The 72,089-nt window shown below is 39.9% G+C and overlaps 2 protein-coding genes and 1 pseudogene across 5 annotated transcripts; 2 read left to right on the top strand and 1 right to left on the bottom strand.

Moving 5' to 3' along the window:
• Positions 1 to 14,360: 14,360 nt before the first annotated feature.
• LOC117098075 (fatty acid-binding protein 5-like) lies at positions 14,361 to 15,026 on the top strand. Its single transcript, XM_033236558.1, has one exon. It carries the CDS (start codon positions 14,395 to 14,397, stop codon positions 14,800 to 14,802), a length of 408 nt encoding a protein of 135 aa, XP_033092449.1. The 5' UTR covers positions 14,361 to 14,394; the 3' UTR covers positions 14,803 to 15,026.
• Positions 15,027 to 32,608: 17,582 nt separating this feature from the next.
• VNN1 (vanin 1) lies at positions 32,609 to 71,887 on the bottom strand. 4 transcript variants are annotated; one of them, XR_004442974.1, is made up of 9 exons: positions 71,488 to 71,887; positions 67,081 to 67,308; positions 64,968 to 65,098; positions 46,639 to 46,831; positions 45,359 to 45,650; positions 44,564 to 44,925; positions 37,025 to 37,173; positions 36,106 to 36,276; positions 32,609 to 35,079 (listed from the first exon to the last, which is right to left on the bottom strand). XR_004442974.1 is itself a non-coding variant. In XM_033235432.1 (8 exons), the coding sequence occupies exons 1-8, from the start codon at positions 71,539 to 71,541 to the stop codon at positions 34,897 to 34,899; spliced, it is 1,614 nt and encodes a 537-aa protein (XP_033091323.1). In that variant the 5' UTR covers positions 71,542 to 71,867; the 3' UTR covers positions 32,609 to 34,896. The 4 variants fall into 4 exon arrangements, 3 of the variants coding, with proteins under 3 accessions (XP_033091323.1, XP_033091325.1, XP_033091324.1); XM_033235432.1 differs by lacking the exon at positions 37,025 to 37,173 and having other exon boundaries at positions 71,488 to 71,867; XM_033235434.1 differs by lacking the exons at positions 37,025 to 37,173; positions 71,488 to 71,887 and adding an exon at positions 68,520 to 70,162.
• LOC117097517 lies at positions 51,531 to 52,292 on the top strand (annotated as a pseudogene).
• Positions 71,888 to 72,089: the final 202 nt, after the last annotated feature.

The raw sequence follows: 72,089 nt of genomic DNA, 5'->3' as shown, positions 1-72,089 counted from the left end.
TACTGTTTTCCATAATGGTTGAACTAGTTTACAATCCCACCAACAGTGTAAAAGTGTTCCTATTTCTCCACATCCTCTCCAGCACCTGTTGTTTCCTGACTTTTTAATGATTGCCATTCTAACTGGTGTGAGATGGTATCTCATTGTGGTTTTGATTTGCATTTCTCTGGGAACTGAACAATGAGATCACTTGGACTCGGGAAGGGGAACATCACACACCGGGGCCTATCACGGGGAGGGGGGGGGGGGAGGGGGGAGGGATTGCATTGGGAGTTATACCTGACGTAAATGACAAGTTGATGGGTGCTGATGAGTTGATGGGTGCTGATGAGTTGATGGGTGCAGCACACCAACATGGCACAAGTATACATATGTAACAAACCTGCACGTTATGCACATGTACCCTAGAACTTCAAGTATAATAAAAAAAACAAAAAACAAAATAAAGCTTCTTTTTCCTTTCTATTAAGCATACACACACACACACACACCTAAAGGAAGAAATAAAACTTAAAATATCTTAATTCCCACTCTCTGAACCCAGTGAATTTCAAGCTAATTATCAGCTCCATCACTAAATGGGTCTTAGTGAAGTGACGGCATGATCTACATCCTTGGACATGCACGCCTGCTCTCTACTGCTTTGACGATTGAATAAGACATTCCTGTAGAATTGTGAACTCCATGAAGGCAGAGATTTTGTTTTTGTTGTTTCGTTTTTGAGACAGGGTCTCCCTCTGTCACCCAGGCTGGAGTGCAGTGGTGTAATCATGGCTCACTGTAACCTTAACCTCCTGGGATTCTCCCACCTCAACCTCCTGAGTAGCTGGGACTTCACCACCACACCCAGCTAGTTTTTACCACACCCAGCTAGTTTTTGTATTTTCTTTTTCTTTCTTTTTTTTTTTTTTGTAGAGAAGAGATTTGGCTATAGTACCCAGGCTGGTCTTGAACTCCTGGGATCAAGGGATACACCTGCCTCAACTTCCCAAAGTGCTGAGATTACAGGCATGAGTGAACCACCACACCTGCCTGAAGACAGAGACTTTGTATGCTTTGTTCACTGCTATAACCCCAGGGCCTAGCATATAGCAGGTGATACCTAACCACTGGTTGGTTGACTGACAGATTCCTACCAGATTAGTTGAATATTCACATCTCTAGCACAAAGGAGAAATCTCAGAGCTTGCAGTATTGATTCAGAAGGCATTCACCTCGTGGTAATAGTTGAAGTTGTCTGTGGCAGAAGATAAAAGAAATCCCAGAAGGGGAAAGAGAGAGGAAGATGGAACTGTAAGAAATGTCAATATATAAGTAAAATACTTCCAGATACTGGGATGATAAAAAAGAGACCAATAAAGCCAAGAGGGGAAGAAGAGTTTAACGAAGCTATGGAATAAAATGCCACTGAGTGTCAGCGTAAGGATAGAGATCAAGAGAAGATAGTGTATGGTAAGAAAATAAAGGTAGCCAGGGTAAATAAATTTTTTGAGACATATGACACTGCAAAGAAAGTGAGAAATGGAATAATAGTTTGAAGGAATGGGAAGTCCAGGGAAATGTAGAGCAAATACAAATTAAAAACAAAAGGTTTCATTTTCCCTGTAGAAAATAAGAAAAGAGATTTTCCCTGCTTTCCCTTTTTCAAAGTCTTTGTATTAGAAAACTTGTGCTTTAAGGTCTTTCCCTGTCTCTTTAAAATGTAGGTAAATCTTTTTAATGCTAACTCAGCCTCTTGTCAGCATTATAACCCGGGAATGTCTTTCTCAAGGACTGGGAACCATCTCTTGGAAATGTAAACATTAAGGAAGACAGCACCCTATCTCCCAGATTCTGTGGGATGGTAGGAAACTAGCCTCAACTTACTACTTGCTCCAAGTTGCAAAACTCCCTCTTGTCATAAAGAGTAGTTGATTTTCACCTTGGTTAAAGCCAGTAAGCTAACACAGATGGTTATCCCAACTACCATATGGGTTTAGGATGAATTATATGTAACAAATGGTGCTGTCAAGTCCTCTTACATAAGCACTAGTTATAGTTTATTTGAAGAAAATGTGTGTATTCATCAGGGTTCACCAGAGAAACGGAACAAATAGGATGTTTCTATGGTCTAAATGTTTGTGCCCCTCAAAATTCATTTGTTAAAACCTAATTCCTTATGGCATATATTAGGAGGTGGAACTAATTAAACTAATTAAATTAATTTGGGGGTGATTAAGCTATGAAGGTGGAGCCCTTATGAATGGAATTAGTTCCTTATAAGGAGCTAGAGAGAGTACAGTTCCCCCCTTCTACCCTGTGAGGACACAGAGAGAAAATGCCATCTATGAACCAGAAAGCAGGCCCTTACCAGATACCAAATATACCAACACCTTGCTCTTGGTTTTCTCACCCTCCAGAATGGTGAGAAATAAAAGAAAGAGATCTATTAAAAGGAGCTGGTTCATGCATTATGGAGTCTGGCAAGTACCAGGTTGTTCAGGGTGAGTTGGCAAGCTGGAAACCCATTAGAGTTGATGATGTAGTTCCAGTCCTAAGACTAGCAGGCCTGAGACCCATGAATAGCCAACATCTCAGTTTGAGTCTGAAGGTAAGAAAAAGCCAATGTTCTAGTTCAAAGCCAGTCACTCAGGAGGAATTCTCTCTTACCTGGGGGAAGGTCAACCTTTTAGCTCTATTCAGACTTTCAACTGAATGGATGAGGCCTACTCACGTTAGGAAGACAATCTGCATTAGAGTTTAAGTGCTAATCTTACCCCAAAACACCCTCACAGAAATACTCAGAATAATGTTTAACCAAATATCTGGGCACCCTGTGGCCCAATCAAGTTGACACACAAAAATTAATCATCACAATGTCTGGAATGGATTGTATCTGCTTGCCTATATAATGTACCCTAAAACTTAAAGTATAACAATAACAACAACAAAAAAGAATGAAGTGTCTTTTGTCTTTACAATATCTTAGTGGACTGCCTGTGATGTGCATCACATAATACAAATGTTTTCTTTCTCTTCTACCTTTGTGGAATGGTTTTCTGGGTCGGGAGGAGATTTGGTTTTAAATTATATTTTCCCAACAGTTGCATTTGTTAAGTTTGATTAGAGTAAATGTGAAAGCGTTTGTCAGACAGCAGGATGAACCAGAAGGAAAGAAAAAGTGAAGATCAAATAAGATGTATTTGATGGAGCATGGGTTCAGGGCGATGGAAGATGATGTTACAAGAAATACAGGGGCTACAAGCCTTGAAAGGAAGAGAAACCCTTCTCTTTCTTGCTCTTTCTCCTCTTCCCAACTGTGTTAGTTTTCTGGGGCTGCCATAATAAAATAACACAGAATGGCTTAAATAACAGAAATTTATATTCTCATAGTTCTGGAGGCTGAAAGTTCAAGATCATGGTGTCAACAGGTTTGATTTCTCCTGAGGCTTCTCTCCTTGGCTAACAGATGACTGCATTCTCACTGTGATTTCACACGGTCTAACACATTTTTGGTGTTTTTTTGAGTATCCAAATTTTCTCTTCTTTTGACTCCAGTGCAATTGCATTAGGACCCACCCTAGCAGTCTTATTTTAACTTAATCACCTCTTAAAGGCCCCAGCGGAATAGGAACAGCTCCAGTCTCCAACTCCCAGCGCGAGCGACGCAGAAGACCGGTGATTTCTGCATTTTCAACTGAGGTACTGGGGTCATCTCACTAGGGAGTGCCGGACAATCAGTGCTGGTCAGCTGCTGCAGCCCGACCAGCGAGAGCTGAAGCAGGGCAAGGCATCGCCTCACCTGGGAAGCGCAAGGGGGAAGGGAATCCCTTTTCCTAGCCAGGGGAACTGAAACACACAACACCTGGAAAATCGGGTAACTCCTACTCCAATACTGCTCTTTAAGCAAACGGGCACACCAGGAGAATATATCCCACACCTGGCCTGGTGGGTCCCATGCCCACGGAGCCTCCCTCATTGCTAGCACAGCAGTCTACAATCTAACCACAAGGCAGCAGTGAGGCTGGGGGAGGGGCGCCCGCCATTGCTGAGGCTTAAGTAGGTAAACAAAGCCGCAGGGGAGCTCGAACTGGGTAGAGCTCGCAGCAGCTCAAGGAAACCTGCCTGTCTCTGTAGAATCCACCTCTGGGGACAGGGCACAGCTAAACAACAACAACAAAAGCAGCAGAAACCTCTGCAGATGCAAACGACTCTGTCTGACAGCTTTGAAGAGAGCAGTGGATCTCCCAACATGGAGGTTGAGATCTGAGAACAGACAGACTGCCTGCTCAAGTGGGTCCCTGACCCCTGAGTAGCCTAACTGGGAGACATCCCCCACTAGGGGCAGTCTGACACCCCACACCTCACAGGGTGGAGTACACCCCTGAGAGAATCAGGAAGCTTCCAAAGTAAGAATCACACAGGTACACTCGCTGTTCAGCAATATTCTATCTTCTGCAACCTCTGCTGCTGATACCCAGGCAAACAGAGTCTGGAGTGGACCTCAAGCAATCTCCAACAGACCTACAGCTGAGGGTCCTGACTGTTAGAAGGAAAACTATCAAACAGGAAGGACACCTATACAAAAACCCATCAGTACGTCATCATCATCAAGGACAAAAGGCAGATAAAACCACAAAGATGGGGAAAAAGCAGGGTAGAAAAGCTGGAAATTCAAAAAATAAGAGCTCATCTCCCCCTACAAAGGAGCAGAGCTCATCGCCAGCAATGGAACAAAGCTGGTCAGAGAATGACTTTGACAAGATGAGAGAAGAAGGCTTCAGTCCATCAAACTTCTCAGAGCTAAAGGAGGAATTACGTACCCAGTGCAAAGAAACTAAAAATCTTGAAAAAAGAGTGGAAGAATTGATAGCTAGAATAATTAATGCAGAGAAGGTCATAAACGAAATGACAGAGATGAAAACCATGACATGAGAAATACGTGACAAATGCACAAGCTTCAGTAACCGACTCAATCAACTGGAAGAAAGAGTATCAGCGATTGAGGATCAAATGAATGAAATGAAGCGAGAAGAGAAACCAAAAGAAAAAAGAAGAAAAAGAAATGAACAAAGCCTGCAAGAAGTATGGGATTATGTAAAAAGACCAAATCTACGTCTGAGTGGGGTGCCTGAAAGTGAGGGGGAAAATGGAACCAAGTTGGAAAACACTCTTCAGGATATCATCCAGGAGAACTTCCCCAACCTAGTAGGGTAAGCCAACATTCAAATTCAGGAAATAGAGAGAACGCCACAAAGATAGTCCTCAAGAAGAGCAACTCCAAGACACATAATTGCCAGATTCACCAAAGTTGAAATGAAGGAAAAAATCTTAAGGGCAGCCAGAGAGAAAGGTCGGGTTACCCACAAAGGGAAGCCCATCAGACTAACAGCAGATCTCTCCGCAGAAACTCTACAAGCCAAAAGAGAGTGGGGGCCAATATTCAATATTCTTAAAAAAAGAATTTTAAACCCAGAATTTCATATCCAGCCAAACTAAGTTTCATCAGTGAAGGAGAAATAAAATCCTTTACAGATAAGCAAATGCTTAGAGATTTTGTCACCACCAGGCCTGCCTTATAAGAGACCCTGAAGGAAGCACTAAACATAGAAAGGAACAACTGGTACCAGCCATTACAAAAACATGCCAAAATGTAAAGACCATCGAGGCTAGGAAGAAACTGCATCAACTAACAAGCAAAATAACCAGTTAATATCAAAATGGCAGGATCAAGTTCACACATAACAATATTAACCTTAAATGTAAATGGACTAAATGCTCCAATTAAAAGACACAGACTGCCAAATTGGATAAAGAGTCAAGACCCATCAGTTTGCTGTATTCAGGAGACCCATCTCACATGCAGAGACATACATAGACTCAAAATAAAGGGATGGAGGAAGATCTACCAAGCAATGGAGAACAAAAAAAAGTAGGGGTTGCAATCCTAGTCTCTGATAAAACAGACTTTAAACCATCAAAGATCAAAAGAGACAAAGAAGGCCATTACATAATGGTAAAGGGATCAATTCAACAGGAAGAGCTAACTATCCTAAATATATATGCACCCAATACAGGAGCACCCAGATTCATAAAGCAAGTCCTTAGAGACTTAAAAAGAGACTTAGACTCCCATACAATAATAATGGGAGACTTCAACACTCCACTGTCAACGTTAGACAGATCAACAAGACAGAAAATTAACAAGGATATCCAGGAATTGAACTCATCTCGGCACCAAACAGACCTAATAGACATCTATAGAACTCTCCACCCCAAATCAACAGAATATACATTCTTCTCAGCACCACATCGCACTTATTCCAAAATTGACCACATAATTGGAAGTAAAGTACTCCTCAGCAAATGTAAAACAACAGAAATTATAACAAACTGTCTCTCAGACCACAGTGCAATCAAACTAGAACTCAGGACTAAGAAACTCAATCAAAACTGCTCAACTACATGGAAACTGAACAACCTGCTCCTGAATGACTACTGGGTACATAACGAAATGAAGGCAGAAATAAAGATGTTCTTTGAAACCAATGAGAACAAAGATACAACATACCAGAATCTCTGAGACACATTTAAAGCAGTGTGTAGAGGAAAATTTATAGCACTAAATGCCCACAAGAGAAAGCTGGAAAGATCTAAAATTGACACTCTAACATCACAATTAAAAGAACTAGAGAGGCAAGAGCAAACACATTCAAAAGCTAGCAGAAGGCAAGAAATAACTAAGATCAGAGCAGAACTGATGGAGATAGCGACACAAAAAACCCTCCAAAAAATCAATGAATCCAGGAGTTGGTTTTTTGAAAAGATCAACAAAATTGACAGACGACTAGCAAGACTAATAAAGAAGAAAAGAGAGAAGAATCAAATAGATGCAATAAAAAATGATAAAGGGGATATCACCACTGACCCCACAGAAATACAAACAACCATCAGAGAATACTATAAACACCTCTACACAAATCAACTAGAAAATCTAGAAGAAATGGATAATTTCCTGAACACTTACACTCTTCCAAGACTAAACCAGGAAGAAGTTGAATCCCTGAATAGACAAATAGCAGGCTCTGAAATTGAGGCAATAATTAATAGCCTACCAACCAAAAAAAGTCCAGGACCAGATGGATTCACAGCTGAATTCTACCAGAGGTACAAGGAGGAGCTGGTACCATTCCTTCTGAAACTATTCCAATCAATAGAAAAAGAGGGAATCCTCCCTAACTCTTTTTATGAGGCCAACATCATCCTGATACCAAAGCCTGGCAGAGACACAACAAAAAAAGAGAATTTTAAACCAATATCCCTGATGAACATCAGTGCAAAAATCCTCAATAAAATACTGGCAAACCGGATTCAGCAGCACATCAAAAAGCTTATCCACCATGATCAAGTGGGCTTCATCCCTGGGATGCAAGGCTGGTTCAACATTCGCAAATCAATAAATTTATAGATTCAATGCCATCCCCATCAAGCTACCAATGACTTTCTTCACAGAATGGGAAAAAACTGCTTTAAAGTTCATATGGAACCAAAAAAGAGCCCACATTGCTAAGACAATCCTAAGTCAAAAGAACAAAGCTGGAGGCATCACGCTACCTGACTTCAAACTATACTACAAGGCTACAGTAACCAAAACAGCATGGTACTGGTACCAAAACAGAGATATAGACCAATGGAACAGAACAGAGTCCTCAGAAATAATACCACACATCTACAGCCATCTGATCTTTGACAAACCTGAGAGAAACAAGAAATGGGGAAAGGATTCCCTATTTAATAAATGGTGCTGGGAAAATTGGCTAGCCATAAGTAGAAAGCTGAAACTGGATCCTTTCCTTACTCCTTATATGAAAATTAATTCAAGATGGATTAGAGACTTAAATGTTAGACCTAATACCATAAAAACCCTAGAAGAAAACCTAGGTAGTACTATTCAGGACATAGGCATGGGCAAGGACTTCATGTCTGAAACACCAAAAGCAACGGCAGCAAAAGCCAAAATTGACAAATGGGATCTGATTAAACTAAAGAGCTTCTGCACAGCAAAAGAAACTACCATCAGAGTGAACAGGCAACCTACAGAATGGGAGAAAATTTTTGCAATCTACTCATCTGACAAAGGGCTAATATCCAGAATCTACAAAGAACTCAAACAAATTTACAAGAAAAAATAAACAACCCCATCAAAAAGTGGGCAAAGGATATGAACAGACATTTCTCAAAAGAAGACATTCATACAGCCAACAGACACATGAAAAAATGCTCATCATCACTCGCCATCAGAGAAATGCAAATCAAAACCACAATGAGATACCATCTCACACCAGTTAGAATGGCAATCATTAAAAAGTCAGGAAACAACAGGTGCTGGAGAGGATGTGGAGAAATAGGAACACTTTTACACTGTAGGTGGGATTGTAAACTAGTTCAACCATTATGGAAAACAGTATGGCAATTCCTCAAGGATCTAGAACTAGATGTACCATATGACCCAGCCATCCCACTACTGGGTATATACCCAAAGGATTATAAATCATCTGCTATAAAGACACATGCACACGTATGTTTATTGCGGCACTATTCACAATAGCAAAGTCTTGGAATCAACCCAAATGTCCATCAGTGACAGACTGGATTAAGAAAATGTGGCACATGTACACCATGGAATACTATGCAGCCATAAAAAAGGCTGAGTTTGTGTCCTTTGTAGGGACATGGATGCAGCTGGAAACCATCATTCTTAGCAAACTATTGCAAGAACAGAAAACCAAACACCACATGTTCTCACTCATAGGTGGGAACTGAACAATGAGATCACTTGGACTCGGGAAGGGGAACATCACACACTGGGGCCTATCATGGGGAGGGGGGACTGGGGAGGGATTGCATTGGGAGTTATACCTGATATAAATGACGAATTGATGGGTGCTGACGAGTTGATGGGTGCAGCACACCAACATGGCACAAGTATACATATGTAACAAACCTGGCACGTTATGCACATGTACCCTAGAACTTAAAGTATAATAATTAAAAAAGAAAAAATAAATAAATAACATGAAGTAGTGTTTGAAAAAAATAAAAATAAATTTTAAAAAAAAGGCCCCAGCTTCCAATACAATTACATTTTGAGGTACTGGGGGTTAAAAGTTCAATGTATGAAATTTGGGGGATACTATTCAACCCATAACGCCAATGTATCCAACTCTACTCATCCTTCAAAACTCAATTCACTTGTTACTTTAACCTTAAAATTGAAGTCAGTTTTTCTCATGCTTTCACTTCCTTAGAACTTTGTCTTTCTTTTTCATATGGCCTTGTAATACAGTTAACTATTTTTATTTGTTAGGAATGTATTTTATGTTCTAAATAATGATGTGCTACAAACATTTTCTTGCATATACTTATATACAATATTAGCTGTATTAACGGTTGTGTGAATGGAACTGATATTTGATGATGTTAACTTTACTTGGACCTTTACTTACCTCTCATTAGAAGATTATCTGGGCCTTAGCATCTTTATCTATAAAGTTAGTAGATTGGCATAGATAATCTCCTTGTTTCTTTTATCTCTACTATTCCATCCATCCATTATTTCATTCATTCTCTTACTCATCCATTCAGGAATTATCAAAGAAGTATCTTCTATTCCTAGATGGCAAAGGCAGTGCTCAATGTTTTGAAAACAATGAACAAGACCAAGTTTCTACCTTCCAGGTCAAACAGTTGACATTCTAATTTTGACCTTCTGTCAAATTCAGATGAGTTTGTCTTGCCCTTCTTGTTCCCCAGCATTCCACATCATAAGGCCCATTTTGCAAAGTCATGCTGCAGGGAGTCTTTTTTAGACTACCTTCCTCCCAGCTTATTTGTGGTCAATCTCTTCAGTTTTTCCCACAGACTAAATATACTGCAGTCCTCACACCTCTACATATCACTTCAATACAACTATATCACAATTAAACATTTAGAGAGATCATGTGATATGACTTGAACACCCCATGAACCTAAGATATCTACCCCAACTCATCTTGCCCAATAGTAGGCAAGTGTACCCGAAGTTACCTCTTTAGAACAGCTTCTTTGGATTAAGGTATTTTTTTCTGGAAGTTTTCTTTTAAAATGCAGATATCATATCCCCTGTTGTACTTTATTATAATAATTGATTGCAGCTGTATCCTTTATTTCACACTTCCCACAGTGCCTTTAGTGTAAAGCAATAAATGAAATAGAAATTCTCTGAGGACTACACCCACTAATGTTAACAGATATTTTAACACGAGTTAGCTTATGACCACAGAGTTTATGGGCAACAAAGTATTAATATAAGAAGAGCCTGGGATAAATTTGGATAAAGTGGAGCTTGCTGCACTTTTCCTTTTTTATTTTTGAAATCAGTCTCAGGTGATTAAGAAGTTTGATGCCTTACAACTGAAGAGGTTGGTTCCATTGCGGGGATTGGATATCAACACAGGTGTATTTAAAATGCGCTGACTGTTAAAAAGGTAGTGAAAGCAGATGCACAGGCCAGTGTGTAACTGGCACAAATATTGACTGTTTTCCATCATAATGGAAGAAAAGTAGCATAATCAGCCAGCACTACAAAAAAAATCAAATCCTCACAGATGATGATAAATTGTGAAATGCATAACCAAGGAGTAAAATGTTTACTTTTATATTTATAGAGGTTTTGCTTATTACACAAACTAGGAATCATCAATTTCTAGAAAATAAATATCTTAAGTTTTGCAGGCCATAGATCTGTAGCAGCTACTACACTTTGCCCCTATAACATGAAATAAGTCATAATCAATAGCAATAGCAAATGAATGAGTGCGGTTGTGTTCCAATAAAACATCACGTATAACAAATAGTTTACTGACCCCCATATAGACTATGGAAGAGATACTATGAGAATTTCCTATCATCAATCAAATCAACAAGATGGGAATTCAAAGTCATTTTCCTGGTAAGATTCTTCTGTCCATTCTACTAAAAATACAAAAGATAGCTAGAGTAAAAATATAATTTGCAATATAAAAAGAAAAGTTGACTGAGGCAAAAATAAGGAAAAAGATATCAGTCTTTACAATTGCATTTGATGCTTACATTTAGGCTTAGCTATTTTCTGCTGGCATAAAAGGAAAACAGTCTTATCTCCACAAAACACTGTATATAAACTTCCTTATAAGCTTACCAGGGACGTAATTGGTTATTTCTTGGAAACTGTTCCAAAAGTGTTTCAGGCTTCAGGAGAATTCTCTGTTATGAGGGTCCTTACTCTTTCCCATTCATCCCTCAATTTTTTACGGTAAAGTTAGTGAAGATTTTATCTGACCTCCTTCCACCTCCCCTTTCTTCAGATGCTTTCTTCTTTTCATTGAAGAGTCCATCTTTTCAGGAATATAGTTGCCAGGGGCCCCAACGTTTCAGTAGCAAATTGAACATGACCATGCCTAGAGATGTTCACCATTAAAAGTACATAGGCAAGGCCGGGCGCAGTGGTTCACACCTGTAATCCCAACACTTTGGGAGGCTGAGGTGGAAGGATCACAAGGTCAGGAGACAGAGACCATCCTGGCTAACACGGTGAAACCCTGTCTTTACTTAAAATACAAAAAATTAGCCGGTCGTGGTGGCGGGCGCCTGTAGTCCCAGCTACTAGGGAGGCTGATCCAGGAGAATGGCGTGAACCTGGGAGGCAGAGCTTGCAGTGAGCCGAGATCATGCCACTGCCCTCCAGCCTGGGCGACACAGCGAGATTCTGTCTCAAAAAAAAAAAAAAAGGACACAGGCAAATCATAAGGTCTTCAATACATAAAGAAATGTCTCCACATGTGGAATTCGGGGCTGGCAGGAGAAAGGTCTTGATACAAAGAATGTGGCTTAAATCCCCAGAAATCAGATTGGCATAGACCTGGCTTTGATCAGAGCTAAGTGCTTCCTGGCATGGGACATAGCATACAGTCAGTTGTACAGTTCTATTCCTATTGTGGATAAAGATGATCCAACAGCACTATCATGACTTTCTAAAAAGCATTCTGGAAGCAGATAAAATTCCCTTTACTCTGATTTTAAAATAATTTTTAGCAAGTAACTTATATGTAATAGCAGGTTTCCCAAGCAGTTTTATATCATGAAGGTACTGCTGTTCTGAAATAAGTATATCCGACTGGCTTAGTAGTAAGCAATCAATCACTTTCGGGGTGCTTACAGGATATGGGTCCTGTATTGCATTTTCAGATTTAATCCTCTTGCCAATACTGAGAGTCTGGAAACATTAATCCCATTTTTGTTAGAGAGACTGATCCTCAAGGAAGCTAAGGAATTTGGTAATTATACGCAGGCCTGTCTTCAAAGTTTTATCTCCTTGTGCTGCTATTTTATTTCTCCCATGTGTGCAAATGACTAGACTCATTTTGGTTTATAAATCATCTTTGGTGAGTTCTGTTAAAAGTGGCTCAGTCTCACGCCTATGATCCCAGCACTTTGGGAGGCCGAGGCGGACAGATTATAAGGTCAAGAGATCGAGACCATCCTGGCCAACATGGTGAACCTCTGTCTCTACTGAAAATACAAAAATTAACTGGGTGTGGTGGCGCATGCCTGTAGTCCCAGCTACTCAGGAGGCTGAGGCAAGAGAATCGTTTGAACACAGGAGGCAGAGGTTGCAGTAAGCGGAGATCACGCCACTGCATTCAAGCCTGGGTGACAGAGAGAGACTCTGCCTGGAAAAAAAAAAAAAAAAAAAAGCGGCTCAGTTTCTAATAGTCTGATCATATCTGATGGAATTTAGGGAAATGATTTTCTGAACTTAAAGTATTGAGAACCAGAACCGAAATAGATTCCCTATGTAAGACAACTTTGTAACACTCTATTCCTGACTAGAAAGGGTAGTAAATGATGTATTTCTTTAAAGATTAAGCTACAATGCAGTTCAGCACTAATAATTATTATGATTACTAGAGAGTGTATAAGTACAGAACATGACAATAATGTCTTCTACTAACCTTGCAAAAGATATGAAACCATCTCCGGGTCAGGAATCAAACAGCTACTGAATTAGTTCACCGTGTAGAGAACTTCATGTAGATCCCTACATTTTAGATAAAATATTGTATCAGGGGCGCGTCTATCTAAATATCTTAGCACATCAAGAGCATTTACATCAAAGTATCTTAGTATATTTGGAATATTTATATATAAAAGGTTTATCACAGCCCCTGGAACCCAGTAAAAGCTCAGTAAATAATAGTTAAGGAAGCTAATAATAATATGGAGGCTAAAAAGCAAAGTGGTGCTTCAAAAATTGTGTTCAGTTCAGAGCCCTGAGGACAGACCAGTTGTTAAAAGGTCTCATGCATCTCCCAAAACTCCTTTCAGAAAACAAGTTGACTGATAAATAAACTCATTGTGATACCACCTACTCTGAATTATTACAGAGTAGAGTGTTAGAGGATTGTCTATATATCCATTCGTTGGCAAGCAGAAATAGAAGAGCATGTCAACAAGCCACTCAACTTATACATTTCAGGAAGAATATTGCCTCATTCTGAAACATCCCTAAGAAACTACACCTTGTATGCTAATTTCTATCTGAACTTTGAATCTCTTACCCAGATATTATATTTATATGTACCTGTAGAGGGCAGCCTTCTACAAATTTTTGTAAGATGTGGATTTTTATCCTTCCTTCCTCCTCCCAAAATGCTCCAGAAAGGAGTGACCCAGCATGAAACAAACTTTGCCTTTGCTTGGGAGAAACGAGAACAATCTACAGTAGCGGATTTTCCACCATGTGTTACTCAGACCCTTGTTGTGCATCTTGGGAACTCTTGACAGCAGAGCCTGAACATACTGTGTGTGCAAGTGCAGCCTAAGCTTGGCAATTGTCAGTAATAACAAAGTAACAAGTCACAAAGAAGAAGAATAAGCAAGAGGAAGAGAAGGAGGAGGGGAGGAAGGAAGAGGAGGGGAAAAGGAGAGGAGGAGGAGGCAGAGGAAACATGGAAAGAGAATGAGGAAGAGGAAGAGAAGGAGAAAAAAGGAGGAAGGAAGGGAAGGAGGAAGAGCTTTGACTAACCCTGTACTAGTCTCTAGGCCAAGGGAATTACGTGAAATCCCACGTTCATTCTCACAGTACCTCTAAATAATAGATGTTATTTTTAACCACTACTTTACCAAAAAACCAAAAAAAAAAAAAAAAAAATGGAACTGAAAATTAAATCAGTTACTACTAAGAAGCAGCTGTGGAATTTGATTCCAGATTTGTCTGACTGGCGTTCTAGCTCCTAACCACTACCAAGAATTTGCAAATAAAAATTAAATCAGGCGACAGCACGCTGCCACGCCGACGCCGATCCCTCTCTGCACGTCAGCCTGCCCGCGCCCACCATGGCCACAGTTCAGCCGCTGGAAAGAAGATGGTGCCTGGTGGATAGCAAAGGCTTTGATGAATACATGAAGGAGCTAGGAGTAGGAATAGCTTTGCGAAAAATGGGCACAATGGCCAAGCCAGACTGTATCATCATTTGTGATGGCAAAAACCTCACCATAAAAACTGAGAGCACTTTGAAAACAACACAGTTTTCTTGTACCCTGGGAGAGAAATTTGAAGAAACCACAGCTGATGGCAGAAAAACCCAGACTGTCTGCAACTTTACAGATGGTACATTAGTTCAGCATCAGGAGTGGGATGGGAAGGAAAGCACAATAACAAGAAAATTGAAAGACGGGAAATTAGTGGTGGACTGTGTCATGAACAATGTCACCTGTATTCGGATCTATGAAAAAGTAGAATAAAAATTCCATCATCACTTTGGACAGGAATTAACTAAGAGAATGACCAAGCTCAATTCAATGAGCAAATCTCCATACTGTTTCTTTTCTTTTTTTTTTCATTACTGTGTTCAATTATCTTTATCACAAACATTTTACATGTAGCTATTTCAAAGTGTGTTGGATTAATTAGGATCATCCCTTGGCTAATAAAGAAATGCGTTTGTGCTAAAAAAAAAAAAAAAAAATCAGGCTAGGTGTAGTGGCTTACATTTGTAATCCCTTCACTTTGGGAGGCCAAGGCCAGTGGATCGCTGGAGCCCAGGAGTTCAAGACCAGCCTGGGCAACATGGTGAAACCCCATCTCTATAAAAAATACAAAAATTAGCTGTGTGTGGTGGTGTATGCCTATAGTCCTAGCTAGTTGAGAGGCTAAGGTGTGAGGATCACTTGAGCCCAGAAGATCGAGGCTGCAGTGAGCAGTGTTCACACCACTGCACTTCAGCCTGGGTGACAAAGCCAGACCCTATCTCAAAAAGAAAAAATAGTAATAATGATAATTTAAATTAAAGGGTTTCCCATCTCTTTTGCTGATTTCTCTCACAGACCCTTAAAATACCTAGAGCAGGAAACTACATGAGGCTACTACATGAATAAGAACTTTACTTAACACCTGTCTATGAATGAATGGGTAGACTATTATTAATTAAATGCTAAGCAGATGAGACAACATAGCAACATTAATTTCAAAACGTTTTCAAAATAGTATTTGTAATTGTCTTAATCTATAAAAATAGTATAACATTTTATCAGCAGTTTCTGAAGATAATTTCCTCATATTTATTTCCAGTAAGATTAAACTATACATGTGTATTTAGGAAGTTATTGTCAGGCTATCAGATTTTATTTTCTTACCACAATGCTTTTATAACTGATCTCCACAAAAGCTAGTTTTCCAGTACTAGCTAGGTACGCATGACAGCAGGCTTTTGAATTAATTTTTACTAATATTGAGATAACAAACCCTCGGTTAGTTCTATTTAATGGAGCAAAACAAAATTTTACCAAAAACAGGAAGAAAAAAAGTCATCTGGTTCAAAACCAATTTCATTAAATCAACATCATAATCTATTAAAACAGAATTTCTGATTCTAATATTTTTTATATCTCAAATCAAAGTTTATCCATTCAACATGTCTAGAATGCATATTGTCCAAACATCAACTATTTATCAGATAATCTGCTACCATGGTGACACCTGGGCCCTATTTGCTTTGGCAGGAGTCCGAAGTTTTCAGGAAGTGTGGATGATTAAATAGCTTTTCATGCTGATAAGCACCTTTGCTGTATTTCTATAACTGGACCACCAAACAGAATTTCAAAATAGCGAAATTAAAAGAGCTCACTCGTCCTTTTATATATTTTCATTGATCCCTTTAAACTTACTTTCCATGCCAGAAAAATTCTCTATGTTGTCAGTCTTCTCCCAATGTCCCAAGGAAAATTCTTATTCTCCACACCACATCAACAGATATGATTAATCATTGAGCGGTGACAACGTGCTAGCAGCCCTCACTCTTGACACCTCCTCGGCCTCAGCATCCACTCTGGAGGGGCTTGAGGAGCCCTTCAGCCTGCCACTGCACTGTGGGAGCCCCTCTCTGGGCTGGCCGAGGGCGGAGCAGGCTCCCTCTGCTTGCGGTGAGGTGTGGAGGGAGATGGGTGGACGGGAACTGGGGCTGCAAGGGGTGCTGGAGGGCCAGTGGGAGATCCGTCCCACGCGGGCCAGGCGGGCCCCACACTCGGAACAGCCAACCCGACGGTGCCACAGACCCAGGGCAGTGAGGGGCTAAGCACCCAGGCCAGCAACTGTGGAGGTTGTTCAGGGCCCCCCGCAGTGCCGGCCAGCCGGGGCTGCCCTCGAATTCTCACCAGTCCTCAGCTGCCTCCCTGTGGGGCAGGGCTCAGGACCTGCAGCCCGCCATATCCGAGCCCCACCCCCTCGTGGTGGGCTCTCAAGTGGCCATGGGCTCTCACGTGGCCAGCGCCTTCCCAAAGAGTGCTGCCCCCTGCTCCATGGCGCTGGGTCCCCATCAACCACCCAGGAGCTGAGCAGTGCAGGTGCACAGTGCAGGACTGGCAGGCAGCTCGCCTGCAGCCCTGGTGAGGAATCCACTGGGTGAAGCTAGCTGGGCTCCTGAGTCTGGTGGGGACTTGGGGAACTTTTATATCTAACTAAGGGATCGTAAATGCACCAATCAGCACTCTGTGTCTAGCTCAAGGATTGTAAATACACCAATCAGTACTCTGTGCCTAGCTCAAGTACCAATTAGTACTCTGTATCTAATTAACCTAGTGGGGACTTGGGGAACTTTTATGTCTAGCTAGAGTATTCTAAATGTACCAATCAGCACGCTGTCAAAATAGACCAATCAGTTCTCTGTAAAATGGACCAATCAGCTCTCTGTGAAATAGACCAATCATCAGGATGTAGGTGGAGTCAGATAAGGGAATAAAAGCAGGCTACCAGGCAGCCAGAGGCAACCTGCTTGGGTCTTTTTCCGCAGGCTGTGTTGTTTCTGTCTTTGCAATAAATCTTGCTGCTGCTAAGTCTTTGGGTCCACCCTGCTTTTATGAGCTGTGACACTCACCGTGAAAGTGTGCAGCTTCACTCCTGAAGCTAGCGAAACCGCAAACTCACCAGAAAGAATGAACAACTCCAGATGCACTGCCTTTAAAAGTTGTAACATTCACCACAAAGGTCTGCAACTTCACTCCAGTCAGTGAGACCACGAACCCACCAGAAGAAAGAAGCTCCAGACACATCTGAATGCCTGAAGAAACAAACTCCGGACATACCATCTTTAAGAATTGTACCACTCACCACGAGGGTCTGCGGCTTCATTCTTGAAGTCAGGGAGACCAAGAACCCACCAATTCCGGACACATTATGATGGCTGTTCCACATATATGTTTAAATATTAATTGTGTACTTTCACCTTAACCCTCACACTGCATTGTCTCAAGTTCTATGCTATTACAGCTACAAGACTGACTTTGAGGAATATGGTATGTCTCTCTTAGAAAGATAAGGATGCAATAGAAATTTGGCTTTAATAATTGTTAAGCAACAAATAAATATCCAAAACTTAAGTAGGCTTGACAGTGAGCTCTTCAAGAAGCACAGGGTAGCATTCAGGTAGTTGCTAGTAAGAAAACACTAGCAACATAAAGTGATAGAGAAAGCAGTAAGCATGAAGTTAAATTATTCTAGTTTGAGGATTTGATACACATAAGTTAGGAACTTTGAGCATGACACTCTGCGCTCTAATGCAGAATGGAGAAAATGTGCCTACCTTGTGAAACATGTAAAATGTATGTTTAAAATGTCTTGTAAAAACTATAAAGCATTATAAACAAAGTATTAATAAGGCAAGAAGATAAAGGTAAAATTGCCTTCAGATCCATGGAAAGGATAGGGAATGTATAGATTTATGTTAGCCTTGTCCTTGAAGGAGCAGGTGGTATTGGCTTGCAATTATCTTTTATCCCAGCTCAACCACTTATTGGCTAACCTTGAATATATGCATATTACAGATGCATATATTACAGTTTATTGGGCTACATTCCAATAAACCCATAATAAGTTGAAAATATCGTTAGGTCAAGAAAGTATTTAATACACGTAACCTACCAAACATGATAGCTTAGCCTAGCCCTACCATAAATATGCTCAGAACACTTAATATTACCGTATAGTTGGGAAAGATAGTCTAACACAAAGCCTATAATAAAGTGTTGAATATCTCATATAATGTATTGAATACACTGTGGAGTATGGTATCAATGTTTTACTATTGTGATCACGTGGCTGACTGGGAGCTGCGGATCAGCTCGCTGCCACTGTCCAGCATCATGAGAGAATATCATACCACATATCGCTAGCCCAAGAAAAGATCAAAATTCAAAATTTGAAGTACACTTTCTACTAAATGTATATGACCTTTGCCTCATGGTAAGTTGAAAATTTGTAAGTCAAAATGTTATAAGTAGGGGACCATAACCCTTTGCCTCTGTGAGTCTGAATGTTGTGCTATAGTTTTTATTATTTTGTAAACAGTTTCAACTTTTTTTTTTAGATTGAGGGAGTACGTGTGCAGGGTTGTGACATGGGGTATATTGTGTTACCCTGAGGTTTCCAGTACAAATGATCCCATCACCTGGGTGGTGAGCATAGGACCCAATAGTCTACTTTTCAACCCTTGCCCCTCCCTTCTCTCCCTTCCAGTAGTCCCTGGTGTCTGTGACTCTCATCTTTATGTCCATGAGTAACCGATATTTAGATCCTATTTATAAGTGAGAACATGTGGTATTTGGTTTTTTCTTCTTATTCACTTGGGATAATGGCCTCCAGCTCCTTCCATATTACTGCATAGGACATGAGTTTGTTCTTTTTTATGGGTGCATAGTATTCTATTGTGTATATGTATCAAGCATTATCCTTTTAAAATGAAATAAATAGTGCTTGCTTAACAGGATTGTTTTGTGTGAGAAAGTTCCTGGTTTTAGTAGGTACTTGAAAAGTGCATGTATTGTTATACCTCAGCAACACTAAAACACACTACAAGTATATTTAAAACAAACACAGTAACTCCTGTTAGGGCCACTACATATGTGTGGTAGAAGGCACTGAGCAGGGTACTGAGGGGCTGGCCCATGTGGGAAAAGAGCAGCCATCCTTTTGAGGGTGTGAAAGGTGGAGTTTGCTTTGCCTCCAGAATGTTAGGGCGAGGGGGTCATGGAATACTGTGGGAGCATTTTTGTACTTCACAATTGATCTTTTTCTTTCCTTTTTGCAATGTTGAATATTTTGCAAGACCAGGGGTTTAGAACCAGTGAGAGCATCCTTCACTACACCAACGGACTTGGGCAACTGGAATCTTCTCCAAAAACTGAGTGCTCTAGGAACCTCAAAGTTCTGTGGTTTTTATTTTTCTTAATTTTTATACAGATCTATTTGTAGAGATAAAAGAAACTTTTCCTCTCCCCTGTTTTCTCCATTAACTTGAAAGTGAATACTTTTAGCAAAAGAAGGATGAAAACACCACAGCATTTTTGGGGGAGGTTTGGCATTTTTTAAGATAAATAAACAAAAAAGAGTGAGTTGAGATGGAGAAAACGTCCTGAGCTGATGCCCACATTATCTCCTTTCCCTCGCCTCTGCTGGCTCCCTAAGTCTCTGTTGGAGAACACTTTGAAGCACTCCTGTCATCACAAAGATACATTTAGTAAAGAATAAAGAAAAGGACCAAAAGCTGGATGAAGAGAGTCAGTCTAATGGTACCCCACTGAGCATTCTCTGGTCCCACCTTCTGGGACAAAACCATTCCTCATGAAGGTTCACACTGGGTTATCATGATCATAGACCACATTCCTGAACTCCCGTCAGCTGCTCGGCTGGCCCTTCTATCCCGGTCCTGGCACCTGGACTCCACTCATCCCAGTGTCCTGTCTCAGAACTGCAAGAAAGCCTTATTAGTCCAGTGTGCTCTTGTCTGCAAACCACCAGACATGGTGTCCTGTTGATCCTGCAATTATTGAAGTTTTTGTGGGGTATGAGCCAGACCAGAGAAATCTTCCTCTCTCTAGCATCTGTGCCCGAAGAATGAACAACTCCAGTAAGCCCAAATTCTCTAAGGTTAAATTGAAACCACAGTCCAGGATTAGGAAAGTTCCAAAGTCTTCACACCTGACTATGGAAATTTGACAAGTACAGTGGACCCTTGAATAATGTGGGTATTAGGGGTGCCCATCTGTCACAGAGTTAAAAATCCAAATCTAATTTTTGACTCCCCACAGATTTAACTACGAATAGCCTATGGTTGACCAGAAGCCTTACCAATAACATAAATGATTGATTAACATGTATTGTATATGCAATATGTATTATTTGCTGTATTCTTACAATAAAGTAAGTTAAAGGAAAAAATGGTATTAAGAAAGCCATAAAAAATAGAAAATACAATTGTCTGTCTGAAATGGGGACACCTGCAGCTGCAGACCACAATCTGTGGTCCATATCAGGCAGTTCAACTTTTTCTTATAATATTGTGACTTTTTTCTGCTTCTTGGAAGCATTTCCACCATCACTAGTGGCACTTCCTATGGGTCCCATGGTGTTACTCAAGGTTTGTGGTATTGTACTAAACACAATGAAAAATACACAAGAACTCCAAAATCATTTTTTGCTGCAATCCCCAATTTACTGAAGAGGAACTGATCATGCAAAGACGATTATTGTCACAGGCATGAAGCAGAGTCTTGCAACACTTGAGCTCACCACAGTAGCAACAGGAAGGGGCAATAACATTTTCACAGTAGTACAATACGTAATACTACAGTAAATTTTATGTGGTAATGACTTAATACTGCATCTTTACACATAAAATATTTACAACGACTTAATACTGCATCTTACATTTCTCTTCATTGCAAATGGGATTATGTACGGTCTGTAAGTGCATGTGTATTCTGATAAATTTTGCCTTTATATAATAGATTTGTATATATTTTATGGCAATAAATGATAAAATAAATTGGTTTCTACATATATTGTATACATTCATGACTTATCTTTTTCTTAATTTTTTCAATATTTCTAGGCTATGTGGTTTGTCTGCAAGGTTTTTCAAATTGTCACAGATCTCCAAAATATTTTTCAATACATTTATTGAAAAAATCTACGTATAAGTGGATGTGTGCAGTTCAAACCTGCGTTGCTCAAGGGTCAACTGTACTGAACTAAGAATAGAAAAAAACTATAACAGACAGATACTCCTGAGATACCTGGAGCCTGGAGGAGAATGAGATTATCACCTGGACATCACTGTTGAGCAGAAGTCAACCCTCTACCACAAGCCAGATGCTTTTCCCTATATGAAGGCATTTTTGAAGGCTGGCTTTTGAAGGGATATATAGTCTGTTTCCTGTCTGATAGCAACACACCCAAACAAACCTTTCTCTCATAGCACTTTTCTTTCTTTCTTTCTTTTTTTTTTTTTTTTGAGATGGAGGCTCACTCTGTCGCCCAGGCTGGAGTGTGACACTGCAAGCTCTGCCTCCCGGGTTCACACCATTCTCCTGCCTCAGCCTCTTGAGTAGATGGGACTACAGGCACCCGCCACCACGCCCAGCTAATTTTTTTGTATTTTTAGTAGAGACGGGTTTTCACCATGTTAGCCAGGATGGCCTCCATCTCCTGACCTCGTGATCTGCCCACCTCAGCCTCCCAAAGTGTTGAGATTACAGGCATGAGCCACCGCTCCCGGCCTCTGTCATAGCACTTTTCTAGAAGTAGAAACACAGCTGACTCACATTTTAGTCTGCATCTGTGTCCAAATGTGGTTCCCCAAACATGCTTTGGCCTGTGTGTGTGGCCATCAGTACATGTATATCTCTGTGTGCACATGTTCCTCTGCCTTGCCAATTTAAGAAACTTCATATTTAGTATTTGAAAGTGCCAGATTGTTATTGTATTATGGAGAACTCTCATTAGTTCTCCTCTCCCCTTTTCTTTACTACTTCCCTCTCATCATTGTTTCACGTTAGACCTTGTTACTTTTCCATGACCCTCTCCTTGGATTCACTAAGAACTCTGGATAAATAGAAGATCTCTGCTGGGCACGGTGGTTCATACCTGTAATCCCAACACTTTGGGAGGCCAAGGCAGGCGGATCACAAAGTCAGGAGATCGAGACCATCCTGGCTAACATGGTGAAACCCCGTCTCTACTAAAAACACAAAAAATTAGCTGGGTGTGGTGGCGGGTGCCTGTAGGCCCAGCTACTCAGGAGGCTGAGAGAGGAGACTTGTTTGAACCCAGGAGGCGGAGGTTGCAGTGAGCCAAGACACTGCCATTGCACTCCAGCCTGGGAGACAGAGCAAGACTCCATCTCAAAAAAAAAGAAAAAAGAGAAAGAAAGAGAGAGAGAGAGAGAGAAAGAAAGAAAGAAAACACAGTAGATCTCAATATTTAAGGGTACAGCTTTTCTTTATGTTTAATCTGCAAGTTGCCATGATAAAAATGGTATACACAGTAACAGCACTATAATACAGCACTATTGATTTATATGTGTTTTCCTCGTATTTTAAGATTGGATTATCATTATCGTCATATTTGAAGTGCTACAGATATTTAGATTTACTAGGTCCCATATTTACTTACCATTTTTATCTACTAGGTTTCATTTAAATTACACAAACCCCAAATAGGTAAGAATGTTATTGGAACATAGATTTGTTTTTGCATTTTCTGTACTTAAACAATAATTCCATTGCACACTAGAGCATGCTGCCTAAGCATTATTATAAGTGTAGGATACTCTCCTCATCTAAGAATTTTACTATCTTTTCAAAAACAAAAATTATGGTGAAAGGTAGGGGTCCAGTTTCATTCTTCTGCATATGGCTAGCCAGTTATCCCAGCACCATTTACTGAATAGAGAGTCCTTTCCCTATTGCTTATTTTTGTCTACTTGATCAAAAATTATACGGTTGTAGGTGTATTAGACTGTTCTTGGCATTACTATAAAGAAATGCCAGAGACTGGGTAATTTATATGAAAAGAGGTTTTATTGGCTGATGGTTCTGCAGACTGTACAGGAAGCACAGTGCCAGCATCTGCTTCTGGGGAGGCCTTGGGAAGATTTTACTCATGGCAGAAGACAAAGCAGGAGCAGGCGCTTCACACGGCAAAAGCAGGAGCAAGGGAGAGTAGGGGGACTGCCACACACTTTTAAATGACCAGATCTTGGGGGCAGAGCAAGATGGCTGAATAGGAACAGCTCCAGTCTCCAGCTCCCAGTGCGAGCGACACAGAAGACAGGTGATTTCTGCATTTTCAACTGAGGTACTGGGTTTATCTCACTAGGGAGTGCCAGACAATCAGTGCTGGTCAGCTGTTGCAGCCCGACCAGCGAGAGCTGAAGCAGGGCGAGGCATCGCCTCACCTGGGAAGCGCAAGGGGGAAGGGAATCCCTTTTCCTAGCCAGGGGAACTGAGACACACAACACCTGGAAAATCGGGTAACTCCCACCCGAATACTGGGCTTTAAGCAAACGGGCACACCAGGAGATTATATCCCACACCTGGCCGAGAGGGTCTCATGCCCACAGAGCCTTCCCCATTGCTAGCACAGCAGTCTGCGATCTAACTGCAAGGCAGCAGCAAGGCTGAGGGAGGAGCGCCCGCCATTGCTGAGGCTTAACTAGGTAAACAAAGCCCTGGGAAGATTGAACTGGGTGGAGCTCACAGCAGCTCAAGGAGGCCTGCCACTCTCTGTGGACTCCACCTCTGGGGACAAGGCACAGCTAAACAACAACAACAAAAAAAGCAGCAGAAACCTCTGCAGACGCAAACGACTCTGTCTGACAACTTTGAAGAGAGCAGTGGATCTCCCAACACGGAGGCTGAGATCTGAGAAGGGACAGACTGCCTGCTCAAGTGGGTCCCTGACCACTGAGTAGCCTAGCTGGGAGACATCCTCCACTAGGGGCAGACCGACACCCCACCCCTCACACGGTGGAGTACACCCCTGAGAGGAAGCTTCCAAAGCAAGAATCAGACAGGTACACTCGCTGTTCAGCAATATTCTATCTTCTGCAGCCTCTGCTGCTGACACCCAGGCAAACAGGGTCTGGAGCGGACCTCAAGCAATCTCCAACAGACCTACAGCTGAGGGTCCTGACTGTTAGAAGGAAAACTAACAAACAGGAAGAACACCCACACCAAAACCCCATCAGTACATCACCATCATCAACGACCAGAGGCAGATAAAACCACAAAGATGGGGAGAAAGCAGGGCAGAAAAGCTGGAAATTCAAAAAATAAGAGCGCATCTCCCCTTACAAAGGAGCAGAGCTCATCGCCAGCAACAGATCAAAGCTGGTCAGAGAATGACTTTGACGAGATGAGAGAAGAAGGCTTCAGACCATCAAACTTCTCAGAGCTAAAGGAGGAATTACGTACCCAGTGCAAAGAAATTAAAATCTGGAAAAAAGAGTGGAAGAATAGATAACCAGAATAATTAATGCAAAGAAGGCCATAAACGAACTGACAGAGATGAAAACCATGACACAAGAAATATGTGACAAATGCACACGCTTCAGTAACCGACTCGATCAACGGGAAGAAAGAGTATCAGCAGTTGAAGATCAAATGAATGAAATGAAGCAAGAAGAGAAGTCTAAAGAAAAAAGAGGAAAAAGAAATGAACAAAGCCTGCAAGAAGTATGGGATGATGTAAAAAGACCAAATCTACATCTGCTTGGGGTGCCTGAAAGTGAGGGGGAAAATGGAACCAAGTTGGAAAACACTCTTCAGGATATCATCCAGGAGAACTTCCCCAACCTAGTAGGGCAGGCCAACATTCAAATTCAGGAAATACAGAGAACACCACAAAGATACTCCTCGAGAAGAGCAACTCCAAGACACACAATTGCCAGATTCACCAAAGTTGAAATGAAGGAAAAAATCTAAAGGGCAGCCAGAGAGAAAGGTCGGGTTACCCACAAAGGGAAGCCCATCAGACTAACAACAAATCTCTCAGCAGAAACTCTACAAATCAGAAGACAGTGGCGTCCAATAGTCAACATTCTTAAAGAAAAGAATTTTAAACCCAGAATTTCATATTCAGCCAAACTAAGTTTCAAAAGTGAAGGCGAAATAAAATCCTTTACAGATAAGCAAATGCTTAGAGATTTTGTCACCACTAGGCCTGCCTTACTAGAGACCCTGAAGGAAGCACTAAACATGGAAAGGAACAACTGGTACCAGCCATTGCAAAAACATGCCAAAATGTAAAGACCATCGAGGCTAGGAAAAAACTGCATCAACTTACGAGCAAAATAACGAGTTAATATCAAAATGGCAGGATCAAGTTCACACATAACAATACTAACCTTAAATGCAAATGGACTAAATGCTCCAATTAAAAGAAACAGACTGGCAAATTAGATAAAGAGTCAAGACCCATCAGTTCGCTGTATTCAGGAGACCCATCTCACATGCAGAGACATACACAGGCTCAAAATAAAGGGATGGAGGAAGATCTACCAAGCAAATGGAGAACAAAAAAAAGCAGGGGTTGCAATCCTAGTCTCTGATAAAACAGACTTTAAACCATCAAAGATCAAAAGAGACAAAGAAGGCCATTACATAATGGTAAAGGGATCAATTCAACAGGAAGAGCTAACTATCCTAAATATATATGCACCCAATACAGGAGCACCCAGATTCATAAAGCAAGTCCTTAGAGACTTACAAAGGGACTTAGACTCTCATACAATAATAATGGGAGACTTCAACAACCTACTGTCAACATTAGACAGATCAATGAGACAGAAAGTTAACAAGGATATAGAGGAATTCAACTCATCTCTGCAGCAAGCAGACCTAATAGACATCTACAGAACTCTCCACCCCAAATCAACAGAATATACATTCTTCTTAGCACCACATCACACTTATTCCAAAGTTGACCACATAATTGGAAGTAAAGCACTCCTCAGCAAATGTACAAACACAGAAATTATAACAAACTGTCTCTCAGACCACAGTGCAATCAAACTAGGACTCAGGACTAAGAAACTCAATCAAAACCACTCAACTACATGGAAACTGAATAACTTGCTCCTGAATGACTACTGGGTACATAACGAAATTAAGGTAGAAATAAAGATGTTCTTTGAAACCAATGAGAACAAAGATACAACATACCAGAATCTCTGGGATACATTTAAAGCAGTGTGTAGAGGAAAATTTATAGCACTAAATGCCCACAAGAGAAAGCAGGAAAGATCTAAAATTGACACTCTAACATCACAATTAAAAGAACTAGAGAAGCAAGAGCAAACACATTCAAAAGCTAGCAGAAGGCAAGAAATAACTAAGATCAGAGCAGAACTGAAGGAGATACAGACACAAAAAACCCTCCAAAAAATCAATGAATCCAGGAGTTGGTTTTTTGAAAAGATCAACAAAATTGATCGACCGCTAGCAAGACTAATAAAGAATAAAAGAGAGAAGAATCAAATAGACGCAATAAAAAATGATAAAGGGGATTTCACCACCGACCCCACAGAAATACAAACTACCATCAGAGAATACCATAAACACATCTACGCAAATCAACTAGAAAATCTAGAAGAAATGGATAATTTCCTGGACACTTACACTCTCCCAAGACTAAACCAGAAAGAAGCTGAATCCCTGAATAGACCAATAGCAGGCTCTGAAATTGAGGCAATAATTAATAGCCTACCAACCAAAAAAAGTCCAGGACCAGATGGATTCACAGCTGAATTCTACCAGAGGTACAAGGAGGAGCTGGTACCATTCCTTCTGAAACTATTCCAATCAATAGAAAAAGAGGGAACCCTCCCTAACTCATTTTATGAGGCCAACATCATCCTGATACCAAAGCCTGGCAGAGACACAACAAAAAAAGAGAATTTTAAACCAATATCCCTGATGAACATCGATGCAAAAATCCTCAATAAAGTACTGGCAAACCGAATCCAGCAGCACATCAAAAAGCTTATCCACCATGATCAAGTGGGCTTCATCCCCACGATGCAAGGCTGGTTCAACATTCGCATATCAATAAACGTAATCCAGCATATAAACAGAACCAAAGACAAGAACCACATGATTATCTCAGTAGATGCAGAAAAGGCTTTTGACAAAATTCAACAGCCGTTCATGCTAAAAACACTCAATAAATTCGGTATTGATGGAACGTACATCAAAATAATAAGAGCTATTTATGACAAACCCACAGCCAATATCATACTGAATGGGCAAAAACTGGAAAAATTCCCTTTGGAAACTGGCACAAGACAGGGATGCCCTCTCTCACCACTCCTATTCAACATGGTGTTGGAAGTTCTGGCTAGGGCAATCAGGCAAGAGAAAGAAATCAAGGGTATTCAGTTAGGAAAAGAAGAAGTCAAATAGTCCCTGTTTGCAGATGACATGATTGTATATTTAGAAAACCCCATTGTCTCAACCCAAAATCTCCTTAAGCTGAGAAGCAACTTCAGCAAAGTCTCAGGATACAAAATTAATGTGCAAAAATGATAGGCATTCTTATACGCCAGTAGCAGACAAACAGAAAGCCAAATAAGGAATGAACTTCCATTCACAATTGCTTCAAAGAGAATAAAATACCTAGAAATCCCTTTACAAGGAATGTAAACGACCTCTTCAAGGAGAACTACAAACCACTGCTCAGTGAAATAAAAGAGGACACCAACAAATGGAAGAACATTCCATGCTCATGGATAGGAAGAATCAATATCGTGAAAATGGCCATACTGCCCAAGGTTATTTATAGATTCAATGCCATCCCCATCAAGCTACCAATGACTTTCTTCACAGAATTGGAAAAAACTGCTTTAAAGTTCATATGGAACCAAAAAAGAGCCCACATTTCCAAGGCAATCCTAAGTCAAAAGAACAAAGCTGGAGGCATCACGCTACCTGACTTCAAACTATACTACAAGGCTACAGTAACCAAAACAGCATGGTACTGGTACCAAAACAGAGAAATAGACCAATGGAACAGAACAGAGTCCTCAGAAATAATACCACACATCTACAGCCATCTGATCTTTGATAAACCTGATAGAAACAAGAAATGGGGAAAGGATTCCCTATTTAATAAACGGTGCTGGTAAAATTGGCTAGCCATAAGTAGAAAGCTGAAACTGGATCCTTTCCTGACTCCTTATATGAAAATTAATTCAAGATGGATTAGAGACTTAAATGTTAGACCAAATACCATAAAAACCCTAGAAGAAAACCTAGGTAATACCATTCAGGACATAGGGATGGGCAAGGACTTCATGTCTAAAACACCAAAAGCAACGGCAACAAAAGCCAAAATTGACAAATGGGATCTAATTAAACTAAAGAGCTTCTGCACAGCAAAAGAAACTACCATCAAGGCCGGGTGCGGTGGCTCAAGCCTGTAATCCTAGCACTTTGGGAGGCCGAGACAGGTGGATCACGAGGTCAGGAGATCGAAACCATCCTGGCTAACATGGTGAAACCCCGTCTCTACTAAAAAATACAAAAAAAAAAAAAAAACTAGCCGGGCGAGGTGGCGGGCACCTGTAGTCCCAGCTACTCAGGAGGCTGAGGCCGGAGAATGGCGTAAACCCAGGAGGCAGAGCTTGCAGTGAGCTGAGATCCAGCCACTGCAGTCCAGCCTGGGAGACAGAGTGAGACTCCGTCTCAAAAAAAAAAAAAGAAAAGAAACTACCATCAGAGTGAACAGGCAACCTACAGAATGGGAGAAAATTTTCGCAATCTACTCATCTGACAAAGGGCTAATATCCAGAACCTACAAAGAACTCAAACAAATTTACAAGAAAAAAACAAACAACCCCATCAAAAAGTGGGCAAAGGATATGAACAGACATTTCTCAAAAGAAGACATTCATACAGCCAACAGACACATGAAAAAATGCTCATCATCACTGGCCATCAAAGAAATGCAAATCAACACCACAATGAAATACCATCTCACACCAGTTAGAATGGCGATCATTAAAAAGTCAGGAAACAACAGGTGCTGGAGAGGATGTGGAGAAATAGGAACACTTTTACACTGTTGGTGGGATTGTAAACTAGTTCAACCATTATGGAAAACAGTATGGCGATTCCTCAAGGATCTAGAACTAGAAGTACCATATGACCCAGCCATCCCATTACTGGGTATATACCCAAAGGATTACAAATCATGCTGCTATAAAGACACATGCACACGTATGTTTATTGCAGCACTATTCACAATAGCAAAGACTTGGAATCAACCCAAATGTCCATCTGTGACAGACTGGATTAAGAAAATGTGGCACATATACACCATGGAATACTATGCAGCCATAAAAAAGGATGAATTTGAGTCCTTTGCAGGGACATGGATGCAGCTGGAAACCATCATTCTCAGCAAACTATCACAAGAACAGAAAACCAAACACCGCATGTTCTCACTCATAGGTGGGAACTGAACAATGACATCACTTGGACTCGGGAAGGGGAACATCACACACCGGGGCCTATCACGGGGAGGGGGGAGGGGGGAGAGATTGCATTGGGAGTTATACCTGATGTAAATGACGAATTGATGGGTGCTGACGAGTTGATGGGTGCAGCACACCAACATGGCGCAAGTATACATATGTAACAAACCTGCACGTTATGCACACATACCCTAGAACTTAAAGTATAAATAAATAAATAAATAAATAAATAAAATAAAGTAAATAACCAGATCTTGTGAGAACTCACTATCACCAAGAAGCACCAAGCTGTGAAAGCTGCATCCCCATGACCCAAATGCCTCCCACCAGGCCCCCACCTCCAGCGTTGGGTATTACAATTCAACATGAGATTTGAGTGGGGACAAATATACAAACTATATCAGTGTGCAGCTTTATTTCTGAGTTCTCTATTCTGTTCCATTGGTCTGTGTGTCCGTTTTTGTATCAGTACCGTGATGTTTTGGTTACTGTGGACTTACTGTAGTTTGAAGTTGGGTAACGTGATGCTGCTGCCTTTGTTGGTTTTTTGTTTTGTTTGTTTTGTTTTTTGCTTACGATTTTGCTTTGGCTCTGAGGGTTCTTTTCTGGTTCACATGAATTATAAAATAGTTTTTCTAATTCTGAGAAAAATAACCTTGGTAGTTTGGTAGGAATAGTGCTAATCTGTAGGTTATTTTGTTAAGATGATTAAAGATTTAAACATAAGACCTGGGAACTACAAGAATCTAGGTGGAAATGTAGGAAATGCCATTCTAGGCATCAGCCTTAGAAAAGAATTTATGGCTAAGACCTCATAAGCAATTGCAACAAAAAAGAAAAATGACAAGTGGAACCTAATTAAACTAACCAGCTTCTGCACAGCAAAAGAAACTATCAACAGAGTAAACAGGCAACCTACAGAATGAGAGACAATACCTGCAAACTGCATCTGACCAAAGATCTAATAAAAGTTAATATCCAGAATGTATAAGGAACTTGAATCAACAAAAAATAAAATAAAATAAAATAACTCCATGAAAAATGAGCAAAGGACATGAACAGATCCTTCTCAAAAGAAGACATGCAAGCAGTCAAGAAAGATATGAACAAATGCTCAACATCACTCATTATCAGAGAAATGCAAATCAAAACCACAATGAGATACCATCTCATACCAGTCAGAATAGCTATTATTTAAAAAGTCAAAAATAACAACTGCTGTTGGGGCTGTGGAGAAAAGGGAGCTCTGTACTGTTGGTGGGAATGTAAATTAGTTCAGCCACTGTGGAAAGCAGTTTGGAGATTTCTCAAGGAATTCAAAACAGAACTACCATCTGATCCAGCAACCGCATTACTAACTATATACCCAAAGGAGAAGAAATTGTTAAAAGACATGTGCGCTCATATGTTCATGACAGCACTATTCACAATAGCAAAGACATGGAATCAACATAGTTGCCCATCAATGATGGGTTAGATAAAGAAAATATAGTACATATACACCATAGAATACTACACAGCCATAAAAAAGAACAAAATCATGTATTTTGCAGCAACATGGATGCAGCTGGAGGTCATTATCCTAAGCAAGTTGAGGCAGGAACAGAAAACCAAATACTGCATATTCTCACTTTTAAAGGGAAGCTAAACATTTGGTATACATAAAGATGGCAACAACAGACACTGGGGGCTACTACAGCTGGGAAACAGCGAGAGGGATAGGGCTGAAAACTACCTATTGGGTGTTATGCTTATCACCTGGGTGACAGGATCATTTGTACACCAAACCTCGGCATTACCTAATATACCCATGTAACAAACCTGCACACGTACCCCCTGAATCTAAAATAACCCTTGAAGTTATTTTTTTAATAAAAAATAAAAATAAAATTGATACATTTGGAACACGCCCAGTACAACCACAGGACAGTGAAGCAGAGGAAATTCGAGGTATCAGCTTTCAGTATAAAATCAAAGTGATGTGTTTCAGAACAGCTTTTGATGTTGACTTGATTTTCCAGTTGACTTTTTTAGTATTCCTCTTGATATTCAGAACATTGTGATTAAGAGTCAGTTTCTTTCACTTTTGTTAGATACATATATATTTATATACTTTTGATATATATTGTATATAAAATAGATTATTAGGAAAAAGAATATTGGTTTCTTCAAAGAATCAATTAAGTAAAGAGGGTAATGTTTTTAAGACCCTTTTTCCTAGTGGTTGCACTTCATGAATTAATAATTCTGGAACTTTTGCTGTTTATTTTATGTTACTTTCGAATGTATGTTCCCCTCCAAAGTAAGCTTCAGAAAAATGAATGCAAAAGTCCCATGGGCTGAGCATGGTGGCTCACGCCTGTAATCCCAACACTTTGGGAGGCCTAGACAGGTGGATCACCTGAGATCGGATTTTGAGACCAGCCTGACCAACATGGAGAAACCCCATCTCTACTAAAAATACAAAATTAGCCAGGCATGGTGGAGCACGCCTATAATCCCAGCCTGTAATCCCAGCTACTTGGGAGGCTCGGGCAGGAGAATCACTTGAACCCAGGAGATGGAGGTTGCAGTGAGCTGAGATCGTGCCATTGCATTCCAGCCTAGGCAACAAGAGTGAAACTCTGTCTCAAAAAAAAAAAAAAAAAAGTCATTTGTGTATATTAAAAGGAGATGGTTTTGCCACAAACTGTAGTTAAGGCAAACAGTTAAATTTACTATTGACCAAAAGTAGAGACTATTACATTATTTAATTTAATTATGCAACATATAGAAAGTTTTTTAGTGTAGTACTTTTCTAATAGATGTGACTATTGGGAGTGTATTTTGAAATACATATCACATATAGCAAAAAGAAAAGGAAAACAATCCTATTTTTAAAATTACATTGCAATATATACATATGTAAATATAAATACATATATTCACTGTGATAGCATCCAAAATGGCCCCCATGAAGCCCCACCTCCTGACATTCTCAACTCTGTTTGTTCTCTCCACGTTGTGCCATTGTTGGTCCATGTGACCAATATCATGTGAAAGAAGAGATATCACTTCTGTGATTAGGTTTTCAAAGACTGTGGCTTACATCCAAGTTCCCTCATTCTTTCTCTCATGTGCTTTCTCTCTCAGTATCATTGCTCTAGGAGAAGCCAGATGACATTTTATGAAAGTTTTTCTAGCATCCTACAGAATGGAGGCCTGGCAACAACCGTGAGTGAACTGAGAAACAGATTTTCTCCAGCCCTATCCGAGCCTTGAGATGATGGCAGCCCTGGGGACAAGTTAACTACAACTTTACAAAGGCCCTGATTCAGAACAACTCCACTAAGCCAGTCCCGGATCCTGACCCTCAGAAACTCTATAAGGTAATAAATCTTTGTTGTTTTAAGATATTAGTTTGGGGGCAATTCATTACACCACAAGGGAGACCTACCATAGTTGTCAATGTTGAGCAGAAAAGAAACATTTAGAATTCTTTTGAAGTTTTTAATAATTCAAGCCTATCACCAACACATCAATATGTTTTCTGTTTTACATTGAAATTATATGAGAGTATGGAGACTTGCTCTGTGGATTTCTGTTTCTAAATACATTATGGGTTTTCTTATTTTCTATTAGGTCTTGAAAAAAAGCAAATATCAGTTAATGTCACCCAAAAGCACAAGGGATTTTACTCAAATATTTCTTGGATGATATAGTACTTTTTAGGAAAAACATCTGCCACAAAAATGTTTGTCTCAAAATGATGTTTTGCTGGCATAGATCACTGCTGCAAGTGCCTTGCTGTCCTGTGCAGAAGGACATGCTTTGCACAGTGCATGGCTGCTATTGGTGCTATGTAATTTTCCATCATCACAGTACTATGATATTAGTGCTCAGAGTCTATTAGTCACTTTGCGAGATGTTTTGGCTTAAATGATGTTCTTTGTTTCACTGAATTGTGTAATGTCAAGAGATTCTGCTGTTACTAAAATAGAACACATAATGCTAGATTAAATACCTAATTTCTTAAAATGGGACTCTCTGATTTTCTAATTCCAGAAGAATTCAATGATCTAATGGTTTCACTATCAATCCATCAGCAATCCTTCTCTAAGAGTATCTGTTGGAATCTTGGGAACCCAGACCGGCTGAATATTCTTACCAGGTAAGCCTTTTGTTGAAGCTTCAGATTATGGTAGAAAACAGTAGTGGTGGAGAGAGGAACAGGAATGGTCTTTGATTCGTTTGCCAGGGCTGCCTAACAAAGTACCATGAACTGGGTGACTTAAACAACAGAAATGTATTTCTCACAGTTTTGGAGGCTGGAAATCCAAGATCAAGTTGTTGGCAGGGTTGGTTTCTTCTGAGGGCCTCTCTCCTTAGCTTGTAAAGAGTTGTCTTTCCTTTGTGTCTTCATACGGTCTCCCTTTGTGCCTGTTGTGCCCTACTCACCTCTTCTTTTATGAACACCAGTCATATTGAATTAGGGTCCATCCTAATGACCTTATGTTACCTCTTTAAAGACCCTGTCTCCAAATACAATCACATTCTGAGGTACTTCAACATGTAAATTTTTGGGAGACATTATTCAAACCACAAGAGAATCAAAATTCATTGTTTAGGTAAAAAACTAAAAGAGCAAACAAATAAAATCTTTGGAAATTTTCAACAGAGCTGAATAAGTGATATGTATTGTAATAAAAGTGGTAACAAGAGCAGCCTTCTTGCAAGTAAATTTTATGATAGTTCTGATATGTTTTTTACCCGTAGTTTTTATTTCTTCTGCATAAAAGATTTGTAATATTTATTTGATATAATTAGCTCACTTCCAAGAAAGACCAATGTTCAAATACAGTTTTTTATAAAATCTACATTAACAGATAATTTATGAAGCTGATATTATCTGGTGTGTGTGTGTGTTTGTCTAAATAAAGAGAAACCAGTAATTCACTTATACTAGAGAACAATATTAACCCAGAACAGTCTTTCTTTTCTTATCCATCATTTTTTAAATTATCCCAAGTAAAAAACAGAAAATGTCAATATTCTACCAACTTAATGAGTATACAATAGGTGCTATAACTATTAGCATTATTCTTCTTGCTAGTGCTGTGAGCCCTGATGAAGCATTTGATGCCCGGTCTTTCTCATACAACCTCCCAAACAGAGTTACTGTTAAGACAGGTCCGGATGTTGGCTTCAGACTAAACAAGCGTCCATCAGTTGACACCTGATTAAAACAAAAAAGTAGGCAAAGGCTACATTCAAGTTATACAATCCCATAACTCACTTTAAAAATTTACTATAACACAATGAAGAAACAAAAATGCTGGCCAAATTGTGTTGTATTAGAAAAATTTGAAATGTTGCCGAGTATGAGAAAAATTGGAGCTATGAAACTGGCACTGATTCATTTATTATTGAGATGACTGTAATCAATATCTTCTACTTTACTTACTTTTGGAGGCGCCGTAAGAGTTAATAAACACAAACCAGTGGATTTGGCAGTATACAGAAGAGAAACCTAGTCCTCTCAGACAAAATAAATGCTCCCCACAATTGCTCCTCACAATGGCCTGAAGCAATTGACTAAGAGGGGTTTGAACTGAGCATCTGTCATCTCCTGTCTCTTGCTCACCACAACCACCTCATCATTCCATTGTCCTCCCTCACTCCAGCAGTGGTTTCTACCAGGAACAGGGAGTGAGAGGAGAACTTGCAGGAAGTCAGCAGAAGAATGTGGCTGGGCAGAGCACATGTGCAGCAAGGGATTATTTCTGAACTTTAAAAAGTTTTTGCTTTTTTGCCAACATCAGCCACTGTCGAATTCTCTCTTTTTCAGCTTTTCCTTGTCTCTTTTCCTGCTACCGTCACACAGAGCCTTGACTCACTCGATGAGAGGGACTCCTTTCAACTTCCCTAGGCCATCACTTCCCAGTGATCCTAATGGGCTCCAGTGGGATTGGTTCTGAAACTACTCTCGTTGAATCTTCTTTCTACTTGGAAGATCTTAAACTCTGTATAATCCCCAAAATAAGATATATATCTTTTTATTCTCAAGGACACACTAATTACTATGTTAAGAATTCCCAGTCAAGAAATGCAGCCTGCTCAATGTCCTTCATGATCCCCAAGGACAATCTAGCCCTTTACAAATGGAAATTTTTATGATATTTGTAAGCATTTGAGCAGGTTTTTATATCAAAAAGTGCTTCCTCTTACATGAAACTAATTGGCAATATTCAAAGATTCTTACCTGAAATTCTCCAGGTGCAAGCCGATTTTCACTCAGCAACACCTCAGGAAAGACATACTGGGTTCCGAAAGTGCCACTGAGGGAGAACATTTCAAACCTGGTAGAAGCTGTTTCAACTGAGTCACCGCAAGTGTTTAAATTAGTTGTTTTACACTTTAACAAGGTACAAATCTAGGGAAGTCATGAAAACCAGTAAGTCATAAGAAAGTCATGTGGGATTTGTTAATTTGCTTGATTTAATCATTTCATGGTGTATACACATATCAAAATATCACATCATACACTGTAAAGATATATAATTTTCATTCATTAATGACAATAAAGCTAGGGTAAATTTTAAAGATTAAAAAATAGAATAAAATAATTAAATAAAATGCTAGATGCTCTTAAAAAAAACATGAGAAAGTCAACTGAACTATTCTCTTGATCTAGAAAAATGCCTATGCCACTTTATTTGGTAAAATAATGTTACTTCTTCATTAGAGTCATCCAGCTTATTGCGGAATAATTAATACAACTAATAATAAAAATAAAGGACTTTAAGCCCCAGTGCCTCCTGCAATTCACTGTCAAAAAGATTAGCCACGTAAAAGCAATCAGATCCTTGGCCTATAGCCATGAACAACTATATCTTCAATATTCTCAAGTTACTAATGATTTTAATTATCAAGAATTTAAAATGTGTTTAAAGGTTTAATTTAGGCACCTGTGTAAATCGTATCTTATTGCCTGTTTCACACAGTAAAAGAGCTTCAGAGTTGCAATGAACCCCAGAGTTGACCTAGAGGCAACCCCTGTAATCTGGAAAAGTCATATCCTCTATATCTGTGCAAGAACTGAAAACCTTCTCCATTAAGTTTTTTTTCCACTATAGTATGTAGCTATTGAATATAAAATCTAAGTATGTGAGTCATCTCACCATGCAGATGAAAAGTTTCCAAAAGGAGATCCATATTCATTTAATGCCATCTGTACGGCATATTCCAAGTCACCTTCATTTCTTGCTTAACTAAAGCAGTAGCCACTAACTGGTCTCATTGTTTCCACTTTGCAGGTGGAAAGTAATCACTTCAGTGCAAGTATATTAAGATGGGATAGAAGTAACTTTCAGGTAAAGGTAGAATGAACACATGCTTCAATTTTATTTTCTACAATCCTTCAAAAAGAACACTAATTTTTTAGCCCACAAAGATTGGAAAATAGGAGGATAGACCACAGCACAGTTTTAAAAACTAGGATGTTGATAGAAAAAGTAGTAACTGATTTAGCAGACCTAAGAAAGCCAAGTCCTAAACTAACAGTAGAAAGAGCCGAGAATCAACCCTATCTACACTGCAAAGCACTCAAAGATTTCATCGCTGGGACCGCTCTGTACCTAGAGCTAGGAGTAAAGTTGTGGCAGTCAAAGGAAAAAAAAATGAGCAGAAAGTTGTGAAGGATGCCTTGGATACTAAGTCCTCCAAAAAATTGGGTAACTGATCCTCCCCTACTCCAGTAAATAACTGACAATGTTTCCAGAGGGGGTAAAGTGGATGTTCTTTAGATGAAAGTTTAAGAGACACAGTTGAAGGGGATTACCTGAATAAATAACACTGAATGTTGAAAACGTTCCCCCTCAACCCCCAACCACACCTTGCAAGGCCATTTTCCCCACTTGGCTCCCTAATGCTGCCAGCAGGGAGTTATCTTTCAGGAATAGGGTTGCCAGGTAAAACACAGGGCAAGACTCCCAGTTAAATTTGAAGTTCAGATGCGCAACAAATAATTTTTTAGTATAAGTATGTCTTAAATATTGAATGGGACATTCTTACACTTTAGAAAAACAAAAAAATGTTTATCTGGGCTACGAGCAGTGACTCCTGCCTGTAATCCCAGCACTTTGGGAGGCCGAGGCAGGTGGATCACTTGAGGTCAAGAGTTCGAGACCAGCCTGGCCAACATAGTGAAACGCCATCTGTACCAGACATACAAAAAATTAGCTGGGTGTGGTGGCATGCACCTCTAATCCCAGCTACTGGGGAGGTTGAGGCAGGAGAATTGTTTGAACCCAGAAGGCAGAGGTTGCAGTGAGTGGAGATCGTGCCATTGCACTCTAGCCTTGGCAACAGAGAGAGACTGTCTCAACCAAAAAAAAAGCTTATCTGAACTTCAAATTTACCTGGAGATCCTGTATTTTTATTTCCTAAACTAGACAACTGATTCAAGATGGAAATTAGAAGAATCTTGAAAACTGCAAGACATGACCATTTCAAGAGGAAGTCTCTAAAGACACTTACCTTAGATTTCCCCCCAGCAAAAGGTCCAGCTAGGTCATTCTATCATGAAGCTCAAAATTGACAAGTGTTACTCACATGCTCAGAATTTTCTATGAGTTTTTGGTAATCCCCAAGAGTTATCAGATATGTGAGAAAAACTTATTGCATGAAAAAGCAAATAAAAAAGCAGATAAAAGCAACTTAAAGGAAGCAGGGGGAAGGAGTTTCAATGAAAAGTTTTCTAAATAGCCTCAGAGGGAGAAGAAAAAATAATACATGCGCAAAACAACAAGTGTTGAAGAAAAAGTAAAACTCAGAAGACAAGAAAAAAGAGTTCTTGGAAATTATGAGCATGTTAACAAAAATAAAAGATTCAGTACAAGATTTGGAAGATCAAGAGGAGGAAATCTCTCAGAAAGTAGAGGGGAAAAATAAAGTAGTAAAAAATAGTAGAGAAAGTGTTGGAAAATTAGAGCACCAATGCAAGAGGCAAAAGATCCCAATAATAAGAGTTTCAGAAAAAGAGAAAAAGAAAATGGAAAGGAAGAAACTGCATGCATTCTGGGGAAGGTGCAGAATGAGGAATACGCATACAGAGAATCAAGAATCAGAAGAACTTCAGAATTCCCAATAGCAACATAAGATGTGAGGATATAATACATTCACAACCCTGAAGAAAAGTTATAACCACCTTTGAGTTCCATGCCCAGGGAAATACTTAACTAAATTTAAGAGGAAAGGCACTTTCAGACTGGTAAGTCTCAAAAATCTTGCATCCCAATCACTCTCTTTCCGGAAACTGTTAACAAGAAGAAAGAGGGCACAAGCCCAAAAGAAGGAAGACGGGGAACAGAAAACAGGAAATCCACACCGGGAAGTGGTAAAAAAAAATCTTTACCACGAGGACAAAGGGAGATTCCAGGATGACTCCTATCATGTACAAGGCATGGAGAGCAGCCAGTTCAGATTAGAGCAACGTAACTAGACAGCGTTGACTCCAACAGGAGAAAGGAGCAAATAAAGGTAGAAGGAGAAAAACAGAGAACCCAAAGCAAGGAAATAGCTAAGAGAGCATTCCTAGGATGACAGTAAAGGAAATCTCAATATGACAGCTGTGCAGAAGGACTAGAGGGAAACCAGTGCAGAGAAAGGTTATTATTTTTAGCTCGAGATAATCTTATGAAAATGATACTGTGGGAAAATTATTCTGAGATGCCGTTGGAAGATTTGGGGTTTTAACAAAAAGTCAAAGAAAATTAACTAAATTTTAAAAAATAAGGCAATTAATAACTTTAGGAAAAACAAAGAAAAAATATAAAAGCAATAAGTTTGTAATGACATTGATATAAACAAAATTATGCATATTCACTATAGAATGCTTAGAAAATCTGTGTGGCAAGATAGGGGTTTATTTCACTTTTACCTCTCTTTGTTTCTCTTCACTTGGATTGGAGGTGGCTTTTGGTGATAATCAAGATTTTTCAATCATAATATATCATCACAGTTAGACTATGAAAAATTATAAATACAATATTATACCAAAATTCCTTATCTTCAATACCAAAATCCAAAATCCTCTGAAAATAAAGGATTTTTGTAACCCACTGGCACATTGGCATTAAGACCTAACTTGAATTAACATAAGGCTATAACATTTTTATTCAAGCTATTTAAGATGAATAGTCCCATGTTTTCCAATAGATATATTAATATGCTTGATTCTGGGTATTTTCCCAGACTCTGCTGGTAATATCAAGTAATATGTATTATTATCTTGAAATAGAAAGATTCCAAAACATAACTGGTACCAATCGTTTAAATGGAATATCACCATCTAGCAAGATAAACAGAAAGCTTGGTTTTACTTGACAAAGCTAACCTACCTCACAACACTAAGAAAGAACTTCCCACAACTCTCTTTAGGTAGAGCTAAGACTCTGGGGGAGGCAAAAAGGTAGGAAAAGGTAGAGGAGGCAGGAAGGAAAAGGAGGGAAGAAGAGCTAAGAGATTACCCTCTTGTTTAGTGACCAACCTTTTTTAACTTAAAAATAATACATCACAATTTATACTTCAATTATAAAAATTTATATAGCAATATAATACCACAGGTATGTCACATATATAAGGCTACATGTGTTAATATACCATATAATATACCATATAATTCATTTAATGTCCACTTGTTGGACATTTTGTACCTGTGTTCATGATACTATTTTTCCCCCTTTCCTCCAGCACCTTGGAACACTGAGTAAGAGTATTGATTCCTCCTTTATTTTATTTTATTTTATTTTATTTTGAGACAGAGTCTCACTCTTTTGCCTAGGCTGGAGTGCAGTGGCACAATTTCAGCTCACTACAACCTCTATCTCCCAGGATCAAGCAATTCTCCTGCCTCGACCTCCCAAGTAGCTGGGATTGCAGGTGCCTGCCACCATGCCTGGCTAATTTTTGTATTTTTAGTAGAGACAGGGTTTCACCATGTTGGACAGGCTGGTCACGAACTCCTGATCTCAGGTGATCTGCCCGCCTTGACCTCCCAAAGTGCTGGGATTACAGGCCACCGCACCTGGCCCAATTCCTCTCATATTTTATATATTTTTTCTTTTGTAGCTCTTTCTCCTAGACCTACAAAGGCAATCAAGGCTCTCTCATTTGTTGAGAAACATAAACACACACACACACACACACACACACACATTTCTCCTGACCATGAGCCTCTGTTAAGCCCTTGTCTTGCCTCTCTTCTTCTTGTCTCAGATAAGACTTCTTGGGGAAAAAAATGCATTCACTCCCCTTTGACTTTTCAACCCAGTATAATCTGCCCATCATGCTATCATTATGAGCTCAGAAAATTCTTCCAAAATTATGCTAAAAAATACTAATAATGATCAACGTATTGCGTTAATACACCTCACGATTTCCTTCTTCCAAGAGTCTCTACTTCCTTGCATCTACCAGATGTTCTCTTTTTAAATTTTCTTTTATTTCTCAATTGTATTTGCAGGTTCTTGTCCTCTGTCTTTTTTTTTTTTTTTTTTTTTTTTGAGACGGAGTCTCTGACGCCCAGGCTGGAGTGCAGTGGCCGGATCTCAGCTCACTACAAGCTCCGCCTCCCGGGTTTACGCCATTCTCCTGCCTCAATCTCCCGAGTAGCTGGGACTACAGGCGCCCGCCACCTCGCCCAGCTAGTTTTTTGTATTTTTTAGTAGAGACGGGGTTTCACCATGTTAGCCAGGATGGTCTCGATCTCCTGACCTCGTGATCTGCCCGTCTCGGCCTCCCAAAGTGCTGGGATTACAGGCTTGAGCCACCGCACCCGGCCTCTTGTCCTCTGTCTTTTCCTGCCCCAAATACCGAAGCTCCCAAAGGTTCTACCTTGTCAATAGTTCTTTATTGTCAGTACAGTCTCCTTTTTAGTGTCATTCACTCTTGTGTGCTTACTCGCACACAAGAGTGAATGACTCTTGCTGATTCTCGAAACAGTATTTCTAATTCTAGTACCTCCGTTAAGCATCAAACCGAAGTATTCAACAGCCAACTGGCTGGGTCCAGCTGAATGTCTCATAACTACTTCAAAACCATCTTATCTATAACTGAACTCAGCCTCTACCCACTGTCAACCAGTCTGCTCCTCTCTTGCCTCCTGATCTGTCAGAGGCATCTCACCCACCCAGCCGTTCTTGCCAGAAACCTGCCACATTCTGGACAAGATCTTCATTCTGCTTTCCTGTTCCACATCAAATTAGCCACTTAGTTCCGTTTTCGAAATATTTCTAGACTCCATGCTCTGCTTTTATTCCGACAAACCCAGTCGTGGTCCAGACCCTTAATAAGACTATTTTAATAATCTAGTCTTTTGGGTCTTTGCTCCATCATCTACAGAGTAGTAAAAATGATATGCTCAAAGGCAGATCTGACCACATCATTCCCTCACTGGACCACTTCCACCAGCTGACCATCACCTGCAGAATAAAGGCTGAATCTTAAGTGTGCTAGGTAAGATCCTGCAGGACAGGATGTTGCCTCCAGGCTTATTTCCCACCAATCCCAGCTTCTCAAGCTATGCCTTAGTAGCACTGACCTGCTTGATTTTCCCTGCAGACCCTGCTCCTGCCTGCATCCACACCCTTGTTCATGCTCTTCACATCACAAAGAATCCCCTCCTCCTCTTTTTCACCTGGATAATAGCATCAGCTCCAGAAACTTCCCTGCATTCCCAAATTAATCTAAGTGGAGCTCTTTAGTACTCCTGTGGCAAAATGTGCATTCTACGGACTATCACATGCCAACCTATGCTGAAGTTATCTGTTCAAATGTCTTTGTCCATTACTAATTCCTCAAGAGGAGAATCTATGCTTATTTATCTTCATATCATTAACACTAAATAAATACCTGGCATATAGTAGGCCTTCACTTGCTAAAATGAACAAGTATTGATAGAGTAGTCATCATAGAGCAAACAAAATACTGTGCAGTTGGCATAATTTCAGCACTTAAGGGGTTCTCAGTCTCAAATAAGTATGTGAATACTGTGACATAATATGTCTTTGATAAAGCTAAGCATATGGTGTTCTGGGAGCACACAAAGGAGGTACTTAACTCAGCTAGGGAGGTAGGAGTAGCTCCTTGAGAAATATCCAGGCAGGCTCCTTGGTGAAGAAAACACCTGAAAAGTGCTATGAAAATGAGTAGGTGGGGCTCGCCATGGATAAAGGACCAAACAATCTGTGCACACACCTCGAGGTTCTGCAGGTGCTGGCAAATAGGAAATAGGAAAATATCTCAATATTGCAGAAGACCAGGATATATGTAAGTAGAAGTGAAATTAGAGGATAGAGAATAGGAAGGGACCACACATCTAGACTTCGTGTGTCTTTCATGTTAAGAAATTTGATTTGTCAATTAGAAGTCAGTGAAGAATTTTAAGCCAGACAGTATTATAATCAAAAACAGCTTTTTGTGATTTCTGTAACTACAGTGTAGGGAACTGACTGGATGGAGATGAGATTGTCAGACTGTCAGCAGGAAGCTCTGTTAAGTCAGATAAGATGAGGGCCAGACCAAGGAAGAGAAGAGTAGAATTAGAGGACCACGGAGGCCACTTGTGAGCGTGAGAGATTGGATCTTTGCAGCAACAAATCATTCCATTGAACAATCTTGGTGGTCAACTCCATTCATGTCCAGGATATACTTAGCGTATCAAACTCTTTATAAAGCAAGATAGGCATTTGTGAAAATATAGGGAAAATGGTTTGTTCAGGAGGAAATAAAACAGGTTTTCAATGAACTGTTATAATTATCTGTAATTTAAATATTTATTTTTAATACTGCTATTGTAAGTAAATGTTCTGCCTTTCCCCAGTCAGCTTAAAATTGAACTGACAGCCGGGCGCGGTGGCTCAAGCCTGTAATCCCAGCACTTTGGGAGGCCGAGACGGGCGGATCACGAGGTCAGGAGATTGAGACCATCCTGGCTAATACGGTGAAACCTCGTCTCTACTAAAAAATACAAAAAAACTAGCCGGGCGAGGTGGCGGGCGCCTGTATTCCCAGCTACTCGGGAGGCTGAGGCAGGAGAATGACGTAAAACCGGGCGGCGGAGCTAGCAGTGAGCTGAGATCCGGCCACTGCACTACAGCCTGGGTGACAGAGCGAGACTCCGTCTTAAAAAAAAAAAAAAAAAAAATTGAACTGACATCTAAGATTTCAAGATTCAGCAAATAGGCCAGGCATGGTGGCTCATCCCTGTAATCTCAACACTTTGGGAGGCTAAGGTGGGCGGATCGCCTGAGCTCAGGGAGTTCAAGACCGCCCTGGCCAATACAGTGAAACTCAGTCTCTACTAAAATACAAAAAAAAAAAAAAAAATTAACCAGGCATGGCGGCACTTGCCTGTAGTCCCAGCTACTTGGGAGGCGGAGGCATGAGAATTGTGTGCCACTGCACTCCAGCTTGGGCTACAGAGTGAGACTCTGTCGCAAAAAAAAAAAGAAAAAAAGATGCAGCAAATAAATTTAGCCTATATTTATAGGCTTTCCAGCTCAAGTTGAATTTCAGGTAAACAACAAAGTTTTAGGATGCATAAATCCCCAAAAGCGGGATATGCTTATACTAAAAAATCATTCATTATCTATCTAAAATGTATATTTAACTGAGTGTCTTTGTTTTATCCAGTAACTCTTCTGACATTAAAATATTACCTGTAGATAATAGCGCCCTTCCACAGTGTGCAGTCCATCAAATGCCCCTAGGGCATACACTTCATCTGCTAGGTTGTCAGACATCTTGTAGGTCAGATGACAGCAGAGATCTTTCTGACAAACTGTGTAATTTCCTGCAACTCCTGCGAGCTTCACGAAAGTGAATTCATCGAAAAAGACAGTGCCCTTAAATTCCTGGTTTCCTGACGAGAGCGGTTCTATACTGCTGGCATAGGAAGTCCAATTCACAACTACAGAGTGGGATGGGTGGGATTCCAGTTGTGAGAAGAGGAGTTTTCCCTCTTTTGTCTTCATATCGTAATGAAATGCTCTTGAAGAACTGGGTGCATAGATGCCACTTCCTGGAAGTAATAAGTTGAAAATATCATTTGAAATGGGAAAGTAAAAAGGGATTTCATGATTGTTATTACTGTTTTAAACTCATATTCACATTTTACTCCAAGTTATATGTTTTATTAATTTCAGTAAAACATGCTGATAAAGACAGAGAAGTGAGAGGAAATCAATTAAAGTATGACACCAAGAAGACAAGAAAGGAGAGATGTATGTAAGAAGTCATATATTTTGAAAAAAAAATCAAGATAAATAAAACCAAATAAATCTACAAAACAATTTAGACTGAGTTTGATTCTATAGCATATTAAAAACTAGATGTTCAAAAATTAAAAGCTGGAAAACATTGTATGTTTAAGGAGTATGCATTAGCTAGAAAAACATGTTTTTTTTTTCTTTTCTGATTACATCAGCCTGCATATCTTTAAGATCACACATTACCTGTCATTTTCTTTGAGGGGTAATGTATGTTGGATGCAAGAAAATTGACCCTCATGCCCATAGCCCAAGCTGAATGGAATTCAACAGCTGACAAATGTGGCAAAACATTCATCCAAGCTGTTGGGAATAGTATGGTGTCCACGTGGAAATCTTTCACCAAGGTAACAGCAGGATCGTGGAAGAGTATATCAAAGCATGTGAAAATGCCAAAACTTCCAAAGCTGGTATTGAAAGTCACGATCTCAGGCTCCTTGGGTACATTGAATTGCTCTTCACCCATGAAAAGGTTTTGCTGCAATAAACAGAAGATAAAGAGAAAAAAATTCTTGTAGGAAGTTGATCTGGACATCACAGTGTCGGAAAAAGTGCAACCTCACATCTTAGAGTCAATTTAATCTATGATCACTGTTTTCATGGGAAAAGAGTTTGCTTTAGAGAACCAGAGGCCATTCTGGCTAAACTGAGCCTTTGGTTCAGTCTCTACATTACAGATGTGTACATGGGTATCTTTATCTATAAAGACCCTTTGGAGTCTTATAAGACATGGAAGTAAAATAATTACTTCTATTTGCCAAGTATACTTCACTGTTTTCCTTGGCAAGGAACTTTGTTTGCTCCATTCTCCTCAAGACAGAGTTTATGTGGTAAGCAGTTTTTCATTCTAGCCTAGACCCATTGCCGGGGTATGTCTTTAAAAAGACAAAGTCCGGCCGGGCGCGGTGGCTCAAGCCTGTAATCCCAGCACTGTGGGAGGCCGAGACGGGCGAATCACGAGGTCAGGAGATCGAGACCATCCTGGCGAACACGGTGAAACCCCGTCTCTACTAAAAAATACAAAAAACTAGCCGGGCGAGGTGGCGGGCGCCTGTAGTCCCAGCTACTCGGGAGGCTGAGGCAGGAGAATGGCGGAGAAGCTCGGGAGGCGGAGCTTGCAGTGAGCTGAGATCCGGCCACTGCACTCCAGCCCGGGCGACAGAGCAAGACTCCGTCTCAAAAAAAAAAAAAAAGACAAAGTCCAAAAGGCAACATTGTGCAACATAATGCATGTAGTACTTTCTGACTCCTACACACTCCTAAAAACACACTCCTGTGTTCTTACATGCACATGGAACCCCTTAAGCCTCTTTATAGGAGCTTTCCACACTTTATCATTACTTTCTATGCTTTGCCTCTACTTGATTTCTAAAGTACGCTGATCATTATCAATAAAGTATTTTTCTCCTTGCCCGCTTTATTTCCTTAGATATTAACTAATTGGATTATTTGCAAATTAATTTTACCTTATGGTAGCGTGCTACCAGTTTTCCTTGAGAATCAAATACCACATCAGTGTTGTATTGGTAACGGCCATCAGGGGGACACTGAGGATCACTGGTATTGCATGGCTTCTTGTCCCCAATATTTGCCACAACGTAGATAGAGTTGTTCTTGGCCAAGCAGCTAAGTCTTTCTTGTACTGGGGTCTGGCCAAATCTGATATATGTTTATTGGAGAAAGAAAATCTTTGTAAATCAATCTTAGCTTTTATGAAAATCCTGAATGATAGTTGCCTAAACTTATTATTTGATATATGCAAAAATAAATTCTAAATAACAATAATTAGAAGAGAAGGATTAAGACAAGAAAGGAGTTCAGAGGAATCCCATACTTGAGTAAAATTGGTTGTAGCAGTCTACTGTAGGATAAGATACCAGATCACATACTTTTTCTTCATAGCATTTATCATAATCTATAATCATATTTCCACTTATGTGTCCATCTTATAATGTCTGCAGCATCCTGTGGATATCATGGGTCAATGACTTACATATCTTGTTTACTAAACTTATGTCTAACAGAAGAGAGGCATTAAAAAATATTTTGGGGTGGGTGTGGTTGCTCATGCCTATAATTCCAGCACTTTGGGAGTAGAAGGAGGAAGGATTGCTTGAGCCTAGGAGTTTGAGACCAGCCTGGGCAACAAAGGAAGACCATCTCTCTACAAAAAAATGAAAAAAAAAAAAAAATTGCCAGGCATAGTGGTGTGTGCCTGTAGTCGCAGATATTTGGGAGGCTGAGGTGGGAGGACTGCTTGAACTTGGGAGTTTGAGGCTACAGTAAGTTTCACTGCATTCCAACCTGGGCAACAGAGCAAAACCCTGAACCCTGTCTCAAAAAAAAAAAAAAAAAACTTTAGGGGGGCCAGGTGCGGTGGCTCATGCCTGTAATCCCAACACTTTGGGAGCCCAAGGTGGGTGGATCGCCTGAGGTCAGGAGTTCGAGAGCAGCCTGACCAACATGGAGAAACCCCGTCTCTACTAAAAATACAAAATTAGCTGGGCACGTGCCTATAATCCCAGCTACTCGAGAGCCTGAGGTAGAAGAATCTCTTGATCTTGGGAGGCGGAGGTTGTGGTGAGCAGAGATCATGCCATTGCACTCCATCCTAGGCAACAAGAGGGAGACTCCATCTCAAAAAAATTTAATTTAGAGGTAGGGGGATCCTAGGAAGATAGCAGAGCAGGGAATTTTTCTCCCCCACCTAGATAACAATTGCACGGTTGAAATCTGTCTGATATTGCTATTTTGGAGCTCTAGTGCTTGCAACTTCCAGAGGAATGCTTGGAACATAACTTACATTTAATTTCAGTTCATTTAAGCTCTTAGCTCAATAGTGGTTACCAATTCCTCATCCCCTGTCCCTGTGACAGGCTGCCGTGTCTGTGTTCCTAAAGCAGCTTTCAGGCAGCATATGGGAACAAGGTGGACAATAATGACCTTGTCTTTCAAATATATGAAATCTGTGTTCTGATCACTAATTGCTGCTTCTGATCATGGAAGTACAAACACAAAGGCAAGCAGCTATTGTGTATACACACACACACACACACACACACACACACACACACCATTTTTGCAGGCCCTCTCTCTGGCTGAAGTGGCTTCCAGGAGATTTAAAGATCTAGTACCTTATTTATTTATTTATTTTTCTCTTTTTCTCCTTTGGGTAGTGAGACATTTAAGGAAAAAGATACATAAAAGCAATTAAATATACAGGAAAATTTAGAAAGTTGCCATACATGCCCAGGGAAAGGCACAGGCTCATAAAAGGCCTAAGAAGACCTTAAATTTACATCTCAAGCTGATCCTCAACACAAACATCTTACAACAACAACAATAAAACAAACATAGCAAACCCAGAGAATCTGATTCCCAGAGTAACTATGTGATAAGATTCAAATGTCTAGTTATCAACCAGAAAAATCACAAATCATACAAAGAAACAGGAAAATATGACTCACTCAAAGGAGAGGGAAAATAAATCATCCCTGAAAAAGACCGCATGACAGACCTACTAAACACAGACTTCAAAACAATGGTTTTACAGATGCTGAAGAAAATAAAGGAAGATGTGAAGAAAATCAAAAACCAAAACAAAGTAGAAATATCAATACAAAGATAGAAAACCTAAAATAACTGGAGCTGAAAATTACAATAACTGAAATGAATATTTTATAGGAGGACTCAAAGACCAATTCAGGCATGTAGAAAAAAGAAACGGAAAACTGGAAGACAGGACAGTTGAAATTATTCAGTCTGCAGAACAACAACAAAAAACAGTAAAGAAAATTGAATAGAGCCTTAGGAACACCATCAAGTGTCCAACACATGCATTGTGGGAGTCTCAGAAGGAGAAGAGAGATTATTTGAAGAAATAATGGCAGAAAACTTCCCACATTTGGAGAAAGATATGAATAAAAAGATCCAAGAAGCTCGACAGACTCTGAGAGAATGAATTCAAAGAGACCCACACTAAGACACACTATAATCAAATTGTAGAAAGCCAAAGACAAAATGAGAATCTTGAAAGCAGCAAGACAGAAGTGACTCATACATACAAGGGATCCCCAATCAGATTATCAGCAGATTTCTCATCAGTAACTTTGGAGACCAGAAAGCATTGAGCTGATATATTTAAAGTACTGAAAGAACAAAAATATCTGACAATCAAGAATGCTATATCCAGCAGAACTGCCCTTCAAAAGTGAGGGAGAAATGAAGACATTACCAGATTTTAGAAGAAAGGAAAGAGAGAGGGGAGGGGAGGAGGGGGCGTGGTGGCTCCTAGCCACTTTGCAAGGCTGAGGCAGGTGGATCATGAGGTCAGGAGATCGAGACCACCCTGGCTAACATGGTAAAATCCCACCTCTACTAAAAATACAAAAAATTAGCCGGGTGTAGTGAAGGGTGCCTATAGTCCCACCTACTCGGTAGGCTGAGGCAGGAGAATGACCTAAGTGAACTTGGGAGGAGGAGCTTGCAGTGAGCCTAGCTGGAGCCACTGCACTCCAGCCTAGGTAACAGAGCGAGACTCTGTCTCAAAAAAAAAAAAAAGAAAAGAAAGAAAAGAAAGAAAGAAAGAAGGGAGGGAGGGAGGGAGGGAGGGAGGGAGAGAGGGACAAAGGAAGGAAGGATGGATATTGAGCATTGCACAAGAGGCTAAGATTTGTTCCAAATTTAGTAACAAATAGGTACTATTAAAACCTTTGAAGACAAAAACAACCTGGTCAAAATTTTATTCATAAAGATAAATAGAACACACAATATAGAATGTACCAGAACAATGAGAGACTAAATGCAAGGGACTCATTAGGAAGCTGTTGCCATAGTTCAAATAAGAGGTAACAAGGATTGGCTAGGGCATTACCAGCTAGTATGAAACTATGGAAATCCTGGAGCATTTGTTAATGTCTGATTTTTTTAACTCTTTTTCAAAGTTACCAATAATTGTCCCAGTAAAGCAATTAAAATACAATTTTGAAAATAATATATAACATGTTGCTATATTTATCCTCTATTGCAAAACTCTGAAATGGTAAATGGGTTACACCAGGTTATTGAAGCACAGCTGAGAAGGCTGAGATAACTGTTATATGAAGAAAAATTTGTTGTCATCAAATCTTGGTTATTAGATCTACAAACAAATTTGTATAATTAATATAAGGAAGACCATAGCAATCATCTATAAAATAGATCCTTGAAAAAGATCAGAAAAGGATATAATAATACATGTAGAAAAGTATTATTTAAATGTGTTTATGAGAAAGAACAACCATTCAATAGTTTAACCCACCTTTGTTTCAATTAACATCTGAAATGCATAGATATAAATTACAACACATTGAACCACTTGAAACATGTTTACTCCCAGTCTTTTTGGATCACCTGAAGTGGTGGAATAGGTAGGTTGGTGTTTTGGATTTCTGAAACAGTTCTGATGACAAACATATTTTCCTACTATCTCTATTAGTCTTCATGTATTCAAGCTACATTTCTCAGGTTGTTTGGCATATACATAAAATGCTCCAAAATTAGACCACATGTCCTGATTGAGGGATTAAAAATTCAGTTTGCTTATGTGTGCCTGAAATCTGCCTGTTGCTTCATCCGTGATATTTGCCAAGTCCTTAATCCATGCAGAGTTTTGTCCTGGGCACAGAAGGAAGAGGTGAAAGAGAATAATTGAAATGCATTCTCTAAGACTGCTTTCAAAGTGTTCAATCTCCAGGTATAACAAAAATCATCAATTATCAAAAAGACATTTACTAACCTAAAATCAGCACATGTTAAATATTCAACAAATGTTCATTAGGTTTTGACACAACACAAAGCACTATATTAGACATGTGAGCAATGGGGGAAGAATATTCCAGGCAGAGTTGTCCAAGCACACAATGTGTGAGATACAGAAATGTCAGATGTGGTTGCTATGCTTATAAAGCATTAGACTTACTGAAGAAACAATATGTGCACACAAAACTCTGAAATCACAGTATGAAATAATACGCAATCAAATATCAAAATGCTTTTTGAGCCCTTCAGCTCCAAGCTGACCCTGATGAGGGCAATATGATCTTGGTGGCTCTGCAGAGACATCCATCCAGGAAGGCTCCCGCTCCCTGGGTCTCTCTCTTTGCTTTGTTTCCTGGGGCTCTGAGATTGGGTTTCGTGAGGTGAGGTGAGGGCAGGCCCAAGAAGGGTGGTTACTACTGAGTCCCAGTCACTATCAAGATGATAGCGGTACCGACACCTGACTCAGAAATTGCTACACCAGCTGAATGCCCTGTTGGAACAGAAGTCTGGATGTCAGTTAAAGACCTGTGGTTTGAGACAATTGAGTTTGCACATGATAGACAATAGCCTCAGAATGACTGCAAGGCTACAGGACTTTGAAGTACAAGATGTTAGTCTAACTCAGTTATTTGGCTTTAACATAAAGGCATTTTCTCTGTAAATTTACTGGACAGATTCCTGTGTTAAATGAAGGTACAGCCCAAGCACCTTGGATGTGTTGGACTGAGCTGCTTCTATTTGGCTGTAAAATCAATAGAAGAGGAAAGGAATGTCTCATTAGCAACTGGTGTGTTCCAAATAAGTGAATATAGGTTCATGGTTTCAGATCGATGAGCATGGAAAAGATTGTATTGGAGAAGGTGTAATGTAAAGTGAAAGCTACTATTGCCTTTCAGTTTCTACAACTCCACTATGCACTCATTCAAGAGAACTTGCCATTTGAAAGGAGAAGTGACCTCAATTTTGACTGGAAGCCCAATTTAAGGCATGTCAAGATCAAAAGCTCTAAACTTTAGAGTCTAAATCAAAGCCTTCTGTGTTGATATTGTCTATAATCATATTGGAGATCCAAAAACAGAAGTATATAGAGTTAATAAAATGAGTAGAATGTCTTCAGAAACATTCCAAGATAAATGGTAGAGATGTGACCTTCTGGAAAGAGCTTGTGTCCAAGTATTTAACTGAATACTCATCAAACAAATTTTCCAAATCAAACATTCGGAAGTTGAAATGGATTGTTTCTGGGCATACTGCATTGCAACTGAAGCATAGTTACTGCAGAAAAATTCACCATCCAACAATTCCTGAAATGGTTCCCTAATTGGTAAATTTGATTCATTGTTATTCTCCATATAGAGAAAATTTTCCAATGCTATAATTTCTTTTGCAATTAAAATATTAATTATCTTCAGAATAAACAAAATGAAGTTGGAATCACAAAGGGGAAAATGACTTCACTGATTTTTCAGTTAATATTTGAAGAGATTTACTACATAGAAACTATACCACCTCAATAGTAAGGAACTATCCAATGTCTGATATGTAAGTTAGTCATTTCATGATCTTTTTAGCTTTGAAAACAGCATCCTTCTTAATAGCATGAATTTTGAAAGTAGCACCAAAATTATGTTTTTATTACACATCTTCCTGTATGTAGACCCACGCTCAGGCTCATTTTAAGTTACACAAGCCTGAGTAAGACAATAGGGACTAAAACTTTAAACCATATGTGAACAGATTTGAAACTATTCATGTGTAAGCAAAATGAATATAAATTTGAGTATTGTGCCTAAAGAAAAAGTAAGATATGGCAGATGGTCTCCACTTTGGGTTTCCGAAAAAACTGTCAGGGTGTTTTGACACTGTAGTTACATATCATTGCTATAGCAGTTAGATGACTGTAAAGTAGTTATATGCTTGGTCACTGCATATATGATATATACTTGTCATCTAAATTTTATTTTAAAAAAATTTGCAGGGGCATTGTCGGCCCCAACCCTCTCTCTGCCCCTCAGATGCCGAAAGGTGAAAGAGAGGGCCCTGACAAGGATGAGACAATGGCAGCAGGCTGGCCACATGCACAGCCACCACTACTCCTGGCCTGTGGCCACTCCTGGGACAGGAACTGCTGGGCCACCCACTGACAACCATCTTGGCTATCCCCACTGCTTCCCAAACCATGTTCCAGTCTGGGGTTGAGCCTGAGTGGGATGGGAAGAAGACAAGACCCCGCGCAGAACACCAGAGGCTGGATGGGTGTCTCCAACCATCTTGGAGATACCAAAAGAAAGCAATAAGCAGGGCACCCTGGGGATGAAACTCTGGGGAGGGTGGAGATGGAAAAGGCGGAATGGACATGCTACGAGTTCCCTCATACATCGCCATTCAAATTTCTTAACTCACAGTAATGATTTATCTTTTTCTACTCAAAACTAAATGTTGACATTCATATGATTATGAATCTTAGATATAAATACTTCACATTTAACAGTAATATTTAAGCAGGCTTCAAATAAGTTTGGGTTTTTTGTTGTTTCTTTAAATAAGGTTATAGTAACAACAAAAAGCCCTTCTCTGAAACCTTTCTCCATAACGCTGCTCTATAGACTCCATAATAGTATAATGGATTTAAACTATGAAGCCTCAAAACATCACAACTACATTAAGGTGATGGTCTCAAATGTAGGGAAACTGCCTAATTAATATTATGCTGTGGTGTAACCATGTGTAGATTTAAATTCATCTGTGAAACATTCAAATCAAAGCTAAAAGTATAAATATGAAATGCTAATGATGAGTCTGGAAAAGTACACTATGAAACTTCATTTCTAACATTGATCTAACTTTCTATATTGGATCAATATATTGTATTTAGGTGGTATTAAAAAATGATAACCTATTTAATTTAAATGTTAAATGTTAAATTATGAGGTCTACATCAAAACCAACATTTGACTAATGAACTCTTTAGGCATAATAAAGGTTAATATTCTAGGCAGTATAAATAGTTTCTTGGCACCCACAATGCAAGTAATACATAATTCAGAGATGTGCACTTTATTATACAGAAGGAACATACCTCACCATAATAAAGGCTATATATGGCATTTGTGTCACCACCCACAGCTAACATCCTATGGAATGGGGAAAAGCTGAAAGCCTTTGTTCTAAGAACTGTAACAAGACAAGGAAGCCCACCTTCACCACTTCTATTTGACATTGTACTGGAAGTCCTAGCCAGAGCAATCGGCAAGAGAAAGAAATAAAAGATGAGGAGGAAGCAGAGCAAGATGGCCAAATAGAACCTTCCAGTGATTGTCTTCCTGCAGGATCACCAAACTGAACAACTATCCACACAAGAAAGCACCTTCATAAGAATCAAAAATGAGAAGAGTAATCACAATACCTTGTTTTAAAATCATATCAAGACAAGAGGCACTGAAGAGGGTAGGAAAGAAAGTCTTTCATTGCCAACACCACTCTCACCCATCCTCCAGATCACCACATGGTGTGGAGAGAAAATTTGTGCCCTTGGGAAAAGGAATGTACAGTGATTGTGGGACTTTGCACTGGAAGTCAGTGATGCCATGTAGCAGCAGAAAGCAACATGGCAGAGAATTCAGCCAGCACATTTAGAACAGCTCTAGCCAGAGGGGAATTGTCCTCCCAGCAGTCAGAACCTGAGTTCCACCAAGCATCACCAGTGTGGGATAAAGTTATCTGGGGTTCTAAATAAACTCGAAAGGCAGTCTAGGCCAGGGGTTCCCAATCCATAAGCCACGGACTGTGACCTATTAGGACTTGAGCTGCACAGCATTACCAGTCCGTGGCCTGTTAGAAACCGGCTGCACAGCAGGAGGTGAGTGGCATTACTGCCTGAGCTCTGCCTCCTGTCAGATCCGTTGTAGCATTAGATTCTCATAGGAGTGGAAGCCTGTTGCGAACTGTGCATCTGAGGAATCTAGGTTGTATGCTCCTTATGAGAATTTAACTAATGTCTGACGATCTGAAATGGAACAGTTTTACCCAGAAGTCATCCTCCACCCTGCCCATTAAAAAATTGTCTTCCACAAAACCAGTCCCTGGTGCCAAAAATGTTGGGGATCAGTGATTTAAGCCACAAGGACTACAATTCCTAGGCAAGTCCTAGTGCTGTACTGAGCTCCAAACCAGTAGCCTTGGAGTGCCATAACCTAGTGAGACACCAGCTGGAGTGGTCAAAGGTGTGCTTGCATCACCCCTCCTCCAATTCCAGGCAGCACAGCTCACAGCTTTGAGAGAGAAACTCCGTCCCTCTGCCTTAAAAAAGGAGAGAGGAGTATAGAAAGGACTTTGTCTTGCAACTTGGATAACAGCTCACCCACAGTAAAATAAAGCACCAAACAGAGTACTGAAGCCCCCAACCCAGGTCCTAGCTCCCTGATGACATTTCTAGACATACACTGGGCTATAAGGGAACTTTCTGCCTTAAATGGAAGGTCCTAGTCCTGGCAAGATTCATCACCTGCTAACTAAAGAGTCCTTGGGCCTTGAATAAACATCAGTGATAGCCAGGCAGTATTCACTACAAGCCTTGGGTGAGTCCCAGTACCATGCTGGCTTCAGGTGTGACCTAACACCTTCCCAGCTGTGGTGGCCATGGGGTGAGACTCCTGCTTCACGAAAGGAGAGGGAAGAGTAAAAGGACTTTGTCTTACAAATTGGGTACCAACTTAGCCACAGTAACATAAAGCACCAAGCAGAATCCTAAAGTTCTCAATTACAGGGCTTAGTTCCTGGATGGCATTTCTAGACCCACTGTGGGTCAGAAAAGAACCCACTGCCGTTTCCTATAAGAAATGCTAAAGAAATTTCTTCAAACTGAAAGAAAAGAATGTCAATAACCAATAAGAAAGCATCTGAAGGTACAAAACTCACTGGTAATAGTAAGTACATAGGCAAACATGGAGTATTATAACCTATAATTGTGGTGTAAACTTCTCATATCTTGAGTAAAAAAACTAAAATATGAACCAATCAAAAATAATAACAAGAAAAGCTTTTTAAGGCATAGATAGCATAATAAGATATAAATAGAAATTTTAAAAATTAAAAAGTATGGGGGATGAAGTTAAAGTATGGAGCTTTTATTAGTTTTTGCTTGTTTGTTTATGCAATCAATGTTAAGTTGTCATCAGTTTAAAATAATGAATTACAAGTTGTTATTTGCAAACTGCATGATAACATCAAATCAAAAAACCTACTACAGATACACAAAAAATAAAAAGCAAAAATTAAAACATACCATCAGAGAAAAAACACCTTCACAAAAAGGAAGACAGGAAGGAAGCAAGGAAGACAATGCCACAAAACAACCAGAAAACAAAAAACAAAATGTCAGGAGTATTTCCTTATTTAACGATAAAATATTAAATGTAAATGGACTAAACTCTCCAATCAAAAGACATAGAGTGACTGAATGGATTAAAAACAAAAGGCAATGACCTGTTGTGTACAAGAAATACACTTCACTTATAAAGACACACATAGACTGAAAATAAAGGGATAGCAAAAGATACTCCATGCAAATGGAAAACCAAAGGAGCAGGGATGGCTATATTTTTATCAGGCAGAATAGTTTTCAGGACAAAAGCCATAAAAAGAGACAAAGAAATTAATTATATAATGATAAAGAGGTCAATTCAGTCAGAAGTTATAACAATTGTAAATACATATGCACCTAACACTTGAGCATATAGATATGTAAAGGAAATATTATTAGAGCTAAAGAGAGTGATAGACCCCAATGCAACAATAGCTGGAGATTTCAACATCCCACTTTCAACATTGGACAGATCATCTGGAGGGAAAAACAATAAAGAAACATTGGACTTAATCTGCATTATAGACCAACTGACCTAATAGGTAGTTACAGAAAATATCATCCAATGGCTACAGAATAAACATTTTCTCCACACATGGATCATTCTCAAGGAGAGACGATATGCTCGGTCACAAAGCAAATCTTAAAACATTTTTTAAAAATTGAGATCATATCAAGTATCTTCTCTAGCCACAATGGAATAATACTAGAAATCAATAGCAAAAGGAATTTTGAAAACTATACAAACATATGGAAATTAAAGAACGTGCTCCTGAATTACCAGTGGGTTAATGAAGAAATTAAGAAGAACATTAAAAATTTTATTGAAACTAATGGAAATGGAAATGCAACTTACCAAAACCTACAGGATACAGCAAAATCAGTCTAAGAGGAAAGTTTGTAGATATAAGTACTTACATCAACAAAGAAGAAAACCTTCAAATAAACAGCATAATGATGCATTTAAAAAACTATGAAAAGAAGAGCAAAGCAAATCTGAAATTAGTAGAAGAAAAATAATAAACATCAGAACAGAAATAAATGAAATTGAAATAAAAAAAAACAAAAGAACAGCAAAACAAAAAGTTGGTTTTTTGAAAAGATAAACAAAATTGAATTTTAGTGAGACTAAGAAAAAAGAGAGAAGACAAATAAACTTAGAGTTGAAAAGTGAGACATTATAACCAATACTGCAGAAATTCAAAAGATCATTAGAGATTACTATGAGCAACTATATACCAATAAATTGGAAAACCTAGAAGACATGAATAAATTCCTAGACACATACAACCTACCAAGATTAAACCAGGAAGAAATCCAAAACCTGAATAGACCAATAACAAAGAATAAGATTGAAACTGTAATTAAAGTTCTCCTGGCAAAGAAAAGCCCAGGACTTAATGGCTTCAACGTTGAATTTTACCAAACAATTAAAGAACTAATCCCCATCCTATTCAAACTATTCCAAAAATTAGAGAAGGGAATACTTCCAAACTCATTTAATGAGGCTAGTATTACCCTGATACCAAAACCAAAGACACATAAAAAAGACAACTACAGCCCAAAATTCCTGATGAACATTGATGCAAAGATCCTCAACAAAATATTAGCAAACCAAATGCAACAACACATTAAAAATTATTCCTCATGACCAAGTCGGATTTATCCCAAGGGTGCAAGGATGGCTCAACATACACAAATCAGTTGATGTGATGCATCATATCAACAGAATGAAGAACAAAAACCATATGATCATTTCAATTGACACTGAAAAAACATTTGATAAAATTCATCATTCCTTCATAATAAAAACCCTCAATAAAGGGGTATAGAAGGAACATACCTCAACACAATAATAGCCATTTATGACAAACCCATGGCTAGTATCATACTGAATGAGGAAAACCTGAAAGCTTTCCTCTAAGATTTGGAACAGACAAGGATGTCCATTTTCACCACTATTATTCAACGTAGTAGTAGATGTCCTCACTAAAGTAATCAGACAAGAGAAGGAAATAAAAGACATCCAAATTGGAAGGGAAGAAGTAAAATTATTTTTGTTTGCAGATGCTATTATCCTATACTTGGAAAAACCTAAAGACTCCACCGAAAAACTAATAGAACTGGTAAACAAATTCAGTAAAGTTGCAGACAACAAAATCAACATACAAAAATCAGTAGTATTTCTATGTGCCAACAGCAAGCAATCTGAAAAAGAAATCAAGAAAGGAACAGGGCCGGGCGCGGTGGCTCAAGCCTGTAATCCCAGCACTTTGGGAGGCCGAGACGGGCGGATCACGAGGTCAGGAGATCAAGACCATCCTGCCTAACACGGTGAAACCCCGTCTCTACTAAAAATACAAAAAACTAGCCGGGCGAGTTGGCGGCGCCTGTAGTCCCAGCTACTAGGGAGGCTGAGGCAGGAGAATGGCGTGAACCCGGGAGGCGGAGCTTGCAGTGAGCTGAGATCCGGCCACTGCACTCCAGCCCGGGCGACAGAGCGAGACTCCGCCTCAAAAAAAAAAAAAAAAAAAAAAAAAAAAGAAAGGAACAGCATTTATAATAGCTATTAATAAAATACAATACCTAAGAATTAACTTACCCAAAGAAGTGAAAGCTGTCTAAAATGAAGTATGTAAAGCATTGATATAAGAAATTGAAGAGGACACAAAACATGGAAAGATATTCCATGTTCATGGATTGGAAGAATCAATATTATTAAAATGCCCATATTATCCAAAGCATTCTACAGATTCAGTGCAATCTCCATCAAAATACCAATGACATTCTTCACAGAAATAGAAAAAGAATTCTAAAATTTATGTGGAACCACAGAAGATCCAGAATAGCCAAAGCCATCCTGAGCAAAAAGAAAAAAACTGGAGAAATCACATTACCTGACTTTAAATTATACTACAGAACTCTAGTAACCAAAACAGCATGGTACTGGCATAAAAATGGACACATAGACCAATAAAACAGAATAGAGAACCCACAAATAAATCTAAACATCTACAGTGAACTCATTTTCAGCAAAGATGCCAAGAGCATATACTGGGAAAAGGATAGTCTCTTCAATAAATGGTGCAGGAAAACTGTATATCCACAGACAGAAGAATGAAAGTAGACCCCTATCTCTCACCATATAAATAAAAATGAACTATAGATTTAAATATTTGACCTCAAACTATGAAACTACTAAAAGAAAACTTTGGGGAAACTCTCCAGGACATTGGTCTGAACAAAGATTTCTTGAGTAATACCTCACAGGCACGGGCAACCAAAGCGAAAATGGACAAATGGAATCACATGAAGGTAAAAAGTTTCTGCATAGCAGGGGAAACTATCAAGAAAGTTAAGAGACAACCCACAGAATGGGATAAAATATTTGCAAACTACCCATCTGACAAGGGATTAATAACCAGAATATATAAGGAGCTAAAACAACTCTATAGGAAAAAAATCAAATAATCCAATTCAAAAATGGGCAAACGATTTGAATAGACATTTTTCAAAAGAAGTTATACAAATGGCAGACAGGCATATGAAAAGGTGTTCAATATCACTGATTATCAGAAAAAAATGCAAATCAACAGGGCGCGGTGGCTCACGCCTGTAATCCCAGCACTCTGGGAGGCCTAGGCGGGCGGATCACCTGAATTCAGAGTTCGAGACCAGTCTGGCCAACATGGTGGAGCCCCGTCTCTATTCAAAATACAAAAATTAGCCAGGTGTAGTAGCGGGCGCCTGTAATCCCAGCTACTCGGGAGGCTGAGGCAGAAGAATCACTTGAACCCGGGAGGCAGAGGTTGCAGTGAGCTGAGATCGTACCAATTGCACTCCAGCATGGGTGGCAAGAGTGAGGCTCTGTCTCAAAAAAAAAAAAAAAAAAGAAAGTAAAAAAAGCAAATCAAAACTACAGTTATATCAACTCGCACCGATTAAAATTGCTGGTGAGGATGTGGAGAAAAGGGAACCCTCATATGCTGTTAGTAGGAATGTAAATTAGTACAATCACTGTGGAGAACAGTTTGGAGGTTTCTCAAAACACTAAAAATGGAGCTACCATATGATCCAGCAATCTCACTGCTGGGTATATATCCCTCAAAAAGGAAATCGGTACATAGAAAAGATATATGCACTTTCATGTTCATTGCAACTCTGTTCACATAGCCAAAATTTGGAAACAACCATGTGATACACGTACAGAATAAAGTACTATGCAGCCACAAAAAGAATGAGATCCAGTTATTTGCAACAATATGAATGGAACTGGAGATAATTAGGTTATGTGAAATAACATAAGTTAGGCACAGAAAGACAAACATCACATGTTCTCACTTATTTGTGGGATCTAAAAATCAAACAATTGAACCCATGGAGATAGAGATAGAGAATAGAAAGATGGTTACCAGAGGCTGTGAAGGATAGTTAGGGGAGGGGTGGGGAGAAAGTGAGATTAATGGGTACAAAAGAAATAGTTAAAATGAATGAATAAGGTCTAGTATTCGATAGCACAACAGGGTGACTATAATCAATAGTAATTGTACTTTTTAAAATACCTAAAAGAGTATAATTGAATGGTTAGTAATACAAAGGATAAATGCTAGAGGGGATGGAAACCCCATTCTTCATGATGTGATTATTACCATTGCATGCCTGCGTACAAACATCAAAACATCTCGTGTACCCTGTAAATATATACATCTACTATGTACCCATGAAAATTAAGAATAAAATAATTAACAAAAAAAGTTGAATAATTCATCTTTAAGTTAGGTTATTAGACATAGTTTGTCACTGAAGAAATATGCAAGCTTTCTTCTATGATGCAATGGAAATGTTTGAACAAAATTGTGCTTCTCTTAGCTGCTCAGAAACTCTTAGAACTATACTTAATATCCAATTGTAATGAGCAGCTCTTTACCATGATGCCTCATAACAACTGCATCCTCTATTCATATGGTTTCTAGTTTGTTGTTAAGACTAAACTATCCTATTTTTAATTATATTAGATATAATTAGAGACTTCAAATCCTTCTGGAATGATATAACATATAAATGCTAAATAAATTAATTAAATAAAAAAGAAGAGTGATGAGAGCCTGTTCCTTTAACACTCAGTCTAAGAGGTGATGTGGTCCCAAAAGTTTGGTGACTATGAGAAGAGGAAGCAATCGACTCTGTGCATACTTCAAACATACTCAGTAGGATGAGATCTGATTCTATGAGAGCAGGAAAGGATATTGAGTCCTCCCTTTCTCTCACATCCTACATCCAGTCTTTCAGCAAAACCTGCCAGTGCTACTTTCAGCCTTTATTCGGAATCTGTCCACTTCTCAATACCTAAACGTCTACCATCTCTTGATCTCAGACACCATCATCTCTCTGCCAAAATTATCACAACAGCTTTTTAACTGTCCTCTGCTTCTTTGGTGACCTATACCCTGGAACTTATTCTCTACATTGCACTCCTCCTGCCCTTCTGCCTCTATTTCCTTCCTTTCTCCTCTTCTGTCACATCACTGTAACCACACTAACCCTTTTTCTGTTCTATAGGTTAGACACATACTCTGACCACAGGATCTTGCAATTTAGAATTCCCTCAGCCTGGAATGCACTTTTCTCGGGTACTCATATGATGTCGCCTCATTTCTTTCAGGTCTTTACTAAAATCTCACTGTGATGCCCTCTGATGACCTTTTAAAAATTTCAGCCTCATGCTTGCCACCCTATTCACCTTCCCCACTTTATTTTTTCCATAACATTTACTTCCACCTCATATCATAGATAGGTAGACAGATGAAAGATACCTATATAGATAGATAGATGATAGATAGATAATTATCTTTTTAAAAAATTTATTACCTCCCCACACTAGAGTATAAATTTCAAGAGGACAGGAATTTTTAATCTGTTTTGTTCACTTCATTGCCAAGAACAATGTCTAGACATAACAGGTAGTCAAAAAAAAATTACAGAGTTAATAAATTAAGGCAGCTGGACGTGATGGCTCATACCTGTAATCCCAGCACTTTGGGAGGCCGAGCAGGTGGATCACTTGAGGCCGGGGATTCAAGACCAGCCTGGCCAACATGGTGAAACCCATCTCTACTGAAAATATGAAAAACTAGCTGGGTGTTGTGGCTCACACCTGTCATCCTCAGGAGGCTGAGGCACGAGAATTGCTTGGACCTGGAGGATAGAGGTTGCAGTGAGCTGAGATCATGCCACTGCACTCCAGCCTGGGTGACACAGAGTCTCTCTCTCAAAAAAAAAAAAAAAAAGTAGAGAAAGTGAGAGAATTAAGGAGGCAAGAAATTCAGACATCATTAGTTGATGGAAAACATAAAGGGGCAACCGGGTTCCTTGAAATGAAGTGAATGGGACATCCTTGTGGGGATGTTCAGGAGGCCCTTGGAGATGAGGTTGTAGGGAAAGGCCATTTGGAAATAAGTCAATTCAGTTCATAGTGGAAGTGATAATAGAGTGCTTGCCTTCTAGAAACTAAAACACTGACATATGACATGATTAAATAATAAATAATTATGATACAATTAAATAAGAATAGAGTACATGATTATGATAAATAACACTGGAATTTGTCAAAATCCATCTTATCAAAATCAAGGTGTCTCTGGAAGTAGTTTTTGTGGGTTTGTTTGTTTGTTTGTTTGTTTTTTGAGACAGAGTCTAGCTCTGTCGCCCAGACTGGAGTGCAGTGCCACTATCTTGGCTTACTGCAACCTCTGCCTCCCAGGTTCAAGCAGTTCTCCCTGCCTCAGCCTCCCAAGTAGCTGAGATTATAGGTGCCCACTACTGCGCCCCATTAATTTTTGTATTTTTGGTAGCGATGGGGTTTTGCCAAATTGGCCAGACTGGTCTCGAACTCCTGACCTCAGGTGATCCTCCCGCCTCGGCCTCCCAAAGTGCTGGAATTACAGGTGTGAGCCATTGCACCCAGCCAGTTTCTGTGTTTTTTTTCTATTATAATTATTATACTTTAAGTTCTGAGATACATGTGCAGAACGTGCAGGTTTGTTACATAGGTATATATGTGCCATGGTGGTTTGCTGCACCCACCAACCCATCATCTACATTAGGTATTTCTCCTAATGTTATCCCTCCCTTAGCCCCCCACCCCCTGACAGGCCCTGGTGTGTGATGTTCCCCTCCCTGTGTCCATGTGTTCTCATTGTTCAACTCCCACCTATGAGTGAGAACATGCAATGTTTAGTTTTCTGTTCCTGTGTTAGTTTGCTGAGAATGATGGTTTCCAGCTTTATCCATGTCCCTGCAAAGGACATGAACTCATCCTTTTATATGGCTGCATAGTGTTCCGTGGTGTTATGTGCCACGTTTTCTTTATCCAGTCTGCCATTGATGGGCATTTGGGTTGGTTCCAAGTCTTTGCTATTGTGAATAGTGCCGCAGTAAACATACGTGTGCATGTGTCTTTATAGTAGAATGATTTACGATCCTTTGGTATATACCCAGTAATGGAATTGCTGGGTCAAATGGTATTTCTTGTTCTAGATCCTTAAGGAATTGCCACACTGTCTTCCACAATGGTTGAACCAATTTATACTCCCACCAACAGTGTAAAAACTTTCCTCTTTCTCCACATCCTCTCTGGCATCTGTTGTTTACTTTTTAATGATCACCATTCTAACTGGCATTGTGTGGTTTTGAGAATAGTTCCAAAAGAGGAATTCCTAAAACAATTTTAGCCATGTGTATTCAGAAAGAAGTATGTGAACCGACATGATTTTCTTAGGTGTATAAGATGTTGGTTTCTTTACATTAAAATTAATAGTGCTGCTTTCATCATACTTAATATCTCTTTAGACCTGACTTAAACCACTTACAATCCTGACATATTATTACCTCTTAGGTTACAATCAGCTTACACTTTAAGGATTTTACTACATTAACCTCACCAGCTGTCTTATCAATGAGAAAGGAAAACTGTTAATCTTAAACCGATGTGACTCTATTTTGCCATTTACTCATACAGTTTTCAAATCACAGACCCACACAGGGAAATATTTTCCTGTTCACTGGTGAGGAGTCAGAGACCAGAGATGTTCACATTGAATGTGATGATTTCTTTCTTTTCTTTTTTTCTTTTTTTTGAGACTGAGTCTCGCTCTGTCGCCCAGGCTGGAGTGAGGTGGCGCTATCTCGGCTCACTGCAAGCTCCGCCTCCTGGGTTCACGCCATTCTCCTGCCTCAGCCTCCTGAATAGCTGGGACTACAGGTGCCCACCATCACACCTGGATAATTTTTGTATTTTTTTAGTAGAGATGGGGTTTCACCGTGTTAGCCAGGATGGTCTCGATCTCCTGACCTCGTGATCTACCCACCTTGGTCTCCCAAAGTGCTGGAATTACAGGCGTGAGCCACTGCATCCAGCCCAAATGTGATGATTTCTCAGCTACCTTCTAGCTCTGATTTCTGTGACTTCGTAATTCATATTTACTCTCCCAGTAAATATACCCATAGTAGATGAAAAATAAGCTATACTGAAACTTAAGAGTTGATCGTGGATCTATGCAATGATCATCAACAAAGTTTTCCCAGGTAAATCAAGTTGATATTCACTAGTGAAGTTTTCACAAGTTGTTTCTTTACCTGTTAGGATTATTACAGGGAATCCAGTTTACTTCAGGGTCTGGGATGTCCTCCAAGTATGGATAGAGGGAGTCCCTGCTGAAGTTCCAGCCATAAATACCATCTTCTGGAGTCACAATAATACGCGCACCCTGTTAAAAATTCACCTTAATCAAAAAGGGGACCTGCAAAAGGAGCTGAGGAACTGAGTGGCAGAGTAACAACTATTTGGGCTTCCCCCCACGCCCCTTAAATCTTATTTTGTTTTCTATATTTTTATAATTTATTTTCTTTTCCAAAGCATTTTAATTTCCTTTTTTTTTTTTCAGTGCACTGTTGTTTCTTTTCATTTTTATTTTCTTTCCTTTATTTCTAATTTTAGATTCAGAGGGTACATATGCAGGTTTGTTACGTGGATATGTTACATAATGGTGAGGTTTGGGCTTCTAGTGGAGCATTTTCTCTCCCTCTTTTTTTTTGAGATGGAGTTTTGCTCTTCTTGCCCAGGCTGGAGTGCAATGGCACTATCTTGGCTCACCACAACCTCCACCTCCCGGGTTCAAGCGATTCTCCTGCCTCAGCCTCATAAGTAGTTAGGATCACAGGCACCTGCCACCACGCCTGGCTAATTTTTGTATTTTTAGTAGAGATGGGGTCTCTCCATATTGATCAGGCTGGTCTTGAACTCCCGACCTCAGGTGATCCGCCCACCTCAGCCTCCCAAAGTGCTGGAATTACAGGCACGAGCCGCCGCACCCGACTTAGTCAAGCATTTTAATTTTCTAATCCTGCCATTGTTGTTTCCTATGGCAGTTGTTAACTATAAACCTAGCTTGTCCTGGAACCAAGCCTCTCCTTGAACTTTGGCTGATAATTGTGCCTGTGTCAGGACTGACTAATAAATGCTCTGTTTGTTTCCTCCTCTGCCCCAGCCTTCCCCTGCAAACATGATTCCTGCTTCTCAGAAAAAGAGGAGCCACAAACTGGTTACTTGAACTGTGCCATGCCTACAAGTACTGCTTGAGCTAACCTAGGCAACCTTCTGATTAGAGAGTCACCTTAAAAAGCTCTGTGACCTTTAAGGAAATAGTTGGACTAAGGGTGAAAAAGAACATCAGAACTCCTGATAACCTTTTAAATATTAGTATATGTAAGAATATAGGGCAGGCACAGTAACTCATGCCTGTAATCCCAGCACTATGGGAGTCCGAGGCGGGTGGATCACCTGAGGTCAGGAGTTCAAGTCCAGCCTGGGCAACATGGCAAAACGCCATCTCTACAAAAAATTTAAAACTTAGCTGGGCACAGTGGCACGCACCTGTGGTCCCAGCTACTCTGGAGGCTATAGTGGGAGAATCACCTGAGCCCGAGAAGTCAAGGCTGCAGTGAGCCGTGATCACACCACTACACTCCATCCTGGGTAACAGAGTGAAATCCTGTCTCAACAACAACACAAAATAATATATATTTATGGATATATGTAATACACATTTATCCATGACTTTTATCACACTTCATATATCCCTGGTCTACACCTAACAGATTAATAGCTTTTAAAATAATATTCCTGTAAACCACAATTTATACTGTATGATTAACTTTAAAGTGAAATCTTCACTCAACTTAAGGACTCACAATGCATTACATATACTTTTATCTTGTAATTAGAATGAAGTATGAAGTATAAAATGCATGCTGGCAAGGAATTGAAAACTTAAGTTTGTTTTCAGATTATAAATTTATTCCAAAACCTGCAAACCCTTAATAGCACATGAGTACATGAAGGCCACTAATACTCTAAAAATAGCACCTGGTCTCTGACCCATCTATCCTCCATCCTCCATCTATACCAGAAAAAGGGAACAAAGATGTTGAATTTATGGCCAGTTCCTCAAAGGTCTGCTGCTTCTTGATAATGAGCAAATTGTTCTTTTCTTTGTTCTTACTGTTAGGGTAGTGTCCTTGCTCTAATTTTGAGAGGAAAGTAGAATTCTAACTGTAAAATAAAGGTTCTTGGCTACTCTAATACATATGTCATCTAAAAGTGTAAAGGACCTTGACACCGGCCCTGTCTCCTAGGACCCCCTCCTTTCTCATAGAATCCAGTACACTGGAGAGATGGTAGAGATGGTACCTGCTGTGCTGCTGATATGATCGCTCCTTCCAAAATGTCCAGATTACGATTCATTAATGCCAAAGCCTCCTCACGAGACACTGGTGTTAGGGTGACATTGGGCAATATCACTGCATGTTCATAAACAGCTGCAGTGAAAGTGTCCTGGCAGCTGGTTCTTGAGACATAGAAAAGCAAAATTGCCACATAAGCCGGCAACTGAGTAGTCATGCTGAAGTCCAATGACTGCTGAAAAACAGAGCATGTTCTGGTATTTATAGAGAGAAGACACGTGGTGTCCAGAGTCAGTACCTTAAAAATAAACTATGGAAGTTAATTAAGAAAACTCTATGATTTCACAGCGTTGTTAGTTAACAAAGGACCCTCCCTTATTGCAGTAATTTGTGAAGAGTAAATGAAGAAGTGTATGTACATTATTTCACTAGGGTTGCCTAACAAAATACAATAAACTGGGTGGTGTAAAAAATGTATTGTTTCGTGGTTCTGGAGGCTAGGAGTCCCAGAGGAAGGTGTCAGCAGAGTTGGTTCCTCCTGAGGGTGGTGAGGGAAGGATGTGTTCCAGGCCTCTCTCTTTGACCCATAGATGTCTGCCTTCTCTCTGTGTCTCTTCATATGATATTCTCCCCATGTGTGTGTCTGTGTCCAAGTTTTCCCTTTTTATGAGGGCACCACTCTCATCTTTAACATGGGGAAAAGGAAAATCCCAGCTCTAGCTTCTTTTATCATTGTTGTTGTTGCTTGTTTGTTGTTGTTGTTTTGAGATGGAGTTTCACTCTTGTCACCCAGGCTGCAGTGCAGTGGCACAATCTCAGCTCACTGCAACCTCCACCTCTCGGGTTCATGCAATTCTCCTGCCTCAGCCTCCCAAGTAGCTGGGATTACAGGTGCCTGCCATCATGCCCAGCTAATTTTTTGTATTTTTAGTTGAGACAGGGTTTTGCCATGTTGGGCAGGCTGGTCTCAAACTCCTGACCTCAGGTGATCCACCTGCTTTGTTTTTATGCCAACTAAGGGCAGAAGAAAAAAGTCAAGTGAAGGTCATAAACCCAGGGGTACAGGCCACTAAAAGACTGAGACTGAATCATAGGACCCATTAGTTTTAGTGCCCACTGTACTCCAGTAAAACTTCACCTTAATTAACTAGATCTGAAATGACCCTGTTTCCAAAAAAGATTACATTCTAAGATACTGGCAGTTAGGACTTCAACTTTTAAATTTTTGGAATTCATGTATTTTGGAATGTCAGCACATAGACATTCAAATAATTTTAAAAATATATTATTATTTTCATGTGAATATTTCAGCTCTACACTGTGATTTACTTTTGTTTCCTCAAAATGGGGAAGCCAGGACAAAGAGGAATACAAAAGAGTTACTCATTTTCTATTGCTATATAACAAATTATCCCCAAATTCAGCAACTTCAAAAAGCAAACATACGTTATCTCCCACTTTCTGTGGGTCAGGAATCCGGGGGTGGTTTAGCTGGTGCCTCTGGCCCAAAGTCTCTTTCACAAGGCTGCAGTCAAGCAGCCTCCAAGGCTAGTTAGGTCAAGGCTTGACTCCAGGAGGATTCACTTCCAAGCTCCAAGTTCCCTCAAGTGGCTGACAGCAGGGCTCAGGTCCTCATTGGCTGTTGCCCAGAGACATGAGTTCCTAGTGATGCAAGCCTCACCACAGGGCAGCCAGCATTATGGTATCTGGATTCCCTTAGAAGAGAGATTCCCAGAGAGCAAGTGAACCCACTTGAGATGGAAGCCACGGATGCTTCGTAATGTAATCGGGGAAGCAACACTTCATCACTTTTGCTGTATTCTATCCAATGAAACATTAGGAACCAACTTTGAAGCTGCTTATCACAGAGGCAACAGAGGTGTACAAAGAATGAGAGCAAAAAAAATAAAATAAAATACTGAGAGCTGGGGAGGGAGATCCAGAGCGAGGAGAGGGAAATTATATAAAATAGAAAAACTGTTCGTAGATTTTGATATTGACTAAGTTGGCAAATTTTGTTTCAGTTGTGCATTAAGTGTAATATTTACAGAATTAGTGTTTATGTTTTTCCATTTTATTTTTAGATCTATTTGTCTTTGAAAGGTATTTTTATAATTCAATATGCAAACACGCATATCTAATTTTTTACTTTAGTAACTATAATGCATTTATTCTGCAATTGCCAAGGTAACCCAGAGGTTATGGTTGGCTGGTCCTCCTGAGTCTCCGGTAAACACCAGCTTCTCTGACTGCTTGCTGACCTCTTAGGGCCTTTTCATGCCCAGGTGGGTGGGAATACCACATATTTCACAAACAGATGTCATTATTATGTAACAATTTATAAAAGGAAGCACTGAAATAAAAGTTAAAACTGAGATGAGTTGCCAAGAAGTTAAAAAATTACTTCTTTGCCCTTCTTAGATTGAAAATATTGAACCTCCCATGGAGTTTCTAGTCCAACTCATAAAGAGCTTGGCAGTCATTTTTCCCATGCTCACAACAAGAAAAAAGCTAAACAAATGAAAATCAACAACTTTTCTAAGATGCATCAGAGAACTGAGGTCACAGGACAAACTGTGGTCCTCAAAATTGAAGAGACAGGCAAATACAGAGGGTAAGAGTGTACTGGGAGCAGAGTCCTCTATGGCTGGCGCCAGTACCATGGGGTCACTTGAACTGTAATTGACGAATTGCTGGAGGCTCAGGGTGGACAACCTTGAGAGTTCTGGTCTGTTCTTCCAAATAAAAGCCTGCCCTCAAGATAAAGAATTTTACCAGAGGCTAACCTACCTAGCGGAAGGAAAAACTGCAACCCCAGCCACTCTAATCTCTAACATGGGGAAAGGGAAAATCTCAGCTCTAGCTTGTTTTTATGCCAACTAATGGCAGAAGGAAAAAGCCAAGTGAAGTTCATAAACCCAGGCCTACAGGCTCACTAAAAGACTGAGACTGAATCACAGGACCAATAACCCTGTCCCTCCTCCAGCATGTCACCGCCACATGAATCTAGCCTCTAGCATATACTAGCTGAGAGCAAATCTTCAGATGAAATACTGCAGTTTGGCCAGATGTGGTGGCTCACGCCTATAATCCCAGCACTTTGGGAGGCTGAGGTGAGCGGATCACTGAAGGTCAGGAGTTTGAGACAAGCCTGACCAACATGGAGAAACCCTGTCTCTACTAAAAATACAAAAATTAGCTGGGCATGGAGGGAGTGGAGTGGGGGGCACCTGTAATCCCAGCTACTCGGGAGGCTGAGACAGGAGAATTGCTTGAACCCGGGAGGTGGAGTTTGCCTTGAGCCGAGATCGTGCCATTGCACTCCAGCTTAGTGACAGAGTGAGACTCCATCTCAAAGAAAAAAAAAAAAAAAAGAGAGAGAGAGAGAGAAATAAATAGAAATAGAAACAGTGCAGTTCTTGCAGTAGAATATCATCAGCAGGACATGGACCTGGGAGGCACCAACAGCCTCTACTACAACTCCTAGGGTGGTTCTCTGGATCCTTAACCCTACTGCTACAGCCTGCCAAGGTCCCCAAATGCAGCCCTTCTGCTCACACAGAGTAGAAACTGGGAGAATTGTCTCCAAGGAAATGACTTTGACTGTAGACAAAAGCCCTAATTGATACCTCCAGACTCCTTCAACCAAACTTGCATAGATGGAGCAGATTGCCTTTTGCAAGGTAAATGACATCGCACTGTCCAGAACAGAGCAAGATCCACAGTGTTCTGGATTTTGCTAGCAGAGCAGTGATCACCCCAACCCAGGCAGCAGGCCCCCAGAGGAACTCAGAAGCAAGTCCTGCCCAGCTTACGCAGAGAGAACCAGAAACAAGGGAAAAGGAGAGGAGAGCAAGGACTGAGTGGAGTGAGCACTGCCTCTTGCACTTCACCTGGTGAACTCTGAAAAGCCATGTGCACAGCATGTAAAAGTGTGTCCACATACATGTGTCCAATAAAAGATTGATTGGCAGTCGGCCTCTGCATTGCTACTCAAAATATATGTCCATATTTTAATATTTAGTGTCTACAACACGAAGTCAATTCTTTTGTTGACATTTAGGAAAAGCTATTCGTTTTTCCTCTGCTCTCACACCACAACAATTAACACAAAAGACTGGTTACCCCCAAGTAGGTGGGGATTTCTTCCCACTAGAAAGCAAGTAATTGACTCCGCAGCAGACATCAGCTGGCTATCTTCCAGTTCAATCCAAACACTATTTATCCAAAGATAGTATCAGATCCTGCATACTAAGGGCTCAGTCCCACAAAACCACCTCCTCCTTCCCACCAGTAACAAGTCTGGGCCTCCAGATCTTCTGACCAAATGGCTCTGGGTTGGGGTTTCCATGACCTCTTTTTTGGGTTCAATTAATTTGCAAGAGTGGTTCGCAGAACTCGGGGAAACACTTACCTTTAGTGGCTTATTGTAAAGGATATTACAAAGGATACAAATGAAGAGGTGCATAGAGCGAGGTATGGGGGAAAGACTGGAGAGCCTTCCACGCACCCCTAGATATGCCACCCTCCAGGAACCTCCATGTATTCAGCTGTAAGGAAACTCTCTGCACGCTCTCCTTTTGGGTTTTTATGGAAGCTTCATTACATAGTCACGATTGACAACCGTGTAGAAATGCGATTGCACAAAAAGGATATGATCCCATACTAACAGTTTGAGTGGGGAAACCCAGCAGAGTTTGTCTGTTCAGGTTTGTCTTGACATCTCTTTGTAGCATTTCTTCCTCTAGGGCATGGGGTGGGACCCTCTCTGAAATGAGGGTCTTTTGAGCCACAATCAGATTATAGTCCTGCCTTAGGGAGGACAGGGGAATGTAAGAGAGGGAGATGCTGTTTCATAAGGTCTGCTCCTGAGGCCTAAAACTCCCTAATGTTTAAAAAAAAAAAAAAAAAACCCTAACAAAGGATACAGGATTTATAAGCCAGGAACTATAATATCACAAGTTGTTAATGTTACAAGAATACATATTTTTGCATAGGACTTAATAAAACTATTTT

The sequence above is a fragment of the Trachypithecus francoisi genome, unplaced genomic scaffold (genome assembly GCF_009764315.1).
Source record: "Trachypithecus francoisi isolate TF-2019V2 unplaced genomic scaffold, Tfra_2.0 Lachesis_group15, whole genome shotgun sequence".
In the NCBI taxonomy this organism is placed as follows: domain Eukaryota; kingdom Metazoa; phylum Chordata; class Mammalia; order Primates; family Cercopithecidae; genus Trachypithecus; species Trachypithecus francoisi.
The sequence above is the reverse complement of the archived record's forward strand: the minus strand, read 5'-3'. Positions and strand labels throughout refer to the sequence as shown.

Bases quoted from the DNA above. Each gene is read 5' to 3' on its own strand.
- LOC117098075 (XM_033236558.1), top strand. From the start codon at position 14,395: ATGGCCACAGTTCAGCCGCTGGAAAGAAGATGGTGCCTGGTGGATAGC.
- VNN1 (XM_033235432.1), bottom strand. From the start codon at position 71,541: ATGCACCTCTTCATTTGTATCCTTTGTAATATCCTTTACAATAAGCCA. The intron at 46,832-64,967 runs GTAAAGAAACAA...AACATATATCAG, and splicing joins CCCTGTAATAATCCTAACAG to ATTTGGCCAGACCCCAGTAC. The intron at 44,926-45,358 runs GTAATGTGTGAT...TATTACTTCCAG, and splicing joins CCCCTCAAAGAAAATGACAG to GAAGTGGCATCTATGCACCC.